The 72,089-nt window shown below is 42.1% G+C and overlaps 1 protein-coding gene and 2 long non-coding RNA genes across 3 annotated transcripts; 2 read left to right on the plus strand and 1 right to left on the minus strand.

The window, feature by feature from the left end:
- Nucleotides 1-12,894: 12,894 nt before the first annotated feature.
- On the plus strand, nucleotides 12,895-13,634 carry LOC123402082. Its single transcript, XR_006611235.1, has 2 exons — nucleotides 12,895-13,202; nucleotides 13,337-13,634. It is a non-coding gene; the product is annotated as an uncharacterized LOC123402082 (long non-coding RNA).
- Nucleotides 13,635-33,020: 19,386 nt separating this feature from the next.
- LOC123401378 lies at nucleotides 33,021-37,129 on the plus strand. The gene is made up of 5 exons (XR_006611074.1): nucleotides 33,021-33,292; nucleotides 33,361-33,801; nucleotides 34,519-36,343; nucleotides 36,465-36,549; nucleotides 36,665-37,129. It is a non-coding gene; the product is annotated as an uncharacterized LOC123401378 (long non-coding RNA).
- An 18,627-nt stretch (nucleotides 37,130-55,756) lies between these two features.
- On the minus strand, nucleotides 55,757-57,234 carry LOC123403479 (LIM domain-containing protein PLIM2b-like). Its single transcript, XM_045097416.1, has 5 exons — nucleotides 56,964-57,234; nucleotides 56,722-56,821; nucleotides 56,625-56,650; nucleotides 56,420-56,509; nucleotides 55,757-56,275 (listed from the first exon to the last, which is right to left on the minus strand). Exons 1-5 carry the CDS (start codon nucleotides 57,096-57,098, stop codon nucleotides 56,012-56,014), a joined length of 615 nt encoding a protein of 204 aa, XP_044953351.1. The 5' UTR covers nucleotides 57,099-57,234; the 3' UTR covers nucleotides 55,757-56,011.
- Nucleotides 57,235-72,089: the final 14,855 nt, after the last annotated feature.

Here is a 72,089-nt window from a genome sequence, read left to right on the forward strand (position 1 = left end):
ACAGGTATAGACTTCAAGAATCGCGACAACAAAAGAATTACGTAAGCACCAAATAACAAATGATGAATGAAGGTTGAATACTAGAATTAAAGACGGTAAATAAAGAGGCAAAATATATCCGGGTTGCTTTAAAGGGTGAAGCGGAATGCCCGTAGAATGCCCTCCTCCATGTTGAATGCACACACGACTCTAGCCCATCCTTCAGTATCTTCATAAGGACCTCCATATAGTCATTGCAATCTGGTAGATATACATATACATTTGAATGTCCAACAATCATGTAGTTTGAGAGGTGATATTGAGTAAACTATGTTGGGAACCACTACAAAGGAAAAAAGATATAGATATTGTCAGCTAACAACACATTATGGGCAGTAAAAAGGCTACAAAGTTCTTAGTTCATATACTGCAAATCACCGTTGTCTTGGACAAACTGTAAATAAATATTTTAGTTGCCACATTTTTGCCCATTATCCTAACAATCTTTATTACTTACCTCGCACGATGTTGGTTCATGAATATCTTATTGCCCCATACGCAAAAAGGGTGTAGGCGTAGATATTTACTCGTGACATACGTACCTACAAGCAAAAAGTAATATTAGAAGCCAAACTACAATTGCACAATGAGGTAGTAAAATACCCTCTCTAAACCACTAAAAACCTTTAAAGGAGGAATAGGCTCACTGTTGGTGAACATTGCATAGGAAACAAAAAATTTCCTACGCACACGAAGACCTATCATGGTGATGTCCATCTACGAGAGGAGATTAGATCTACCTACCCTTGTAGATGCTTGATACGTCTCAAACGTATCTATAATTTTTGATGGTTTCACGTTATTATCTTGTCAACTTTGGATGTTTTGTTTACCTTTTATATCTTTTTTGGGACTAACTTATTAATCCAGTGCCAAGTGCGAGTTCCGTTTTTTCTTTGTTTTTGACTCTTTTCAGATTTGATTTTGGAACGGAGTCCAAATGAAATAAAATCCCCGAAATAAATATTTCTAGAACGGAAGAAGATCGGGAGGCTTGAGGGCCAAGGCAGTGGGCCCACAGGGAGCCCACAAGCCCTATTGCCGCGGACAGGGGGGCCCGCGGCAACCAGGCTTGTGGCCTCCCTGGCACTCCCCTACCCTAGCTCTTTGGCCTATAAATTCCCTAAAAATCCAAAAAAAATCAAGGCATCCACGAAAATACTTTTCCGCCGTCGCAAGCTTCCGTTTCCGTGAGATATCATCTGGAGACCCTTCCCGGCGCCCTGCCAGAGGGGACTTTGGAGTTGGAGGGCTTCTACATCAACATCATCGCCTCTCCAATGACTCGTGAGTAGTTCACTTCAGACCTACGGGTCCGTAGTTAGTAGCTAGATGGCTTCTTCTCTCTGTTTGATCTTCACTACAAAGTTCTCCATGATCTTCATGGAGATCTATCCGATGTAATCCTCTTTGGCGGTGTGTTTGTCGAGATCCGATGAATTGTGGATTTGTGATCAGATTATCTTTGAATTATATTTGAGTCTTTGCTGATTTCTTATATGCATGATTTGATATCCCTGTAAGTCTCTCCGAGTCTTGGGTTTTGTTTGGCCAACTAGATCTATGATTCTTGCAATGGGAGAAGTGCTTGGTTTTGGGTTCATACCGTATGGTGACCTTTCCCAGTGACAGAAGGGGCAGCAAGGCACACATCGTGTTGTTGCCATCAAGGATAACAAGAAGGGATTTTATCGTAGATATGAGATTGTCCATCTACATCATGTCATCTCGCTTAAGGCGTTACTCTGTTCTTTTGGACTTAATACACTAGATGCATGATGGATAGCGGTCGACGTGTGGAGTAATAGTAGTAGATGCAGAAAGTATCGGTCTACTTGTTTTGGACGCGATGCCTATAGATATAAACATTGCCTTAGATAACGTCACGACTTTGTGTGGTTCTATCAATTGCTCGACAGTAATTCGTTCACCCACCGTCTACTTGCTTTAATGAGAGAAACCAGTAGTGAACACTACGACCCCCGGGTCTGTTCACAACTATCGTTTCCACTTTCACTTTTACTTTGCTTTGTTTTCTTTGTTGCTTTCAGTTCTCACTTTGCAAATAATCTATAAGGTATTGACAACCCCTTCATATCATTGGGTGCAAGCTTTTTGTGTTTGTGCAGGTACTTGTGACTTGACGCAATCCTTTCTCTGGTTCGATACCTTGGTTCTCAAAACCGAGGGAAATATTTGTCGCCGCTGTGCTACATCACCCTTTCCGCTTCGAGGGAACACCAACGCAAGGCTCCAAGTCCACGGGGGAATCCATTGCATATTTGCCAAGGAAGTCCCTAAAGGCGTAGCCATAGCAGAAGGATTCCTGGCGCCGTTGCTGAGGAATATCAGGACAAGAATAGTCTCCCGTCAACACGCTTGTTTCTGGAGCCGTTGGAAGATCTTTTCTTGCAGTAGAAATCGCTCAGCGGGAAGCGTTAAGAAACGCGGTTGATGTAGTGGTACAGCTTCATGATTCAATTCACCGTCGTCCCACGATCCGTCCCACGAATAGTTCCGATCTAGTGCCGAACGGACGGCACCTCCGCGTTCAGCACACGTACAGCTCGATGTTGATCTCGGCCTTCTTGATCCAGCAAGGAAGAAGGAGAAGTAGATGAGTTCTACGGTAGCGTGACGGCGCTCCGATGGTGGTGGCGATCTACTCCTGCAGGGCTCCGCCCGAGCTCCGCAGAAATCCGATCTAGAGGTAAAACTATGTGGAATAGGCTAAAGTTGCACGTGGCAAAGTTGTGTCTCAAAAAGCCCTAAACCACCAATATATATAGGAGGAGGGGCGGGGCTAGACTTGGGGCAAAAGGGCCCCAAGGGTGCGCCGGCCGCCAGGGAGGAGGAGGACTCGTCCTCCAATTCGGTTTGGGAAGGAGGAGTCCTCCCCTTCCTTCCCACCTCCCTCTTTCTTTCTTTTTTCTTCTTTTCTTTTGGTATTTTTACAAGTGGCGCCATAGCCCTCTTGGGCTGACTCCACCAACCCACTAAGGACTTGGTGCGCCACCCTAGGGCCTTGGGATCACTCTCGGGTGGGTGGGCCCCTCCCGGTAAACACCCGGAACCCATTCGTCACTCCCGGTACACTGCCGGAAATGCCCGAAACTTTCCGGCGACCAAATGAAACAATCCTATATATCAATCTTCGTTTCGGGACCATTCTAGAAACCCTCGTGACGTCTGTGATCTCATTTGGGACTCCGAACAACATTCGGTAACCACACATGTAACTCAATTATAGTAAAACATCATCGAACCTTAAGTGTGCAGACCCTGCGGGTTCGAGAACTATGTAGACATGACTCGAGAGACTCCTCGGTCAATATCCAATAGAGGAACCTGGATGCCCATATTGGATCCTACATATTCTCCGAAGATCTTATTGGTTGAACCTTAGTGCCAAGGATTCATATAATCTCGTATGTCATTCCCTTTATCCTTCGGTATGTTACTTTCCCGAGATTCGATCATTGGTATCCGCATACCTATTTCAATCTCGTTACCGGCAAGTCTCTTTACTCGTTCTATAATACAAGATCTCGTGACTTACACTTAGTCACATTGCTTGCAAGGCTTGTGTGTGATATTGTATTACCGAGTGGGCCCCGAGATACCTCTTCAGTCACACGGAGTGACAAATCCCAGTCTTGATCCATACTAACTCAACGGACACCTTCGGAGGTACCTGTAGAGCACCTTTATAGTCACCCACTTATGTTGCGATGTTTGATACACACAAGGTATTCCTCCGGTGACAGTTATATGATCTCATGGTCATAGGAATAAATACTTGACACGTAGAAAACAATAGCAATAAAATGACATGATCAATATGCTACGTTCATAGTTTGGGTCTAGTCCATCACATGATTCTCCTAATGATGTGATCCAGTTATCAAGTGACAACACTTCCATATAGTCCAAAAACCTTGACTATCATTGATCAACTAGCTAGCCAACTAGAGGCTTAATAGAGACATTGTTTTGTCTATGTATCCACACATGTATCTATGTTTTCATTCAATATAATTATAGCATGGATAATAAACGATTATCTTGAAATAGTAAATATAATAATAACTATTTATCATTGCCTCTAGGGCATATTTCCAACACTCACGACAACAGACTTAACAACAACCAAATAGTCATTCATATCGGTATTGTTGAAATGCATAGAACGTACCATGTGCTTAAACATCAAATTGTATGATTGAACATAACATTGTGAGAAAACTGAAATAAACTGGAGTGTGTTAACTAGACTAGCTGATTTAACATGAACCAAGTGTATGATTGAACAACCAAATCTAGCAATTGAAACTAGACATATGTTCACTACAAACAACCAAAACCAGCTAAACAATGTATATGCTCACTACACACAACCAAACATATGCGTTCGTGGAATTGAACTGAACAATCCATACTTCAGCATATCAAATTGCACTTTTAAACATTGCATTTTGCATGACTGAAAAGGCTTAACACGCCTTGGTTAAAAACTAGCATGGCAAAAGCTACAAGCACGATCATATGAAGTTTCCCCCCTTTGAGGAGGCACGACAAACAAATCATGGGTTTCCTCAATTGTCACATATGGGTTCATTCCCCTTGGAAGATCCCGGACAGTGTGTTCGCGCCGAGCGCTCCCTGTCCCTACTGTTGCAGCTTGCTTCTTCCCTTTGGGAGATCACGGCTGCATGGTGCCCTCCCTGATGTGGTGAATGGGCTATTTCCCCTTGGAAGAGACGGATAGGGCGCCCTTGTCATCGTTGTCACCAGTGAGGCATGACTTGGCATCTGATGATGCCAAGAGACCACCAGGGAACGCAACCTTCATAAATGAAGGCAAACTCCTGAAAACAAAACAGAGTAGATCAGCGGTGGGGCCATGGAGGAGATCCACGGGGGTTGAATCCGAGGGGTGGGGTGCGCAATTTAACCTATGGGATAGTTCGCGTCAAGCCATTGCTGTTGAAGAGCTTGATGTCGTAGCCGGCTACCGTGTCATATAGATGACATGCACGAGAGTACAACCCCTGGTGATGGATATTCATGAGGATAGTCGGGCCTGGCGCCGACGGCGGCAAGCTAGCTCGGGTTAGAGCGAGGGAGGAGTGGTGTGTGTGTGAGCGGAGGTTTTCCTCCCTTTTTTACGTAATCAGAGCAAAGTGTTTGTGGTGATGCGGGAGATGGTGTTGGAGGAAATGTGTAGCTACTGAAAATTTTACTAGGCCGGAGTGTAATGTCGGGATGTCGGGGCTACTGAAATCTAGATTATAGGATTGAAGCGGCACTGCCCGCAGAGGAGCAAAAAATGTCGCACAGTGCCCAAACAAAATATGTGTGTGCTATCAAATAGGAAAAAACCGTGGATCTGCAATTTTTCAAATCGCTCAAAGCAGTTGATATTTTTTAGATTGTGAGGGAGGTCTGGTGGATCCCAATTGTGTGACCCTGCTGATGTGATAGGGCGTGGTCGTGACACACGAGTAGTCGGAGGAATGGTGTGTGTTGAGTGTACAATCGCAAACGACCGTTTTGTTCGAATCGTCTTCTAGTTACTCCTATAATAATAATATAAATGAACATTTCATGAAAAATGCTGAAAAAATATGTAACAAAAATATGTATGCAAAGGATGGTATGATATGTTTAAATACCCAATGCACAACTTTGATGTGGCACATGTCTCATGTGCCACCACTTCTTGTCGGTCAGAGGGAATCCTAGCTACGAATACATGCCTCAATTAGGTCTTGCGTCTCACTCTCTCGTAACACGAAAATGAAAGCTACATGAATCCAACATGGTCAAACCACCCCGTCTCGCTTCTGGTCAAATGTGGACGGTGACACATGCGCTTCGCAACACGGACATTCTCGACCCTATCGAGGGTCATGACGTATGTACACACCCCTCCCCACAGAGAGAGAGAGCGGGGGAAGGGCGGCGATGGATTTGCTCTCTCAAACGGGGCGCCAATGAGAGGGAGAAGACAGCCGGACAGAATAGAACGTGAAAGAGGTCGGGCGATAGAATAGATTAACTTTGAAGTAGACTCGCTTGAACAAGTACACGTGATGGCGGTATGTGGCGACCCCTCAAACGGAAAGAGGCGTGGACATGAACGATGTGTCTGTAAAGAGTAAAAGAAGAGAAGGAGAATGATTGAAATGAACAATGTTTTCTTATTAATGAATGTTAGGGGTATTTATACCCATTACAAGGCGGTAACTGCATAGGCGGTAACTTGGCGGTTGCTAACTACACAACCGACATAAAGCATGGATTATTAGGATTTTAATTAATCCTTAACACTCCCCCTAATCTATGCTTGACTAGGTTAATGTACATCATTTTGATAGACTCGTCCTAATATATAGCCGCCCTTGAAAATGTTCATCATCTTCATCTTGAGAAATCCTTGTATAATCTTTAAAATCCCCTCCAAAAACCCTATGGAAAAAATATGAGGAGAATAGTGTAGATATGTTGCTAAAACTCCTTTAAACCTGATGGGAAAAATAATAAGGAGAAAATGATGCAACATATAATGATTATTGTCTCTTGATAACTCATATGAGAAAAACCTTTGGACAAGGAGAAAACTCATTAGTGAGTTTAGAGAACAATTAATATGTCTTGAGTACTTCCTTTAAAAACCCAATAGGGAAAATAGAAAGTATGACATATGATCTTTGATAAGATATTGCCTTATTAAAAACCATTATGAGAAACTATGAGAGAGAACTCATAAGGGAAAAGAGTGCATCCGACATGCCATTGAAAACTCCTTTAAAAACCCAGTGGGAAAAATATAAGGAGAAAATGATATGGCATATACAAACACTTGTGTTTATATTGTCTCGCTAAAAACCTTTTATGAGAAACCATTAGGGGAAAACTCATCAAGGGAAGAAGAGTACAATATACGCAATCTGATGACTGTTAATAGGTTATAGCTTGAAAGATTACTCCCCTGAACTTTGCAAACATGGAGGATGTCTCATACCAATTTCATTGACATAAACATAAGATTGTGTATAATCTGTTGGATTTTCACATGATTTTGTTTGCAAATTATTTACTCACTTTTCTATAATCCGTGAGGATAAGTAGTTTCCAAGCAATGTGATTTATGATATTTCTCTTCATATAACCTGTAGGTATTGAGTAACACAAGTGGAAGTAGCTTTATAAATCAAGTTATGTGATTCTGATGAATCTCAACCACATGATTTTGAGTGTGGTTATTAATCATTCTTCCAAGCCATGCATATTTTGCAATGCTTTTAGATAAAGCAATTATGTCAGAATGATAACTGGGAATAACCATTAAAGTCCATTTATATGACTTCCATGTGAAGGCTATTCCAGCAAATTCAGTCATTGATATGGCGTCGTTGGGATCAAATAAAGAGCCAATATCATTACATCATATCATGATCATATCTTCTATTTCCTCATGGAAATATCCAAGATTTACTGTAATCTTCAGATATAAGATGATATTACTTATATCAACCATATACCTTTTGTTGGGGTTGCACTCCGAATAAAGATAGCAAATATAGTGTCAGGCCTCACGTAGTTTGCAAGTATACGAATGCTTTGACATTAGTGAGATATAGAACTTCAGGTCCTAGTATCACTTCATTATCAACCCTAAGTATGAATGGATTTGTACCTTATCAAAGGTAGTATGACCATACATGTCTTTTGTTGATATGATATATCCAAATTGAACTTCTCGTATATGTTATGGATATATGTAGACTGATATGTATTCTTGAGAGAATGCTCAAGTTGTAAGCTTAAGCTAAATTCGGTTGAATCCAAATTTTCCGTCTTGACATGATTTTGTGTATGTTTATGTCTTGTAGAGATATTGATGATGAAACCATAGATATACACTCAGATCATGTAAGGAAATCAAATTTTGCGATTCCTTTTATTAATACATAAACAAATATCATCCTTTGAGTAATCCTTAGAAGAAGGAACTCATTTAGTTGGTAGTACCATATGATTTCCGACTATTTGAGCCATAGAGTGACTTCTGAAATTTTACACAAATATGTTGCGATTTATTTTGGATTTGAAATTGTAAGCCCTTCAGGGACTTCGTTATAAATTTCCAAAACGAGTAACTCATATGAGTATGTAGTTACTTCATCCATTAACTGCATGGACAATATTATTTGTACTGCCAATGATATTTATTATCGAAACTTAATTCCACTCATACCAAGAGGGTATGTTACATCATAATTTGATGTCGGGTCTCTGCGTGAACCCTTTTGCTACAAGCCTTGCTTTCTCACCACCTCATTGACTTTGTCTATGAATGAGAAGTTTTTAGTATTCCATATGGAAGACATTTATGAGGAGTAGGTATTACTGTGGTAAATACCACTCGTTTGTAGAGCGAGACTATTCTTCATTACTTTCTTCCTTTTATGTGAACCAACATGAGTGCAAGAGGCGCTCTACCATGGATTTTGGTTCAGGGCCCAAAAGGTTTTAGAAATTTTTAGAAGAAATGTATGTCGACAAAATGTAGTCTTTATTTTATATGATTCTGGTGGAATCGATGAAATTTGTGGAAATATATTTATTCCTTTTAACTCCTTGTGATTTCCTACAACAATGGAGTCAAGGTGTTTCGATGTCCCGACACCAAAATGGTTGTGCACATTTACGTCGGGTTTTGGATGATGAGCATCCGATGAGGTGTCTTTCAACATGATGTTGAATTACATTTACTAGTTGAGAATTTGATTTCCTCTGTTTCCGCGGAAGCATATGCGAGATTATATCTCGTGTGGTCAGATTTCTCCCCCTATTGCTCTCATTTGGGGACAAGAGTGGTTTATCAGGTACCTCCACTCTTTTTGATACTTTACTGCAGGAATATAAAATTCAGTGACACCTTAGTCATTAGTAAATGTATGTGGCAGATTTGCAATGAGTTGCAAATATGTGATTCTAAACTTCTTGTTCAGATTCTTTGAGTACGTGGATATAAGGACTGAATGTCAATAACATATCTAATTTATTTCTCGGCATTCTTTGTGGTACTAATCTCCCCCTAATGCCGGAAATGTCCTTATTGCTAATGCAATCAGCATACGGGCTGTGAATAATTTTGATTGATAGATAAATTGTTATTCCTCACATAGATCCCTATTTTTCTGTGAGAGCCCATTGATGTATGCTGGAGTGGTGATATTGGTATGTAACCAGATTATCGCAGATAGGAAATACTTTATAGATTTCCACGTAATTACTACAAGGGGAAAATAGTACGCTATGCAGTTGGTATGATTTATATCATACTTATGGTGTGTAATGTCGTATCTGTCTAGCAAGAGGCTAGTAAATTGCAATTCTATAAGTTTGGTCATGTTATTGATTTCACTATCTTTGATAAGATATTTAACTAAACCATTCTGGGTATGCACATACAGTATTATGTATAATCACACATTGCTTGTGAAATGAGTTCAACGAAGTTGTCCATTCGAATGGATTTATCCCTTGTTTAGGATAACTTGCTCTTACTTTGAGAATTTGAGCAATTAATTTAGTTATATCATTCATGATTTTCTGTGACAAGAGACACACTGGAAATCATTTTATAAATGTTTCCAGGAGTGCCATGAAATATCTATATAATACCACATAATAGTTGAGTAATCCACATATATCTTCTGAATTTGTTCAAGAAAAAATGAGTGGCTCATTTAGAATCTTAAGGTGAGAGAGCCTTAAAACTTATTTCCCCTATGGCACATGCGGTGCATATAAAATCTTATGATTGGGGAAATATTGTAACTTTAGAAAGTTGTGACCAATATAATTGCCAATAATTTTTCTAATCAACCCCAAACGAGGATCGTGAGGCTTAAAGCCAAGTATTTTGTAAGACTTAGAAAATTATTTTGTACGCAACAAAACTGAGTATGAATTGATTCATAGATTCAAGAATTATCAAATATAATGTCCAAGAAATAGGATATTGGACATTGCACTACATGTAGTAGTACAAGTATAGCCAAAAAATATTTTGGGAATAATCAAGATATTACATGAGGTCTCCCATATTACTGAAAAATGAATTACGCAAACATATCATAGGCGCAAACGAATTGATCATTATTTTCTTGCACTATGTTTTTGGTTCTCCTTGTGATGAAGATTCGAGAACATCAATTACCAGAATATTTTCTGGTTGTATGTTTGCAAATTTTCAAATATCCCAATGAACTTATTTGCCTTTTAATAAATTTGCGATGTGGTTTGACCATATGTTTGAGGGTTTGGTAATCATATGTACGATATAGATGTAACCACACATTTGACAAATTTGAGAGTTGTCTTTGTGATCATTTAAAAATGATCAATTACCAATTAAAAGGTAATTATGTCATTGGTTGTCTTTAGCCTCCACTTTACTTTGAATTCCTCATGGTTCTATTTTGTGACCATTGACTTGCTTCTCAATACTAGCAAATATTTTGAAATAATGGTATAGCACCCATTGGGTGAATATGATGATTTTAAGAAATAATATGTTTCTTTGCCATTAAAATGGCAATGTCATCATAAGAGGATGTAAAGTGTATTATGGGCTATTCAATCGGATTCAAATATGAAAAATATCTGATCATAAAATCTCAACTTCAAGTTGATTGTATAATTACCAAAATTGTAAGGTGCGGTAGACTTGAGGCCTTGAAAAATTATTGGGTGATCCTTCTAAATGTGCTCATGGCAGCATGTTTCTCTTAAGGGAAATATTCAAGATGAATAAATATTCGTCCATTATCTACTTAGTTTGAGAACTAAGTGAAGTTAGTGACAGACGAAATGCATATGAACATAATTAGATATTAAGAGAATAGCCATGACACATATTCCGAAGGAGGAGTTATAGTGGCCACAAATGTCGCATGTGGATACAATGACTGATGTCATGAATCATCTTACAATAAATACTCCCACCAAATCATGTGTTTACTGTATTTGGAAATGTCAGCCATGCATTACTTGAAAATGCTAATGCATTTATTTAATTTACTGCTAGGAGTAAGTGGCATCTATAAATAAATGATTTGTTTGAGAACAATCATGGCCAAGGTGATCCTTGGTGAACCTGGATGTATCCTTCAATATAACACATGTGATAAAATCATTGCTAATGTTTTGGATGTCATTCTCGAGAAAGTGTGTGACTTTAGAGTCATTGCCAAAACGTATAGATTTTGCCTGTTTAACATTAGTTAGTCACTATGAAAGTATAACCACGATGTGATGTGCACCTTGCATAAGTGTTGAGACACTCAATCATTGCCATAAATTATGGGGTCCATCTTGATGGTGGACGACACTATAATTAAAAATAGTGACGTAGGCTCCATTGCCATGTATTTTACCAATGTAATAAAAGGTAATCATTGGAGTATGCAAATATTTGCATAATTTTCCAAGACTGATTCAAGAAAATCGAGGCTTGAACAATTCATATTGGCACAAAAATACCATTTTAGTATATCATAAATGTGCAAGAGCAATATTTACTATGAGAGTAAAATATTTTAGTGAACAACAACAATGAATGCTTCAAAAGAGCAAATTCTAGTACGACTGATCCCTTATAGCCATACGTGTAGACCTCAATTTATATAGGATAACACTTTGAAGATAATCACCAATATGGTGTAGATCTCGCAGTAATAGCAAACATAGTCTGACTTTTGTCAGTAGATGTTCATAATTCTATTACCTTATGTTATGCTATATTTAAGAAAATCACTTTGAAGGTAATCATCTGTGAGAGTGACATGATGTAGACCTTGCAGTAATAGTGGATAGTCTGTAAAATTTACAGTAGATGCCAGTATTACCTTATGATATCTTAAGGTAGTCACGCCAAATATTAATATTTTGGAAGAGCACTTTGAAGGTAATCATCTTATAAAATTGACAAGATGTGGACCTCACAATAAGGGTGAATAATCTGCAAATGATGCAGTAGATGTCACCAATACCTTGTGATTCACAAAAAATAGGCTATATGCACATTAATATTTGAAAGAGCACGTTGAAGATAGTCATCTTGCCAAAATGACAAAATGAAGATCTTACAGTAGAGATGGATAATCTGCGAAAAATGCAGTAGATGCCATCAAATACTTTGTGATTCACAAATAAAATTTAGGCTAGTCATATTGAGTATGACACTTTTAATTCTTAGGATTTGCAAGGAAAAAATGTGTTTTATTGCAAATTTATAGTTGTTGTCCCAAAATGCATGTCATAAAGAATATTTGCGGTAAAGACAAAGATGATGACTTGATTAGCATCTATATTCCCAAGGCTGTTTTGCATACTGAAACAAGCCTAAGGGCTTGAGTAAGAAATACAGGTCCTCTCTGGTAGTAGATAAAATAGTAGGACCAAAGTGCAACTATGCCAATTGGATAAGGATTTCCAATCTCATCTCCTGCGCGTGTGTGGTGGGCTGTAGGCCATTGAGAAACCATCCCCATTGTTGCCTGCTTAGAGACGCTGATGCGCCGCGCGTCGTCGCCGGGCTGTGCTCCCTTTCCTGTAAGGGGATTTTTTTTCTATGCCGCCGTAGTTGTGGGGAGGAGGTCGCCGCGCCGGAAGGCGCTGCCGTCGTTCGGGTCGTGGCATCGAGGTGTGCGTGGTGCTGTGCGCCAGGGCAACGCCGACTGCGGCCGTTTGCTCGGACTTGAGCGCGGGGCCACTCCATCACGTGATGCGGCTGCGCTGCGAGGAGCCGGGCCGAGGTCCGCTCGGAGGAGCGGCGTGTGATGGATGTGGTCTCCGCGCCCGGAGGAGTGATGCTTATGCGCGCGTCCTCGACGAGGTTGCTGCCTGCAGTGATGGCGAGAAAGACATGATACCTTCTTCTGTTTGTATGATTTGATGATTCTTCTTGATTGATTGAGGTTTTCTCTTCCTTGGTCATGGATTTCTTTCGGTTGATGCTTCAACCATCGGTTCATCTCACCATGTTCACATATTATGTGTAGAAAAGCAGTTAATCTCCAGATCACGGGAAGAACAAAAATTGAACGGAATTAGTGTTTCGTGATCGATTTCCCGATGCGCGTTCTGTGAGTTCTCTATTTTCTTTCTACTTCTCTGTTCTTCTCGTCTTGGTAGATGCAAGGAATTTTAACTCCTTGTATTATGTGTTTTCTTCTCATGGTGGCCTTGTTTCTCTTTGCATCTCGTTCCATGGTTGAAGATCGCCGGAGTTGCTTCCTGTCGTTCGTCGTCGCTTGACGCCGACGGGTAGCGTGGGAGGGTGGCCTCACCGGGCGCAAAATGGCGCCGTGGGCTGTCGGGCGCTTCGTTCTCAGGACTCCGTCCTCGTGCGAGCGTCTTCGCATCCAGATGCGGGGAGCCGCTGTTTTCCCTCTTTCCTCTCGCTTTCTTTTTGTTCTAGTGGCCAAATCGCTCTTGGCAGAGCAAGTGCATGATAACGTGTAAAGAGTAAAAGAAGAGAAGGAGAATGATTGAAATTAACAGTATTTTCTTATTAATGAATGTTAGGGGTATTTATACCCATTACAAGGCGGTAACTGTATAGGCGGTAACTTGGCCGTTGCTAACTACACAACCGACATAAAGCATGGATTATTAGGATTTTAATTAATCTTTAACAGTGTCGTTGTACGTGACAGCCTCCTTAGAAAACAAGGGGCCCTCGCTTGATCAAGATGTGGTTGTAACGGCATCGTTATAGAACTAATTGTAGAAAAACCACATAATTTTTACGTTAGAGGCATGCAACACAGAAATGACTCCGCAATGTAGAAAAACAACATAATAATTGTAGAGTTTTTATGGCTTAATTTTAAACCTAATTTAAATTGCTTACCTCACTCTGATAACAATATAATTCGCAAATTGTTTGGGATTAAGGATACATCAATTGTCTAGACGCTTAGCTTTTTAAATTCTAATCATTTATTTGTATTGGAACAATTCATAATGAGTGTGTCGTGCCAAACTCAGCTTAGAACATATAGTTAGATTTTTTGTAGTGGAACCAACTCATTAGGGTTCAAGTACTAAACTTGACACTGATGCTCGTTTTTTTCTTGAAGAAACTCATTAGACGTTTTCTCATTGAATTTACAGTTGATAGAGGGTGACGTAGCACCCGGATGTTGTTACACCTTTCTCTTTTCTTGAATTATTTCTGGATTTTCTCGAAGTTTGTTCAGTGAGAGGAGACGTTCCATCGATGAGAAAATGTCTATGATGGCTTTATCATTCCTAAAATATAGTGTCAATTCAGTATTTTAGAGATTATCATAGGGGTGAAGTGTACGATGCGTGATTAGGGATGAATATATGTAAATGCTTATTAGTAAAAATGCCCATGCGTTGCTACGAGGAGAAAAAATAACATAAGTCTCCAATAATCTTATAATGCATAAAACCAAATGAAACATCTAATTAGTTCTCTTTTAGATGTAAGTAAAAGAGATTTTAAAAAATAGAATGAAATATAATATATTGCATACCATGTGAACATTTGATTATTGAGAAATTATATTTAGAAGCGCCGCACCGTAGCCATTGCATGCCGCGGCTTGGGTTGTCCTTCCTTCATCATGCATGCATGCATACAAATGTCATTAATTCGTTTTAGATGGTCGGAATTCAAAAACTTTTATCTCTTAAACCATTAATTCGATCGATGATTCGTTTTCGCCGTTGACTTTGTTTCGACGAAATCTTCCAAACTAGATCCCATGTTGACATGTTTCGGTAATCTTTTTTTTTTGCTCGTACTTACCACATTTGTTACACTTACTTGGTCATATTAGTAAGTAATTATTTGTCTGATAAAAAATAACTTAATCGCCAAATTTTTGAAAATTACGTATAAATATGACATCTCGACATAATCAAAATGACAAGCACAAAAAACTTTTTTTAGGTGATTGCACGTAAAAATATGACAACTCAACGGATTTAAAACTAGTGACCACAAGAAATCTTTTTTGCTCATCGTTTGTAAATATGACAATCCGGCATAGTTAAACTAACAAGCACACAAAATAGTTTTCTGACAAAGTTATATGTAAACATGACAAGTTGGCATATTTAAATTGACAAACACAACCAATGACATGCTTTTATATCATGTATAATGAAAATTGCTACAAGGTTTTGTACGAAACAACATTAAAAAGTGTCAATCAAGTTATTTTTCTTAGGCAAGTAAGTGGTTAATAATATGGCAAGTGGGTCAAAAATGTGGCAATTATGAATGAAAAAAAAGTTGTCGAAACATGTCGACATGGGATCTAGTTTCGAAGAACTCGTCGCGACGAAGTCAATGGTGAAAACGGATCATCGATTGAATTAACGATTTTGTAGATAAAAGTTTTTGAATTTCAAACATTAATGGGAATCTTGTTGACTTTATTCCATGCATGCAGAGGAGAAAGAGAGGGAACTAACCGCACTATTACAGTATTTAGCTTACTTTTCACTAATGGCAATACTTAGTTTAATAGTACTAATGAATCATTCCCTTTTTATTTTGCTTTGTGAGCGTTGTGCATTTCTACAACAGCCGCCCCACCAGAGCGCCAAGGTGCGGCGCCGCTGTTGGAAATATGCCCTAGAGGCAATAATAAATTAGTTATTATTATATTTCTTAGTTCATGATAATCGTTTATTATCCATGCTATAATTGTATTGATTGGAAACACAATACTTGTGTGGATACATAGACAAAACACTGTCCCTAGTAAGCCTCTAGTTGACTAGCTCGTTGATCAAAGATGGTCAAGGTTTCCTGGCCATAGGCAAGTGTTGTCACTTGATAACAGGATCACATCATTAGGAGAATCATGTGATGGACTAGACCCAAACTAATAGACGTAGCATGTTGATCGTGTCATTTTGTTGCTACTGTTTTCTGCGTGTCAAGTATTTGTTCCTATGACCATGAGATCATATAACTCACGGACACCGGAGGAATGCTTTGTGTGTATCAAACGTCGCAACGTAACTGGGTGACTATAAAGATGCTCTACAGGTATCTCCGAAGGTGTTCGTTGAGTTAGTATGGATCGAGACTGGGATTTGTCACTCCGTGTGACGGAGAGGTATCTCGGGGCCCACTCGGTAATACAACATCACACACAAGCCTTGCAAGCAATATAACTTAATGTAAGTTGCGGGATCTTGTATTACGGAACGAGTAAAGAGACTTGCCGGTAAACGAGATTGAAATAGGTATGCGGATACTAACGATCGAATCTCGGGCAAGTAACATACCGAAGGACAAAGGGAATGACATACGGGATTATATGAATCCTTGGCACTGAGGTTCAAACGATAAGATCTTCGTAGAATATGTAGGATCCAATATGGGCATCCAGGTCCCGCTATTGGATATTGACCGAGGAGTCTCTCGGGTCATGTCTACATAGTTCTCGAACCCGCAGGGTCTGCACACTTAAGGTTCGACGTTGTTTTATGCGTATTTGAGTTATATGGTTGGTTACCGAATGTTGTTCGGAGTCCCGGATGAGATCACAGACGTCACGAGGGTTTCCGGAATGGTCCGGAAACGAAGATTGATATATAGGATGACCTCATTTGGTTACCGGAAGGTTTTCGTGCATTACCGGAAAAGTTTCGGGCTCATCGGTAGTGTACCGGGAGTGCCGGGAGGGGTGCCGGGGACCATCGGGAGGGGTGTCACGCCCCAAGGGGTCTCATGGGCTATGGGAAGAGATAAACCAGCCCCTAGTGGGCTGGAATAAGTTCCCACTAAGGCCCATAAGGTTTGAGAAGGAAAAAACACAAGGTGGAAAGAGTTTCCAAGTGGGAAGGTGGAATCCTACTCCAAGTAGGATTGGAGTAGGACTCCTCCACCTCCAATTTCGGCCAAACCTTTAGGTTTTGAGGCTGCCTCCTCCCCTCCCTCCCACCTATATATACGGAGGTTTTAGGGCTGATTTGAGACGACTTTCTCACGGCTGCCCGACCACATACCTCCATAGTTTTTCCTCTAGATCGCGTTTCTGCGGAGCTCGGGCGGAGCCCTGCTGAGACAAGATCATCACCAACCTCCGGAGCGCCGTCACGCTGCCGGAGAACTCTTCACCTCTCCGTCTCTCTTGCTGGATCAAGAAGGCCGACATCATCGTCGAGTTGTACGTGTGCTGAACGCGGAGGTGCCGTCCGTTCTGTACTAGATCGTGGGACTGATCGCGGGATTGTTCGCGGGGCGGATCGAGGGACGTGAGGACGTTCCACTACATCAACCGCGTTCACTAACGCTTTTGCTGTACGATATACAAGGGTACGTAGATCACTCATCCCCTGTCGTAGATGGACATCACCATGATAGGTCTTCGTGCGCGTAGGAAAATTTTTGTTTCCCTTGCGACGTTCCCCAACAGTGGCATCATGAGCTAGGTTCATGCGTAGATGTCTTCTCGAGTAGAACACAAAAGTTTTTATGGGCGGTGATGTGCGTTTTGCTGCCCTCCTTAGTCTTTTCTTGATTCCGCGGTATTGTTGGATTGAAGCGGCTTGGACCGACATTACTCGTACGCTTACGAGAGACTGGTTTCATCGTTACGAGTAACCCCCTTTGCTCAAAGATGACTGGCAAGTGACTGTTTCTCCAACTTTAGTTGAATCGGATTTGACCGAGGAGGTCCTTGGATGAGGTTAAATAGCAACTCATATATCTCCGTTGTGGTGTTTGGGTAAGTAAGATGCGATCCTACTAGATACCCTCGGTCACCACGTAAAACATGCAACAACAAAATTAGAGGACGTCTAACTTGTTTTTGCAGGGTATGATTGTGATGTGATATGGCCAACGATGTGATGTGATATATTGGATGTATGAGATGATCATGTTGTAATAGAAATATCGACTTGCACGTCGATGGTACGGCAACCGGCAGGAGCCATAGGGTTGTCTTTATACTAACGTTTGTGCTTGCAGATGCGCTTACTATTTTGCTAGGATGTAGCTTTAGTAGTAATAGCATAAGTAGCACGACAACCCCGATGGCAACACGTTGATGGATGATCATGGTGTGGCGCCGGTGACAAGAAGATCGTGTCGGTGCTTTGGTGATGGAGATCAAGAAGCACGTGATGATGGCCATATCATGTCACTTATGAATTGCATGTGATGTTAATCCTTTTATGCACCTTATTTTGCTTAGAACGACGGTAGCATTATGAGGTGATCTCTCACTAAAATTTCAAGACGAAATTGTGTTCTCCCCGACTGTGCACCGTTGCGACAGTTCTTCGTTTCGAGACACCACGTGATGATCGGGTGTGATAGACTCAACGTTCACATACAACGGGTGCAAAACAGTTGCACACGCAGAACACTCGGGTTAAGCTTGACGAGCCTAGCATGTGCAGACATGGCCTCGGAACACATGAGACCGAAAGGTCGAGCATGAATCGTATAGTTGATATGATTAGCATAGGGATGCTTACCACTGAAACTATTCTCGACTCACGTGATGATCGGACTTGAGATAGTGGATTTGGATCATGTACCACTCAAATGACTAGAGAGATGTACTTTTTGAGTGGGAGTTCTTAAGTAATATGATTAATTGAACTAATTGTCATGAACATAGTCTAATGGTCTTTGCGAATTACGATGTAGCTTGCGCTATAGCTCTACTGTTTTTTTATGTTCCTAGAGAAAATTTAGTTGAAAATTGATAGTAGCAAACTTTGCAGACTGAGTCTGTAAAACCGAGGATTGTCCTCGTTGCTGCGCAGAAGGCTTATGTCCTTAATGCACCACTCGGTGTGCTGCACCTCGAGCGTCGTCTGTGGATGCTGTGAACATCCGACATACACGTTTCTGATGACTACACGATAGTTCAGTGCAAAGTACTTAATGGCTTAGAAGCAAGGCACCGAAAACGTTTTAAACGTCACGGAACATAAGTGATGTTCTAAAGAGATGAAATTGTGATTTCATGCTTGTGCCCTTGTTAAGAGGTACGAGACCTCCAACAAAATTCTTTGACCACAAAGTAAAGGAGAAAAGCTCAATCGTTGAGCGTGTGCTCAGATTGTCTGAGTACGACAATCACTTGAATCAAGTGGGAGCTAATCTTCCAGATGAGATAGTGATGGTTCTCCAAAAGTCACTGCCACCAAGCTTTGAGAGCTTCGTGATGAACTATAACATATCAAGGATAGATACAATGATCTTTGAGAGATTCGCGACGTTTGACACTGCGAAAGTAGAAATCAAGAAGGAGCATCAATAGTTGATGGTTTGAAAAACCACTAAGTTTCAAGAAAGGCGAGGGCTAGAAGGGATACTTCGTGAAACGGCAAAACAGTTGCTGCACTAATGAAGAGACCCAAGATTAAACCCAAACCCGAGACTAAGTGCTTATGTAACGAGGGGAACAGTCACTGCGGCGGAGCAACTCTAGATACTTGGTAGATAAGAAGGCTGGCAAAAGTCAAGAGAAGTATATTAGATATACATGATGTTGATGTGTACTTTACTAGTACTCCTAGTAGCATGAGGGTATTGGATACCGGTTCGGTTGCTAAGTGATTAGTAACACGAAATGAAAGCTACGGCATAAACGGAGACTAGCTAAAGGCGAGGTGACGATACGTGTTGGAAGTGTTTTCAAGGTTGATATGATCAAACGTCGCACGCTCCCTCTACCATCGGGATTGGTGTTAAACCTAAATAATTGTTATTTGGTGCTTGCGTTAAGCATGAACATGATTGGATCGTGTTTATTGCAATACGATTATTCATTTATAGAGAATAATAGTTACTCTATTTTCTTGAATATTCACCTTCAATGGTTTATTGAATCTCGATCGTAGTGTTACACATGTTCATGATATTGGTGCCAAAAGATACGAGTTAATGATGATGGTACCACTTACTTGTGGCACTGCCGCTTGAGTCATGTCAGTATAAATTGCATGAAGAGGCTCCATGCTAATGGATCTTTGTACTCACCTGATTTCGAATCACTAGTGACATGCAAATCATACCACATGAGCAAGGCCTTGTTTTCATTGAGATGAAACAATATAGTAACTTGTTGGAAGAGATACATTTTGATGTATGCAGTCCAATGGGTGCTGAGGCACGCAGTGGATATCATTATGTTCTTACTTCAATGACGATTTGAGTAGATACAAGAGTATTTACTTAATGAATCACAAGTCTGAAATATTGAAAAGTTCAATTCTGTTTCGGAGTGAAGTTCGTCGTAACGAGAGGATAAACTGTCTGCGATATGATCATAGAAATGAATATCTGAGTTACGAGTTTTGGTACGCAGTTAAGACAATGTGGAAATAGTTTTGCAGTTCATGCCACCTAGAACATCATAGTATGATGATGTGTCTGAACGTCATAGCCACACACTATTTGGTATGGTGCATACTATGATGTCTCTTATCGAATTACCACTATCGTTTATGGGTTATGCATTAGAGACAACCGCACTCACTTTAAATAGGGCACCGCGTATTTCCGTTGAGATGACACGGTATAGACTGGGGTTTAGAGAAATCTAAACTGTCATTTCTTGAAAGTTTGGGGCTTCGACACTTATGTGAAAAAGTTTCAGTCTGATAAGCTCGAACCCAAAGCGGATAAATGCTTCTTCATAGGGTATCCAAAACAGTTGGGTACATCTCCTATCTCAGATCCGAAAGCAAAGTGTTTGTGTCTAGAAATGGATCCTTTCTCGAGGAAAGGTTTCTCTCGAAAGAATTGAGTGGGAGGGTAGTAGAACTTGATGAGGTTACTGAACCATCACTTCAACCAGTGTGTAGCAGGGCGCAGGAAGTTGTTCCTGTGGCGCCTACACCAATTGAAGTGGAAGCTGATGATGGTGATCATTGAGCTTCGAATCAAGTTACTACAAAACCTCGTAGGTCGACAAGGTCGCGTACTGCTGCAGAGTAGTACGGTAACCCTGTCTTGGAGGTCATGTTGTTGAGCAACAGTGAACCTACGAGTTATGGAGAAAGCGATGGTGGGCCCAGATTCCGACAAATGGCTGGAAGCCATGAAATCCGAGAGAGGATCCATGGATGAAAACAAAGTGTAGACTTTGGAAGAATTACTTGATGGTCATAGGACTATTGAGTAAAGATGGATCTTTAAAGGAAAACAGACGATGATGGTGATAAGTCACTATTGAGAAAAGCTCGACTTGTCGCAAAGATGTTTTCGACAAGATCAAACAGTTGACTATGATGAGACTTTCTCACTCGTAGCGATGCTAAAGGTCTGTTAGAATTATGTTAGTTGTTGATGCATTATTTATGAAATATTGCACGTAGGATGTCAAAACATTGTTTCCTCGACGGTTTCCTTGAGCAAACATTGTATGTGATACAACCAGGAGGTTTTGTCGACCCTAAAGATACTAGCAAGTATGCAAGCTCCAGCGATCCTTCAATGGACTGGTGCAAGCATCTCGGAGTTGGAATATATATACTTTGATGAGATGATCAAAGATTTTGGGTTTGTACAAGGTTTATGAGAAACTTGTATTTCCAAAGAAGTGAGTGGGAGCACTATAGAATTTCTGATAAGTATATGTGGTTGACATATTGTGGATCAGAAGTAATGTAGAATTTCTGTAAAACATACAAGGTTGTTTGAAAGGAGTTTTCAAAGGAATACCTGGATTGAGCTACTTGAACGTTGAGCATCAAAGATCTATGGAGATAGATCGAAAGCGCTTAATGGAAGTTTCAACAAGATGCATGCCTTGACAAGTTTTTGAAAGAGTTCAAAATAGATCAGCAAAGAAGGAGTTCTTGGTTGCGTTGTGAGGTGTGAATTTGAGTAAGACTCAAAACTCTACCCCGGCAGAATAAAGAGAATAGATGAAGGTCGTCTTCTATGCATTAGCCGTAGACTCTAAAGTATGCCATGCTGAGTACCGCACCTGATGTGTGCCTTGCGGCAAGTTAGTTAAAGAGGTACACAGAGTGATCCAGGATTGAATCACTGATCAGCGGTCAAAGTTATCCTTAGTAACTAAATAGACTAAGGAATTTTTCTCGATTATGGAGGTGGTTAAAGAGTTTGTCGTAAAGGGTTACGTTGATGCAAGCTTTGACACTAATCCGAATAACTATGAGTAGTGAAACGGATTCGTATAGTAGAGTAGATGTTTGGAGTATTTCCGAATAGCACATAGTAGCAGCATCTATAAGATGACATAAAGATTTGTAAAGAACACACGGATCTGAAAGTTTCAGAACCGTTGACTAAAACCTCTCTCACGAGCAAGACGTGATCAGACCCCATAACTATATGGGTGTTGTATTCGTTGGAATCACATGGTGATGTGAACTAGATTATTGACTCTAGTGCAAGTGGGAGACTGTTGGAAATATGCCCTAGAGGCAATAATAAATTAGTTATTATTATATTTCTTAGTTCATGATAATCGTTTATTATCCATGCTATAATTGTATTGATTGGAAACACAATACTTGTGTGGATGCATAGACAAAACACTGTCCCTAGTAAGCCTCTAGTTGACTAGCTCGTTGATCAAAGATGGTCAAGGTTTCCTGGCCATAGGCAAGTGTTGTCACTTGATAACAGGATCACATCATTAGGAGAATCATGTGATGGACTAGACCCAAACTAATAGACGTAGCATGTTGATCGTGTCATTTTGTTGCTACTGTTTTCTGCGTGTCAAGTATTTGTTCCTATGACCATGAGATCATATAACTCACGGACACCGGAGGAATGCTTTGTGTGTATCAAACGTCGCAACGTAACTGGGTGACTATAAAGATGCTCTACAGGTATCTCCGAAGGTGTTCGTTGAGTTAGTATGGATCGAGACTGGGATTTGTCACTCCGTGTGACGGAGAGGTATCTCGGGGCCCACTCGGTAATACAACATCACACACAAGCCTTGCAAGCAATATAACTTAATGTAAGTTGCGGGATCTTGTATTACGGAACGAGTAAAGAGACTTGCCGGTAAACGAGATTGAAATAGGTATGCGGATACTAACGATCGAATCTCGGGCAAGTAACATACCGAAGGACAAAGGGAATGACATACGGGATTATATGAATCCTTGGCACTGAGGTTCAAACGATAAGATCTTCGTAGAATATGTAGGATCCAATATGGGCATCCAGGTCCCGCTATTGGATATTGACCGAGGAGTCTCTCGGGTCATGTCTACATAGTTCTCGAACCCGCAGGGTCTGCACACTTAAGGTTCGACGTTGTTTTATGCGTATTTGAGTTATATGGTTGGTTACCGAATGTTGTTCGGAGTCCCGGATGAGATCACGGACGTCACGAGGGTTTCCGGAATGGTCCGGAAACGAAGATTGATATATAGGATGACCTCATTTGGTTACCGGAAGGTTTTCGTGCATTACTGGAAAAGTTTTGGGCTCATCGGTAGTGTACCGGGAGTGCCGGGAGGGGTGCCGGGGACCATCGGGAGGGGTGTCACGCCCCAAGGGGTCTCATGGGCTATGGGAAGAGATAAACCAGCCCCTAGTGGGCTGGAATAAGTTCCCACTAAGGCCCATAAGGTTTGAGAAGGAAAAAACACAAGGTGGAAAGAGTTTCCAAGTGGGAAGGTGGAATCCTACTCCAAGTAGGATTGGAGTAGGACTCCTCCACCTCCAATTTTGGCCAAACCTTTAGGTTTTGAGGCTGCCTCCTCCCCTCCCTCCCACCTATATATACGGAGGTTTTAGGGCTGATTTGAGACGACTTTCTCACGGCTGCCCGACCACATACCTCCATAGTTTTTCCTCTAGATCGCGTTTCTGCGGAGCTCGGGCGGAGCCCTGCTGAGACAAGATCATCACCAACCTCCGGAGCGCCGTCACGCTGCCGGAGAACTCTTCTACCTCTCCGTCTCTCTTGCTGGATCAAGAAGGCCGAGATCATCGTCGAGTTGTACATGTGCTGAACGCGGAGGTGCCGTCCGTTCGGTACTAGATCGTGGGACTGATCGCGGGATTGTTCGCGGGGCGGATCGATGGACGTGAGGACGTTCCACTACATCAACCGCGTTCACTAACGCTTCTGCTGTACGATCTACAAGGGTACGTAGATCACTCATCCCCTCTCGTAGATGGACATCACCATGATAGGTCTTCGTGCGCGTAGGAAAATTTTTGTTTCCCTTGCGACGTTCCCCAACAGCCGCTGCATAGTCGGTTCCTTGATTATTTAATCAATTACTTTTTTCCTGCATGTCGTCGATGTGACTGCTTGCTCACCAATAAACACCTTGTTGCCGCTTCTCATGCAGCAGTTGCGTAAGTCGGGGATCAATGATCTCTAACGATGTCGTTGTCGTGCTTTCATAAGCACCCATGGAAGGACGCTCCTCAAGTCATTGAAGATCATGGCATGCATATGCGAGTTGACGAGGTTGCGCACACGGGAGAAGAGGTATTCAATACGCAACATTATCAATGTTAGATCAATGTCGAACGATATAGTAGAATTCCATCTCGCATGTCCTTTTTCGAACCATTGACACGTGGGTTCCTAAGAGCATATCCAACAGCCGCACAAAAAATTCGTGTCAAATAAATGTTTTATCTCACCACTGTAGCACTTTTAATACGTGAAGGCCAGAGCATCTTCAACAGTCGTATAAAAACGCGCCACGCGTAGTTCAAATTGTGAAGCGCGCGCCATCCGATGCCCAAAATATGATGCGCGATAGCGTTTCTTAGCGCATGCTTAAAAAAGTTTAACGCGCGTATAATTTTACAGTATCTGTTGACGCTGTCTGAAACCAAAAACAAAAATTTTAAACGTATGAAGCAGTTTTTGGGGAGGAATGCTACATCTATGAAAGGCTACGTATGGTTTACGGGCTGATTCTGACTTGACAAAGTTTGATTGGAATAAGGGGGAGGCTCGCTCCACCCCCTTGAAAATCGGGGGGGGGGGGAGAGAGGAGGATTAGAGGCAGGTTACGTAGCTCTTCGTAGCTGCCCGTACATGTAGGATTTTTCGTTTTTTGATCGCTTGTTAACAACCCGAGAAGTTAAAGAAACAGAGGCTCGAGTCCTCCGCGCCACGCCAAGCGTTCAGTTTCTTATGCGGTGAGCATCCACGACTTCCCTTTACACAGCCTACTTCCTCGTCATCGTCGTCGGGAACATCAAGCAAGGCACGCAACACCCTCGGGAAAGCAGGATGGTGACGAGCAAGGCAGGCGACGCCGTCGGAAACGCAGGATGGCCGTGGGCATCCTAGTGGTCTTATCCCTCAGCATGCTGCGTCCGCTGCCAGCAAGATGCAGGAGGGGGCACGGGTCTCTTGTGCCTCTATGTGTCTACTCACCAGAACCATACGCCGGAGTGAACAACCTTAGGTCCTGAGTTCTCGCCGCCCATAGCATGCCACAGTGCGTCACTGGTCAACGGAGGTCGAGCCCACACATATCGAGACCATAATATTGCAGTAAATCAGAGCAGCTCAATTGATCGATTACAAATTTACTTCTTGCTCTGGCTGATCAAAACGCCATATATGCATCTGCCAATATCGTAACATCCCGCAACCGAAGATCCGGTTCCGATTGTGAGCGTCAAAATTCGCCTCTCCGAGCATGAAGGCCATGATCGGATGAGGATGCGATGTCGCAGTTCACGACCGCAATGGATGGTGAGGGCCATGACAACAACACTTGCGGCTCCATGTCGAACGATGTTGCACTCGGCGAGGAGGCAGCTGGGGTATGGCAGGTACCATCGAGGCCGCGAAGGAGCACGCGGTGTGTCCGTCTCTTGTACATCGCGTAATATATTTTTAGCCAATGCACATAGTAGTCTTTGTTGACGCTTGTTTCCGAAAATCCATGAAGTAATTTTAAAACATCTCATCTTGTAAAAAAAGGAAGGAATTTCCTGTAAATATTGATGACGGACTAAGAATACTTATTTCTCTTATGAATAGGTATAGTTGAGCATCTGCATTGTACCGTCACTACAAGAAATATGTCAACTTGCGATCTTATGACAGTGACCCTAGAAGAAATGGTCGTAAATCTATGACCATTTTATATCCAATTGGTCGTAAGCTGTTCGGGGAGGGAAGGTGGGCTCGGGGGGCTCCAAACGCTAAACCATAATGACCAAGTGGTCAGAAAGATCGTAATTCCCTTACACGGAAAGGTCGTAAAGCAGACAGCACTGGTTCGCTACCTTATTTCTTGCTGATCATGACCAATATAGATAGTCATAGCCTTGTAAATTGTGGTGCATTGCTATGACTAGGGGCCACCACATCAGTTTCGCCTATGTGTCGTCCATGTGTCAATTTTTTCCCTAGGTTATGAAGCAACCTACATTTGTCTCATTCCCAAAATTCCCGAAATATTCTCATAAATTCTTTGGATCATATATTCCTCAAATATGTCAAAACCTTTCCTTCGCTAGTTTAAAAATAATTCAGCAATATTCATTTTCCTATTCTGTTTGGAATAGCACTTTGTGAAGGAAGTGCTACTTACATTTTCATAATTGCCCTCAAAAATTTTGGGCACTCTTTCCTAGCCAAATCATCGTCTCATGAAAAAATTCATCTCCATTTGCCAAGTAAATTTTTCTCAGAAATTTCCAAAGTTTCTATTCAGCTAGAAGCTTTGTGAAGGAAGTACTAGCTAGGAATATCCTAATGAGTTAAAGTTTTACCATATCTTTTATATGCCCAAATCATAGCTCTCCACAAAATTTGAGCCCCAACTAACAATCCATGTGAGCTCACCATCGAATCTTTGTTTCAGTTAATATTTTCAGTTTCTGAAGCAACTACATTTTATATTGCTTTATAATTGATGACCATTTACTAGGACATGACCCTAACCATATAAACTCCCTCCACCAAATTTTAGCTCATTTAATTTAGCCAATTTCCCTCAGTATTTTTCCCAATGTTCTCTTCACTATAGAGCATTGTGAAGGAAGTATCATTTTTATTTATCCAAATGGTATGAAATTTTTACAGTTCCTTCATGTGGCCAAATTATCATCCTCCTTCAAATTGCAGATTAATCCAATCATCTATGTGAGCCCAGCATCAATTTCTATTTTCTGTCCAGATTGGCACATTGCGAAGCAAGTGCTATCTAGACCCCTCCTATTGCCCGCAAACTTTTTTGGCAATCTTCCATATTCAAATAATTTCCACATGCTGATACTCATCTCTATTTTTCTACTAAATCTTCCTCGGCAAATTTCCAAAGTTTGTACCTAGAGAGAAGCTTTGTGAAGGAAGTACTAGCTAAGATTATCCAAATGATCTATGATCTTTCGAAATATTCCATATGCCCAAATCATCACTCTCCATAAAATTAGAGATCTATCCAGCAATCCATGTGAGCTCATCATCCAATCTTTTATTCTGGTCATACTTTCAGTTTGTGAAGCAAATATATTTTATATTGCTTACAATTTACCATGGCATTTTCCTACTTATATAGCTTACCTCCACCAAATCCGAGCTCATTTCATTTAGCCAATTCCTCTCAATAATTTTTCCAAGTTACTGTCCAGAGAAGAGCATTGTGAAGGAAGTGCCACTTTGGCATGTCCAAATGGTACCAAATTTTGATGGTGGTTTTCTATGCCCAAATGACCATCCTCCACCAAACTTCATCTCAATCCATTCATTCATTTCAACCCAGATTCAACATCCATATTTCTGCCCAGTGTGGTACTTTGCAAAGAAATGCCACCTAGGCTCCTCCATTTGAGCTAAAAAATTTGCCAAGATAGTATCCTTAGTGTATAACCATCCTCATCCAAAACTCACGCCCATTGGCCAGTGAATTTCCCCCACCGCTAATCAAACACTTGGCCGCTAATTAAAGTTTGGGCTTAGTCGAGTCTCCTCGTGAGATTCTTCTGTTGTATTATTCTTCCTAACACTTATCGAGGGAGTGACCAACCCACCAGACATGCCTAGGCCTCCCAGAATGTGTGGAAATGCCACAGTCGCGCGGTGACCATGAGGATGGCATGCTCACTTACGCGCTCTAGAGTTGGGGTCCTCAGACACCATCCAAACCTCGATGTCTTGCCACCACACCATGTATCTCTGATAAAATGTGTACTTATGTACCTATAAATTATTTTTGGAAAAAATCATGAGCAAGCTATAAGGCAGCTGCAATTCAAAATTAACCCGCTTCCAACTGAATCGGCGGAAATTTGTCTTTTTCACGAGAGGTGGATAAAAGTTATTTACACCCAAAAATTTGGTCAATTGTACATTAAATATGGACTAATATTTTAAAAAAATGATTTGGTCCAATCTTGCAACAAATCTATGGTAGGTCCTTCACAAAAAAACTCATTTAAGGCACTCGAAAAATGGAAAATGAATTTTTCGTCCAAATAAAGTGAAAACTTTCTTAGGCAACATTGGTTGTCATTCCAATATGAACCCTTGTGCACAATATGAGATCGTTTGAGAAAACTATGCCATGAATGTGGCCATAAGATTGATCATTTGGCTTAAAAGACATGAATCTTCATACATAATAACTCATTTTGAGAACACTTTTCAAAAATAATTGCTGTATTACAAGATTTTTTTTCGTCATAACTTGGTCAAATTTTATGGCATAATGTGAAGGCTTTCCAATTTTTTTATTTTTTTTGAATTGTTGATGCTCGTTTGGCCTTTTCAAAATGCGGTCAAAACGGCGAGCATCACCGTTCCTAGATGGTGGTTGAATCTTGGAAAAAAAAATGGTCATTCTTTGATTAAATAGATACTTATGTACCTACAAATTATTTTTGGAAAAAATCATGAGCAAGCTATAAGGCAACTGCAGTTCAAATTTGACCCGCTTCGAGCTGAATCGGCGGGAATTTGTCTTTTTCATGAGAGATGGATCAAAAGCTATTTACACCCAACAATTTGGTCAATTGTACACTAAATATGGACTAATATTTTATAAGTTCATAATTATGTACCAAGAAATTATTTTTGGAAAAATTCATGAGCAAGCTATAAGGCAGGTGCAGTTCAAATTTGACCCGCTTCCAAATTTGACCCGCTTCCAACTAAATCGGTGGAAATTTGTCTTTTTCACGAGAGGTGGATCAAAGCTATTTACACCCAACAATTTGGTCTATTGTAAATGAAATATGGACTAGTATTTTATAAAAATGATTTGGTCCAATCTTGCAACAAATATATGGTAGGTCCTTCACAAAAAAATTCATTTGGGCACTCAAAAAATGGAAAATGAATTTTTCGTCCAAAGAAAATGAAAACTTCCTTAGGAAAAATTGTTTGTCATTCCAATATACACCCCTGTGCATAATGTTAGATCATTTGAGCAAACTATTCCATGAATGTGGCCATAAGATTGATCATTTGTCTTGAAAACATGAATCTTCATACATCATATCTCATTTCTGAGAACACTTTTTTAAAATAATTTTTGTATTATAAGTTTATTATTTTTCCTCGTAACTTGGTCATATTTTATGGCACAATGCCAAGGTTTTCCAATTTTTTGACTTTTGTTTGAATTTTTCATGTCCGTTTCAAAATGCGGTCAAAACAGCGGGAATGACCATTCCTAACTCGTAGTTGAATCTTGGAAAAAATTTGGTCTTTCTATGATTAAATAGATACTTATGTACATATAAATTATTTTTGAAAAAAATTATGAGCAAGCTATAAGGCAGCTGTAGTTTCAAATTGACCCATTTCCAATTGAATCGGTAGAAATTTGTGTTTTTCACGAGAGGTGGATAAAATCTATTTACATACCCAACCAGTTGGTCAATTGTACATTCAATATGGACTAGTATTTTAGAAAAATTAATTTGTCCAATCTTGCAATCAATATATGGTATGTCCTTCACAAAAAACTCATTTAGGGCATTCGAAAAATGGAAAAATGAATTTTTCGTCCAAAGAAAATGAAATTTCCTTAGACAACATCGTTTGACATTCCAATATGCACCCTTGTGCACAATATGAGATCATTTGAGCAAACACTATTCGATGAATGTGGACATAAGATTGGTTATTTGGCTTGGAAGCCATGAATCTTCAAACATGATAGCTAACTTGTGAGAACATTATTTAAAAATAATTGTCGTATTACAAGTTTTTATTTTTTTCCTAATAACTTGGGCCACATTTTATGGCACAATGCATAGATTTTCCAATCTTTTTTATTTTTTTTATTTTTCATGCCCGTTTGGCCGTTTCAAAATGCGGTCAAAACGGCGGGCATGCTTGTTCCTAACTAGTGGTTGAATCTTGCAACACTTTTGGTCTTTCTATGATTAAATATATAATTATGTACGTAGAAATTATTTTTGGACAAAATCATGACCAAGATATAAGGCAGCTGCAGTTCAAATTTGACGTGCTTCCACTTCAATCGACGGAAATTTGGCTTTTTCACAAGAGGTGGATTAAAGATATTTACACCCAACCATTTGATAAATTGTACATTAAATATGGACTAGTATTTTATAAAAATGATTTGGTCCCATCTTGCAACAAATATATGGTACATCCTTCACAAAAAAACTTATTTGGGACACTCGAAAAATGGAAAATTAATTTTTTGTCCAAATAAAATAACAAATTCCTTAGGCAACATTGTTTGTCATTTCAATATGCACCCTTTTACATAATATTAAATCATTAGAGCAAACTATGCCATGAATGTGGCCAAAAAATTGATCATTTGGCTTGAAAGAATGAATCTTCATACATGATAGCTCATTTGTAAGAACATATTTAAAAAATAATTACCGTATTACAAATTATTATTATTTTCTCGTAACTTGGTCTCATTTTACGGCACAATGTGAAGATTTTACAATTTTTTGAGATTTTTTATTTTTTCATGCCCGTTTCAAAATACGGTCAAAACGGCGAGCATGACCGTTCCTAGCTAGTGGTTGAATCTTTGAAAACTTTTTGTCTTTATCTGATTAAATAGATACTTATGTATCCAAAAATTATTTTTGGAAAAAAACATGAGCAACCTATAAGGCAGGTGCAATTTAAAATTGTCCAACTTCTAGTTGAATCGGCGAAAAATTGTTTTTTTCACGAGAGGTAGATAATACCTATTTACACCCAACCATTTGATCAATTGTACATTAAATATGGATTAGTATTTTAGAAAAATAATTTTGTCGAATCTTGCAACAAATATATGGTAGGTCCTTCACAAAAAAAATCATTTGGGGCACTCGAAAAATGGAAAATGAATTTTTCGTCCAAGGAAAAATAAAACTTCCTTAGGAAACATCATTTGTCATTCCAATATGCACTCTTGTGCATAATATGAGATCATGTGAGCAAACTATTCCATGAATGTGACCATAAGATTGGTCATTTGGCTTGAAAGCCATGAACCTTCAAACATGATAGCTCACTTGTGAGAACAATATTTAAAAATAATTGCCGTATTACAAGTTTTTATTATTTTTTCTAATAACTTAGTCACATTTTATGGCACAATGCGGAGGTCTTCCAATTTTTTGATTTTATTTTTATTTTTCATGCCCGTTGCAAAATGCGGTCAAAACAGTGGGCATGACCATTCCTAGCTAGTGGTTGAATCTCAGAATGGTCTTTCTTTGATTAAATAGATAGTTATGTACCTAGAAATTATTTTTGGAAAAAATCATGAGCAAGATATAAGGTAGCTGCAGTTTAAATTTGACCCGCTTCCAACTAAATTGGCGGAATTTGTCCTTTTCACGAGAGGTGGATAAAAGCTATTTACATCCAACCATTTGGTCAATTGTACATTAAATATGGACTAGTATTTTATAACAATGATTTGTTCCAATCTTGCAACAAATATATGGTAGGTCCTTTACAAAACAACTCATTTGCGGCACTCGAAAAATGAAAAATGAATTTTTTGTACAAAGAAAATGAAAAACTTCCTTAGGCAACATTGTTTTTCCATTCTAATATACACCATTGTGCATAATATGAGATCATTTGAGCAAACTATTCCGTGAATATGGCCATAAGATTGATCGTTTGGCTTAAAAACCATGAATTTTCAAACATGATAGTTCATTTATGAGAACACTTTTTTTTAAATAATTGTCTTATTATGATTTTATTATTTTTCTTCGTAACTTGGTCACATTTGATGGCACAATCCGAAGATTTTCCAAATTTTTTATTTTTTATTTTGAATTTTTCATGCCCATTTCAGCCATGAATTCCAATAATCCCATTGTGTGACATCCATGGAATATGCTATAGTAATGATGTGTAATCAAGCTATAGTGATCACCATGATTAAACTAATGCTTTTGCTAAGGAGTGCTTCATCACATTTGGAAATCATATCTCATTTTAAATTCCATCATTAGAAAAGATTTAAAATTTATATGATAAAATAAATCCTTAAACAACAAGGGAAAAATGTTACACACTTGGCAATAATTCCAAAAAAATTGTTGTTAAGGATAACAAGACCACCCTCAAGCTGTTGTGGACCCCACCTTTGAAAACATAACCAAAAAGCAATTCTTAAATGCTCTTTTGTTTTGTGAAAATTGTCAAGTTGTTCAAATAATTTCCAAACTTTTTATGGATATGCATAATATTGCATCTTATTTAGTGGAGCAAGTCACACAAATTTTCTAATTTAAAGTGGTGTTGAAATTAACTAAAACACAACTTTTTAATAAAACAGAAATGAAAAAGATTTAAAATGAAAAATAGTACCTCCCCTAGCCCAACTAGGCCTCGACCCACTAGGCCAACCGGCCCATCCAGCCAACTCGTCAGCCCGCCTCACCAGGGGGTATATCCCCCCTGCCGTGAAACCCTACCCACTCCCCCACTCCCCCACCCCGATTCACTCTCCCCTCTCCCTCCCGATCCAGATTGGATCGGGGCAACCGACGCCACCCCACGCCGCCCCAACGGTTCCCCACCGCTTGCTATTTGCCCCCACACTCCTTTCCTCCCTGCCCTCATGTGAGAGCCAGCACGCGTGGCCTCCGATGACCAAGCGATAGGGTTTGGCACGCCACCTCCCTCTCCTCGATCCAGATCGACACGTCCCTCCGCCGCCCCCTCCTCCAGGCGGCGTACGACGGTGACCTTCGCCCCCTCCTTCAGAGCTCTCCAAACAGGTACTCTCTCTCCCTCCCTCTCTATCTGCGGGCACGGGCTCTGATCTTTTGTGAACCGGCGGTTGCAGACCACGCGAGGGCGCTAGACAAGGGTGGGGGACGTGTGAGGGAGGTGGTGGATTGGAGGTGGTCGCCGTGGAAGGCAACGAGGAAAGGAAGGGTGTTGGTGCGCTACACCTCACCGCCGATGCCCCCTCCCTCGTCCCCACGTGACCTGATGCGACGCTCGGCAGACGCTGACGAGCCATTTGAGGACCGCGACGGGCGGGATGGTCAAGTTGTACCCTCGACCATGAACAGCAGGAGGCCCGTCAACAGCAGCAACTCAGGTTCTCCCCTGTCTGCTCGCTCGATTCTTCAACTCACTTTATTTGATTTGTGTTGATGCAAGTGTGTTGTTGATGCTTTGCTGTTGTTTTTTGCTCACGCGGGGCGCAAGGAGATGGTGCTTCACTTGGCCAAGTTTGTCGACAAGGGCGTCCAGGTCAAGCTCACCGGTGGCCGCCAAGGTTGATTCAACCACAACCCAAATTCCTGTAGCCAGTTAGCCATGTTACACAGTCCAGCTAAAGTGCAAATAGGGATTCATCAACAGACATATTAGATGCTCTACCATGTATAAAAATTGCATGTAGATCGGCACATGCTCATGTAAATCAGGGCACAAAGTATCACAGAGCACGCCTGCTAGTACTCGCTACAATACTAGCATGTTTCATAATTGCTACACACACATAGTTTTCACATGTCAAAGGCAGCTAGACAAATGTTTTCTTTAGCTAAAAGATAATGAACCCATCGCGCCACTAGTAACCAATATAGTATGTTTCCTTGGAAGATATTGAGATTGTTGGTTCTGTATAACCTTTTTTTCTTGGATGCAACTCTGAATGTGTTAGCTAGTGAATAGTTTAGAGTTCCCATTACATTTGTTTCTTTAATTTCAAATGACATTTTAAAGTTCCGATGTCATGTTATTTTCACCCTAGTAGAATATCTATTTATTTAATTATTGGTTGCAAGAAAATAAATCTGAGATGTAATTGTTCAGTTCATATACGTGGGAAGTTTATTTGTGGTATACATACCCTATTGGTGTTTGATTTGTTGACTTGGTTCATTTTTAAACAGTACTCGTCGTAGTTCTATAACAAAGTCTTTATGTAGATTAGGTTGGTGCCATGAGTGTGTATTTTCTTGCCCTACCAAGTGACGAAATTCCTTAGGTTATGCAAGCAAATAAAGAAATGGAGGAGCACCAGGAACAGCCAGGTCGGGACATGTGTGAACCTAAAGATGAGCCTACAAAGATGGAGAAGCACCAAGAACAATCATCTCGGAACATGAATGAAGCCGAAGGCAAACCTGTAGAAATGGAGGTTTGTCAAGAATGAAACTCAAAATTGATGTGGCATGATATATACACATGTTTATAGACTTAAAATTGTGGTGGTTCCTCTTTTACAAAAGCTCAAGTATGAAGTGCGAAGTCGTGAAGTCCTACTCAGTGAAGAGTAGCATATTGTAGCATATCTGTGTTGTAAAGATTGTAATAGATTTATTTAGTGATACATTTGATGAATTTTATGTGTTCTTCGTTCTATTTGAAATATTGATTATCTATACTACTAATAAACAAGCAAACAAGAACTTTTTTATGTACACCTAATAAAACGTACACGGATCTATTATTACCGCATGATTAGGCCCACAAAATTCAATCTAACGGCTAGCCTTAACCTAATCCATTCTCTGTGTGCACTTAACAATTTGCATTGACTAACCATGCTCCATCGCGGAGAAAAATATGAAACTCCACACCCGATTAATTAGGAAACCATAATCATGATGACGTATTATTAGGAAACTAATGACGATCACGTCTAATTAGGAAACAAATCGGGTATTCGCACATATTGACACGTCCATCACCTCAACCTGATCCCGACTGTGGCGGCAGCGAAGGAGATGGGGCGCGCTTTCTACATCTGGATCAAGCACGAGGAGGAGCGGCGCGAGGCGTCCTGGGACTGGGAGAAGCCCAAGGGCCATGTCTTCTCTACCACCAAGGACACCGATGTCGCCGCACGCCACGTCGAGCTCCGCAATCAAATCCTCATCGGCAGCGCCTCCTTCGCCGACCTCGCCACCGCTCCTCCGTGAGGTGCGACGGCGACCTAGGTATGCCTCCACATGCCCTGCCTACGCGCTAATTTGCAGGCTTCTAGATAGGGTCTCCGATCGTGGCGAACTGGAAGCACTAGCCAAGGCACTTCTTCGTCCTTTTTGTTCTTCTGTTACCCAGCCAAACCAATTTTCTTGAGAACAATCGTATCTGGTTAGGACCAACACATGAACCTGCAACACAAATAATGGGGGGAGCAACTACGATAGAGGATGAACTCGTGGTTGCTCTCTTGCTCTTTTCTTCAAAACAATCTGAGAAAGGGTGCAAAGGAAACTATATTTTAATCCTGAGAGAGCAATCTTATATGAAATATAGTGTTGTGTTTGTGCGCCCCATTTGGCAAGAGTTCATATTACCATTTGTGTCAGTATGAAAGTTCTCGCATTGGTTGATGCAGAATATGTCTATTTTTTTACCAAGGGGTTCTAATGATTCGAAGACTGCGATATGTGCAAATCTAGAAACTCTTTCTTCCCATGATGGGAAATGCGCCAAGCCGATCAGTTGTTGCCTTTGAAAGTGCACATGCATTGCTTATGTACAGTATTAATTATTATAGGATTATGGGGCTATTTGGACAAGAGCCAAGGGTTGCCCAACCAAATTTTTTGGACTTGACCAGCGCGTTGACGGATGTTTGGATCAGCTCCAAATATTTGCATTGCCCCGAGCCCATCAGCTCTCCATGTTGATTAAGTAGCCAAAATATTGGTGAGACCGTGGCGGCTGAATCGTCCGCCAATTTTTTGGCGTGCTGACGGTTGGCAGGGCCACCACCAGCAGCAACCAAACATGCCCTATATTTCGTAAGGATTCATTTTTTATGGTCACGTCAACCATGATCGGCTTTGCAAAAAGCCAAGGTTAGTGACAATTGTCTTTCATTTCCTCACAAAGGTGTGTGCATGTGTGTTGAATATCATCTTTTACTTTTTAGTTGGAGGTATTGCAGTAGTAACAAGGTCCTTGTGTACTTATGACCAGGTGTTAGGTACAGATCAACTTAATGTTTATATTTGAACAAATACAGAATTATGCTTGATCTTCAAATAGAGGCACCGATTGGGAGGTAACTCACACTACTCTAAACACCTTATGCTTATGGTGTAGCCATATATAACACATTTTGCACAAGGAGATCACATATCTTGATTCACATGCATTTCTTACCACACGCATAATAGGAAACCTTGGTATGTATGATGGGGACCCTCGAACATAAGGTGGATAAATACAGTAGGGTATGGACATATCGGGAAGCTGTTCATCACATTCATTTCTCTCAATGGATTCATATTAAGGCCCGGGTTTATCTGAATGCCCAACATATTATGTGGCTGCAACTGTACGTCGGGGAGTTACAGTTATCTCAAAGCTAATGGCAGACCAATTTTTTTGAGTGTTTGCATCTCAAAGGATGAACACATTTGTCATGAACTCGAGATTATGAGTAAGTGTGGTTCTACCGTCAGCGAGTTCTACAATTGGTTTCACGTGTACGGTGTACCTGACTTTTCTTGGACAGCCGCAAGATGTCATATTGATGCAACTTGATGGTTTGCTTCTGTATGAACTAGCAATATTCTGTTTTTTACATGTACAAACTTATATTTCAGAAATTTGATGAAATTTGTCATTTGGTCGACTTATATATGGATTTCCATTGGAGTGTAGATGTACTGAACCCATGGGCATATGAACCCGTTTTCTAAAAATTCATTTTAAACGTGTTCTAAAATGTAAAAAAATTGAAACAAAATTCCACACATACATCTTCACAACATGTGTGCGTGGCACAAAGTTTTATGGAAGAATGTCTTTTTATTATGCCTTCGTAACAAAGACAAATTTCAAGGATGTTAAATAGTGTTTCATTACATTTTTTTTCTTTTTTGCACAAGCCAAACAAAAAGTTGTTTTTCCACAAAATTTCGTGTGCACGCATAAAATGTGAAGATGTATGCATGAAACATTTTTCAGAATTTTTAGACAATTAAAAATTAATTTTCCAAAATTGGTTCATATGCCCATCGATTCATCCATGACTTTTCCTTTCCATTGCCTCTATACACACACACTTGCATATCTTTCTTTCCTCGTGCTTATTGGCAATGGCCCATTCGTAGGTTCCAACTAGAAGAAAATAAGATTAAAGATATATTTAGTTCACTGTGGATACAATGATGACTAAGTTCTGAATAATAGGTGAAGTACGTAAGTTATATAATTTAAGAGGTCATTTCTGCGATATACGACAAATAGTTATGTCTGCGATACAGGACAAATACCTATACTTTACTATATTTTTTAACATAAATACAATCATCGCTCATATACACGTATATACACACATTCCTATGAATGCACGCACGCACACCTTATTCGTATGAGCATCTTCGAGAGACTGGGCCGGCGAGGTGTTGCGATGGTGTTGGTTGACGAGATATACACGCTAGGGGGGGATTTTTAGTGGACTAATATTATATTAGTTAGTTAATGATCTTTGTTAGTTTCTAAGCAATGGGCGTGGTCATGTTGATTTATAAAGCACAATATTTTTAGTCATTTGTATGACTTGGGAATTAGGAATCAGATGTTGTTTGTATGAGATTTAAGTTTTTAAAGTAGATTTATGTTATATAAGAGTCGTCATCATTATATTGTAGAACAGTATCTTGGTTTAGGATGATGGAACATATTTTAATTGAGAGGTGCATTGCACGTGCATGCTTACTAGTGTATGTAATTTGGAAACTTGTGAAATGGAAACCTAACAAGTGGGACCAATTATGAAAATAATCTATCAAATTTGTACATTTCTGACATGTGGGACCAATTTAAGAGATGAGCATGAAAAGTGAGACCCATCAGACTAGTGGGACCAACTTGAATATATAATGCCTGCAAATAGAAAACAATAGACTATAAATGGCCATGGCCCGGAAAAAAGGCCAAATTTTTCGGTATATGGGCAGAATTAGTGGGCTCGGCCCATGTAAAGTGTCGAACTCGACCGGGCTGATTCTTATTAACGACCAATTCAATTGGTCGCAATTTTGCCACGTCGGATCCAACATGGTCTGGCAGGCTGCGAGCGACCAAAACAATTAGTCATAGAAACCAATGACCTTCTTGTTTTGGTCGTTGCCTCTACGGCCATTTCACAAAGAAGGTCGTTAAGTTTCATTAGAGACGGTCAACTTTTGACCAACTGTTTTTTATTGTAAAAAGGTCACAAATGAAAAACAACAATCATCCAGTGACCAATATTGAAGGTCAAAAATTAACATATTTCTTGTAGTGCGTGTTTAAGAAAGGTAGGTGTGCCGCACGGGGGCGAGCTCATCACCTTCGGATATTCCATGTTCGAACAAGTTTTCATCAGGATGAACCATGTGATCTTTATAACTAAGGACGGGAGGATAAGTGACATCATCAATGTGGTATCTCATTAGATACGTATAATATGTGTTTTCAACCAAGCCATTCTTGCTCGTCAAGCCTCGCGACTCTTGATTAGACCTGACAGTCTATGTCCAAGGTTGCTGAAGAGCAACTACTATCCTAATGGCAGACTAGAGGACACAGTCTTCTCAGGTAATGCCTCCTCAACTTGGACTGCTATCAGTCATGGCCTTGATCTACTCATGAAAGGTTTGATATGGAGAGTGGGCAGTGGACAGAACATTTGTATTTGGCATGATCCATGGATTCTGAGGCCCTTCTCATATAGGCCAATCGGTGCAAGGGTCTTGTAGGTACCGGTGGGTCTCCCAACTCCTTAGAGATAATGGCTCATCGAATGTGAACCTGCTTTAAGAAGCCTTTCTTCCCCGTGATGTTAATCAAATTCTGAAAATTAGAGCTTCACCAAGGCTAGGCAATGATGTGCTTGCTTGGGGTCCAACTACGACTCGTGTTTTCACAACCAAATCGGCATACAATATGCCCTTTGAGGAATCATGCACGCACTTTGAAGAATCCTCAAGTACAGCTCCGAGCAGCCAGCGTACTTGTTGGAAAATCATTTGGCAGAGTTTAGTGCCACCTTCGATTAAAAACTTTGCATGGAGTGTGATACGTCTCCAATGTATCTATAATTTTTGATGGTTCCATGCTATTATCTTGTCAAACTTTGGATGTTTTGTATGCCTTTTATATCTTTTTTGGGACTAACTTATTAACTCAGTGCCAAGTGCCAGTTCCTGTTTTTTTTGTGTTTTTGACCCTTTTCAGAGGAGGATTTTAAACGGAGTCCAAACGGAACGAAACTTCCAAAAAGATTTTTCCGAAACAGAAGAAGATCGGGGAGCCTGAGAACCAGGGTAGGGGGCCACCAGGGACCCCACAAGCCCCCTAGCCGCGGACAGGGGGCCCGCGCCTCCCAGGCTTGTGGGCTCCCTAAGCCACCTCAGCCCTAGGTCATTCGCCTATATATTCCCAAAAATTCCAGAAAAAAACGGGAGATCATCGAAAGTACTTTTCCGCCACCGCAAGCTTCTGTCTCCGCAAGATCCCATCTGGTGCACGTTCTGGTGCCCTGCCGGAGGGGGATTCGGATACGGAGGGCTTCTTCATCAACACCATGACCTCTCCGATGATGCGTGAGTAGTTCACCATAGACCTACGGGTCCATAGCTAGTAGCTAGATGGCTTCTTCTCTCTCTTGGATCTTCAATACAAAGTTCCCCATGATCTTCATGGAGATCTATCCGATGTAATCTTCTTTTGCGGTGTGTTTGTCGAGATCCGATGAATTGTGGATTTAATTTCAAATTATCTATGAATCTTATTTGAGTTTCTTCTGATCTGTTATATGCATGATTTCATATCCTTGTAATTCTCTTCGAGTTGTGGGTTTTGTTTGGCCAGCTTGATCTATGATTCTTGCAATGCGAGAAGTGCTTGGTTTTGGGTTCATACCGTGCGGTGACCTCACCCAGTGATAGAAGGGGTAGCGAGGCACGCATCACGTTGTTGCCATCAAGGGTAAAAAGATGGGGTTTTCCTCATTGGTTTGAGATTATCCCTCTACATCATGTCATCTTTCTTAAGGTGTTACTCTGTTCGTCATGAACTCAATACACTAGATGCATGCTGGATAGTGGTCGATGTGTGGAGTAATAGTAGTAGATGCAGAAAGTATCGGTCTACTTGTCTCGGACGTGATGCCTATATGTATGATCATTGCCTTAGATATCGTCATGACTTTGCGCAGTTCTATCAATTGCTCGACAGTAATTTTTTCACCCTCCGTGATATTTGCTATTTTGGGAGAAGCCTCTAATGAACATTATGGCCCCTGGGTCTACCCCACACCATATTTTCAGCCTTACACTTTTTCTTCGTTGCACTTTCCGCCTTCAGATCTCACTTTGCAATCAATCTTGAAGGGATTGACAACCCCTTTATAGCATTGGGTGCAAGCTCGTTTGTGTTTGCGCAGGTACTGTGGACTTGACAAGATTCTCCTACTGGATTGATACCTTGGTTCTCAAACTGAGGAAAATACTTACTGCTCCTCTGCTGCATCACCCTTTCCTCTTCAAGGGAAAAACCGACGCAAGCAAGTCTCCGTCAACGTGTCAATTTTTGGCGCTGTTGTTTGAGAAGTAGCAAGAAGAATTTATGGCACCGTTGCCGGGGAGGATCAAGTCAAGAACTCATCCAAGTAAGTGTCGCAAACTCATCTCTTGCATTTACTTTCCTTTGCCTCTCGTTTTCCTCTCCTCCACTTCTGAAAAACAAAAATTTACAAAAATATTTGCCCTTTTCTTCGTTTACCTTTTTCGTTTGCCTTTTCATTCGCCCTTTTCTCTCGCTTGCTCCTTGTTCGCTTGTGTGCTTGCTTGCTTGCTGAAGTCACCATGACTGAAAACACCAAACTTTGTGACTTCTCGAATACTAATAATAATGATTTTATTAGTACTCCGATTGCTCCCGCCACTAGTGCGGAGTCATACGAAATCAATGCCGCTTTGCTGAATCTTGTTATGAAAGAGCAATTTTCCGGCCTTCCTAGTGAAGATGCCGCATCCCATCTTAATACCTTCATTGAGCTTTGCGATATGAAAAAGAAGAAAGATGTAGATAATGATGTGATTAAATTGAAGCTTTTTCCTTTCTCGTTGCGAGATCGAGCAAAAACTTGGTTTTCGTATTTGCCCAAAAATAGTATCGATTCTTGGGATAAGTGCAAAGATGCTTATATATCCAAGTATATTATGCCGACTAAGATCATCTCTCTCCGTAATGATATCATGAATTTTAAGCAACTTGATCATGAACATGTTGCACAATCTTGGGAGAGAATGAAATTGATGATTAGAAATTGTCCCGCTCATGGCTTGAGTCTTTGCATGATTATACAAATCTTCTACGTTGGCTTGAATTTCGCTTCTAGAAATATCTTGGACTCCGCCTCAGGTGGAACATTCATGAAAATCACGTTAGGAGAAGCCACAAAACTCCTAGACAATATCATGACGAATTACTCTCAGTGGCACACTGAAAGGTCACCTACTAGTAAGAAGGTGCACGCTATAGAACAAATTAACTCGTTAACTTCTAAGATGGATGAGTTAATGAATTTGGTTGCTAGTAAAAGTGCTCCTTTAGATCCTAATGATATGCCCTTGTCTTCCTTGATTGAGAGTAGCAACACTAGCTTGGACGTTACTTTTGTTGGTATGAGTAATTTTGGCAACAACAATGCTTTTAGAGGAAACTATGTTCCTAGGCCTTTTCCTAGTAACCCCTCTAATAACTTTGGCAACTCCTACAACAATACTCATGGAAATTACAATAGATTACCCTCTGATCTAGAGAGTAATATCAAAGAGTTTATCAACTCGCAAAAGACTTTCAATGCGTCCATAGAGGAAAAACTACTCAAAATTGACGATTTGGCTAAGAGCGTTGATAGAATGTCTAGTGATATTGATGCTTTGAAAGTTAGATGTGCTTCTCCCAAGATCAATATGGATGAAACTTTGAAAGCTATGTGTGTTTCCATGAGTGAGAGCAAAGAAAGAACCGCCCAAATTCGTGCTAGACATGAATGGCTTAAAAAGGCGTGTTCTCGTGATAAGAATCACGAAGATCTTAAAGTGCTTGGTGTGACTCCCATTGAATCTTTGTTTTCTTGTGTCAAACCCAATGATGATGGGGCTGGATATGAATCCACTTTGGTTGAAAAACGCCCCAATAATTCGTAGTCCATCTATCTTGATGCTAAAAGCATTGAAAGCGGAGTAGAAGATATTAAAACTTTGAGTAGTAATGAAATTACTACTTCGGATTTCAAGGAATTCAATTATGATAGTTGCTCCTTGATGTAATGTATTTCCTTCATGCAATCCATGCTAAACTCTCCACACGCTTATAGCCAAAACAAGGCCTTTACCGATCATATCGTCGAAGCTATGATAAAATCTCTTGAAGTGAAACTTGAATTGGAAGTATCTATCCCTAGAAAGCTTCATGATGAGTGGGAATCTACTATCAAAATCAAAATCAAAAACTATGAATCCAATGCTTTGTGTGATTTGGGTGCTAGTGTTTCCGCGATTCCAAAGTGTTTATGTGATGTTCTGGGTTTTAATGAGATTGAAGAGTGTTCTCTTAATTTGCATCTTGCGGATTCTACTGTCAAGAAACCCATGGGAAGGATCAGTGATGTTCTTATTATTGCAAATATGAACTATGTACCCGTGGATTTCATTGTGCTTGACATTGATTGCAATCCTACATGCCCTATTATTCTTGGTAGACCTTTCCTAAGGACTATCGATGCTATCATCGATATGAAGGAAGGGAATATTAGATTTCAATTTACTTTAAAGAAGGGCATGGAGCACTTTCCTAGATAGAAAATAAGATTACCTTATGAATCCATGATGAGGGGCACTTATGGTTCGAGCACCAAAGACGACGATACGTGATTTTATCGCCTTATGCCTAGCTAGGGGCGTTAAACAATAGCGCTTGTTGGGAGGCAAACCAATGAATTTATCTTTTTATTTCTGTTTTGATGCGTCCACACCATCATAATTCTGTTATGATTGTGTTTTTTGTGCTTCTTTTTGTGTTTGAGCCAAGCAAAACCTTTATGACTAGTCTTGGTGATGGTTGTTTGATCCTCCTAGAAAAAGACAGAAAGTTTTCGCTCATGAGATGATTTTGGATTTTTATTCAGAAAGCGCTTTTGAGTTAATTCTTTTTGCTGCTGGTTGATATACCTTTTTCCCAGGAAGTCGTAAGTTTTCAGAATTTTTGAGGTACCAGAAGTATACGAAGTATACAGATTGCTACAGACTGGTCTGTTTTTGACAGATTCTGTTTTTATTGAGTTGGTTGCTTCTTTTGATGAAACTATGGATAGTATCGGGGGTACTAGCCATGGAAAAGTGAGAATACAGTAGCCTAACACCAATATAAATAGAAATCAATATTTCTACAGTACCTAAAGGGGTGGTAGTTTGTTTTCTTGTGCTAATGATATCACGAGTTTCTATTTAAGTTTTGTGTTGTGAAGTTTTCAAGTTTTGGGTGATGTTCTCATGGACAAAGAAATAAGGAGTGGAAAGAGCTCAAGCTTGGGGATGCCCAAGGCATCCCAAGCCAAATTCAAGGACACCAAAAATCCTAAGCTTGGGGATGCCCCGAGAAGGCATCCCCTCTTTCGTCTTCAATCCATCGGTAACATTACTTGGAGCTATATTTTTATTCACCACATGATATGTGTTTTGCTTGGAGTGTCTTGTATCGTAGGAGTCTTTTCTTTTTGTTGTGTCACAATCATCCTTGCTGCACACCTTTAGAGAGAGACATGCACTCATCGTGATTTTGCTAGAATGCTCACCATGCTTCACTTATATCTTTTGAGCTAGATAATTTTGCTCTGTGTGCTTCACTTAGATCTTATAGAGCACGGCGGTGCGTGACTTGGTAGTTGGCTTATGCTATGAAAGTAGTCCCAAAGGTGATAGGTACCCAAAGAGGATACAAAACCCTCCATCTTCATGTGCATTGAGTAGAAAGAGAAGTCTTGATTCCTCTCAATTAGTTTTGAGACGTGGATTTGGTAATATTAAGAGCTATGTTAGTAGGGTGTTGTGAATCTAGAGATACTTGTGTTGAAGTTAGTGATTCCCGTAGTATGCACGTATGGTGAACCGCTATGTTAGTAAGTCGGGGCAGAATTGATCTATTGATTGTCATCCTTTGTGTTGAGGTCGGGATCGCGCGATGGTTAACACCTACCAACCCTTCCCCTAGGAGTATGCGTTTAGCACTTTGTTTCGATTACTAATAAAAACTTTTGCAACAAGTATGTGAGTTCTTCATGACTAATGTGAGTCCATGGTATAGATGCACTTTCACCTTCCACCATTGCTAGCCTCTCTAGTGCCGCGCAACTTTCGCCGGTACACAAACCCACCATATGCCTTCCTCAAAACAGCCACCATACCTACCTACTATGGCATTTTCATAGCCATTCCGAGATATATTGCTATGCAACTCCCACCGTTCCGTCTCATGACTTGTGTCGTCACTCTCATATTGCCATTGCATGATCGTAAGATAGCTAGCGAGATGTTTCAACGTCATACGCCAAGCTAGATCGTTGCACATCCCGGTACACTGCCAGAGGCATTTCCTATAGAGTCATCATCGTTCTAAGCTTTCAGATGTGAGTAAATAAAAGTGTGATGATCATCATTATCGGAGCATTGTCCCATGTGAGGAAATAAAAAAAGGAGGCCAAAGAGCCCAAATAAAAAAAGATAAAAAAGAGGCCTAAGTGCCCGAATAAAAAAAGAGAGAAAAAGAGAGAAGGGACAATGCTACTATCTTTTTCCACACTTGTGCTTCATAATAGCACCATGTTCTTCATGATTGAGAGCCTCTTGTTTCGTCACCACCATATTCTAGTGGGAATATTTACTATATAACTTGGCTTGTATATTCCAATGATGGGCTTCCTCAAATTGCCCTAGGTCTTCGTGAGCAAGCAAGTTGGATGCACACCCACTAGTTTTCCTTTTGAGCTTTCACGTACTTATAGCTCTAGTGCATCCTTTGTATGGCAATCCCTACTCATTCACATTGATATCTATTAATGGGCATCTCCATAGCCCTTTGATACGTCGAGTCAATGTGACCATCTCCTCTTTTTTGTCTCACAACCACCACCATACTCTATTCCACCTGTAGTGCTATATCCATGGCTCACGCTCATGTATTGCGTGATAGTTATAAAAAGTTTGAGAAAGTAAGAGTGCGAAAACAATTACTTGGACAATACCGGGGTTGTGCATGATTTACATTAGTTGTGTGAGGATGACGGAGCATAGCCAGACTATATGATTTTGTAGGGATAACTTTCTTTGGCTTGTTATTTTGAAAGTTCATGATTACCTTGCTAGTTTGCTTGAAGTATTATTGTTTTCATGTTAATAGCAAACTATTGTTTTGAATCTTACGAAACTGAACATTCATGTCACACGAAAGAAGTTACGAAGGACAATTATGCTAGGTAGCATTCCGCATCAAAAATTCAGTCTTTATCACTTCCCTACTCGAGGACGAGCAGGAGTTAAGCTTGGGGATGCTTGATACGTCTCCAACGTATCTATAATTTTTTATGGTTCCATGCTATTATCTTGTCAAACTTTGGATGTTTTGTATGCCTTTTATATCTTTTTTGGGACTAACTTATTAACTCAGTGCCAAGTGCGAGTTCCTGTTTTTCCGTGTTTTTGACCCTTTTCAGAGGAGGATTTTAAACGGAGTCCAAACGAAACGAAACTTCCAAAAAGATTTTTTTCCGAAACAGAAGAAGATCGGGGAGCCTGAGAACCAGGGCAGGGGGCCACCAGGGACCCTACAAGCCCCCTAGTCGCGGCCAGGGGGCGCGCCTCCCAGGCTTGTGGGCTCCCTGAGCCACCTCAGCCCTAGGTCTTTCGCCTATATATTCCCAACAATTCCAGAAAAAATCAGGAGATCATCGAATGTGCTTTTCCGCCGCCGTAAGCTTCTGTCTCTGCAAGATCAAATCTGGGGCACGTTCTGGTGCCCTCCTGGAGGGGGGATTCAGATACGGAGGGCTTCTTCATCAACACCATGACCTCTCCGATGATGTGTGAGTAGTTCACCATAGACCTACGAGTTCATAGCTAGTAGCTAGATGGCTTCTTCTCTCTCTTGGATCTTCAATACAAAGTTCTCCATGATCTTCATGGAGATCTATCCGATGTAATCTTCTTTTGCGGTGTGTTTGTCGAGATACGATGTATTGTAGATTTATGATCAGATTATCTATGAATCTTATTTGAGTTTCTTCTGAATCTTATTTGTGGGTTTTGTTTGGCCAGCTTGATCTATGATTCTTGCAATGGGACAACTGCTTGGTTTGGGGTTCATACCGTGCGGTGACCTCACCTAGTGACAAAAGGGGTAGCGAGGCACGCATCATGTTGTTGCCGTCAAGGGTGAAATGATGGGGTTTTCATCATTGGTTTGATGTTATCCATCTACATCATGTCATCTTGCTTAAGGCGTTACTCTGTTCGTCATGAACTCAATACACTAGATGCATGCTGGATAGCGGTCGATGTGTGGAGTAATAGTAGTAGATGCAGAAAGTATCGGTCTACTTGTCTCGGACGTGATGCCTATATGTATGATCATTGCCTTAGATATCGTTATGACTTTGCGCGGTTCTATCAATTGCTCGACAGTAATTTGTTCACCCACCGTAATATTTGCTATTTTGAGAGAGGACTCTAGTGAACACTATGGCCCCCGGGTCTACTCCACACCATATTTTCAGCCTTACTCTTTTACTTAGTTGCACTTTCCGTCTTCAGATCTGACTTTGCAATCAATCTTGAAGGGATTGACAACCCCGTTATAGCACTGGGTGCAATCTCGTTTGTGTTTGCGCAGGTACTCTGGACTTGACGAGATTCTCCTACTGGATTGATACCTTGGTTCTCAAACTGAGGGAAATACTTACTGCTCCTGTGCTGCATCACCCTTTCCTCTTCAAGGGAAAAACTGACGTAAGCAAGTCTCCGTCAACATGTCAATTTTTGGCGCTGTTGTTTGAGAAGTAGCGGGTGTGGCGATTAACTCTCTCCCTACCTTGAAAAATAAATTCAAGAGGACACTCGAGCTCTCAGGTTATTGCCCAATTTGTGGCTGCGAGGAAGAAGACTCCTTCCATGCTTTGTGTCGAAGCCCACTCATGGTCCAAATGTGGAGATGTATGGCTACTGTATGGCGTTTGCCGAAGCTGGAGCATGTGACAAACACTGGTACCGAATGGCCGCTTGATGACATACAGCCACTCTCTGCTACTGGGCGTGGTATGCTAATGATGACGCTTTGGAGGATTTGGCATAACAGGAACGAGGTGACTCACAACAAGGAACTTCCGCCAATGGAGTCATCTAAAAGTTTCTTGGTGTGTTATTTAGATTCTCTCTTAACTCTCAAGGTCTCAGAGGAGGACCGAATTAAAGGGGAGCAATCGATATATTATGACCACGTTACCCTGACTGCTTTGAGGAGGAACTTACCTGGTAACGTTCCTGGGTCGATGCTGATGGAGGGGTGGACAAAACTCAATACCGATGGTGTCTGGTCTTCTGATGGTGGTGTGGGCGCTGGTATGATCCTTCGTGATTGTGAGGGTAAGATCATCTTCTCGTCCTGTAGAGTGGTGTTTTCCTGCACAAGTGCCTTAGAAGCTGAGCTAAGTGCATGCATGGAGGGTCTATCAATCACAATTCAAAGAACAGAGTTGCCTATTCATGTGGAGTTGAACTCATTGCAAGATGTGAATATGATAAATGATGGGGCCACTGATCGTTCGGTCTTTTCCTCGCTGGTGAAGGAAATCAAGCTTCTTAGTAATCTGCGTCAAACTAGATTTTCTCATGTTCTTCGTAGCCAGAATACAGTTAGTGATTATTTGGCTAAGTTTGCTAGATTTTAAAATAGAAATATCGTTTGCATTGGCTTAACTTTGGCTTGTCATAGATTATTGATCTTTGTAATACGGACTGTGGTCGTACCACTTGAGTAATACAAAGTTCATTCGTAAAAAGAATATATTTTTTAGTAGTAGTAAAATATGAAACCTTAAAAAAAAGGAAATCCCAGAAGGATAAGCGTCACCAATGCGGTCTCATGCCAGCACAAACTAACCCCGAATATTACTTGGGTTAATAATTGCGCCAACAAGAAATCCGGACGGAAGATATGCGACCGTCTTCTTCTCGTACTCGGCCTCGGCAGGTCGATCGCGTCCAATATAAAGGAAGGCCTCCGAGCAATCACGGCATACCAAACAAACAAACCGGGAGCTAGCCCTAGCAAGCTAGCAGTCATCTGCCGGAGAACCGTGCCGCTCGATCACGCCCAAGATGGACGGCATCCTACGAGAGGCCGTCGTCGACTCCTTCATGGAGGTCACATCGTGCGGCTCACAGTCGATCGCCGTGCGTCTTCTCGATTCCTGTGGCTGGCAACTCGAGGCCGCCATCAACCGCTACTTCACCACCGGCGCCGCCGACCCCGCGCCCGATCCTCCCGTTGCCGCCCGCTCCGAAACGATGCACGACGACACGGTGCGCGATCCCATCCCCGCTCGCTCCTCCACGCTGTACGGCAACGAGAACCTCTACGCTGCCGGTTCAAGTACTGCCCGCTCCGCGCCGTCCATATGGAGCGCCGACAGGGCGCGGCCATCTCCCTGGTCTGTTCAGCGTCCGGCGCCGATGGAATATACGACCGGGTGGGAATCTGATGGTGACACCGGCACAAAGGAAAATGAAGACATGGCGCCGCCATCTCCATGGTCTTCTCATCGTCCGCCGCCGATGGAACATACATCTATGCCTGAAATAACTGCGACCGGGTGGGAACCTGATGGTGACACTGGCACAAAGGAAAACGAAGAAATCAACATTATCGACCAAGACGAACGAATGAAGGTGGCCGAAGAAGATAACAAGGAGGCCATGGATGAAGAAGACGACTACAGCGACTACAACGACCAAGACGACGACGGCGCCTACTTAGAGTCGGCGGAAACTGACAGCAACGACGGCCGCATGGAGTCATTAGAGTCGCAACCGCGGCACCAGACAGAGAAGACACTGGACGAGCTATTCCGGCCTCCATACGAGATCATGTACGATGGAAGCTTCCACGACGCCAAAGCACACGCGGCGAGCGAAGACCGGTGGCTGCTGGTGAACCTACAGTCAAACGGCGACTTCAAGTCGCACCAACACAACCGAGACCTGTGGTCGAACGAGGTGGTCGTCCAGGTTATCAAGGACAACTTCATCTTCTCGCTTCTGGAGATGAGTCGGCGGGAAGGCAACGAGGGGCTCAAGGTGTGCTGCTACTACAATGTCGATGTCGTGGATGATCTCCCAGCCGTGCTCGTCGTGGACCCAATCACGGGTCAGTTGCTGCATAAGTGGTGCGGCCTTGTCCAGCAGCCCGACGATTTCCTGACCAGCATCGGCAAGTTCACCGAGTCGAAGCCCAGCTTGACGTCTAAACCCAAGATAGTCCGAAGAGCGGCAACGATCGAGAGCGGTGATGCCGCAACCACAATGTCTAACACCGCTTCTTCTGATGCACAGCCAGCAACCATGGTTGAATCCTCTGCTGCACAAGAACCTGCAATGCCGAACGCAGCTGCCTCTGATGCACAACCGACAACCAAGGTTGAATACTCTTCTGCACAAGACCCGGCTCCGGCGCCCAAGGTTGACACGATCGAGCCGCCTCCGGCGCCCAAGGTTGACGAGATAGACGAACCTGCGGTGGACGGCGGGCAGCCTATTGAAGGAGAGGCGGTCTGCAAGCTGAGGGTACGGTTCCCTGCTGGTAACATGGTGACCAAGGAGTTCGGGAGTACGCGGAGAATCGCGGTGCTCTTTGCATACTGCAGATCAGTTGTGCTTGAACCGACGGGGTCGGAGCAGGCTTTCCGGATCATGAGGTTGGCTGGACGTGCCTATGAGCAGCTGCTCGACGATGGTGCCTCGTTTAATGATTTGAAGCTTAATCACGATACCATCTTGGTCCTGCTAGATACCTGAGTATTTAGATTTTAGAGAGCACCGTAATACCAGTCTTATTCTCGTCTAATAAAAGTGTTTTTTTTTGTTACAATGTGGCTAATGATATGATCGTTGTTCTAGTTTCAAGTACTCCGTTTCAAACTAACTGAAGTTTTGCGTTTGTCCAAGTCAAACTTGTTTGATCAAGTCTATAAAAGTAAAATAGCATCTAAAACACAAAATCGGTCAATTAAAATGAAAAAAATGAAAAATATATTTTAAATCATCCGACTGAATTTACCGATTTGTCAGCCACCTTCAACACTTGCCACGCGCAGTCGTTGGCCCATGCACCGCTGACTGCTAACCACAGCAAACCATAGCCACACGTCTAACATGTGCATTTTCCCCTTCGTCTCCCTCTCCTCCTGAACCAGCAGCGCTTAGATTTGTCCTGCACTCCGGCAGCCCGTCCCTGTTGTTGACACAATCAGCTCGTGAGCCAGTCATTCCTTCTCATCTCGCTCATAGCTCACCCCGGCAGCCAAGTCCAAATCACGAGCACTTGTTGATGGGCCGACGCTACAATACAACTCTCACCATGCAGCAGAGGCACCAAGGCTCCTTGCAACTTCACGGCGACGACCCCAACGCACCGATTGATCACACTTTTGAGGCATGCTGCGTCCGACCTTGTAGCATGGTTGGCCGCAAAGTGGGGTTCGACGCAACGTGTTCGTGCCTTCGTGGTGCTACACCGACGTCCCACGCGATGTGTTCGTGGTGCTATGCAACGTGCTCCGCTTGCGATGCTGCAGTGAAGCGCATCAGGGCTGCAATAGAGCGTTGCCAGAGGCTGCAATGGAGCGCCACGCGTGGTCGTTGAGTTTCGCAGGAACTGCAATGAAGCGTGGTCGGGGCTGCATTAAAGCTCGTCAGAGCTGCAATGAAGCATGCACGAGCCGTTGAAGCTCGTTGGGGGTTCCCATGAAGCACCGTTGGAGTGCAATGGGGCACCGTCGGGCGCCACCGAGGCTGCAATGGAGCACCGTCGGGCACCGCTAGTGCTGCCATGAAAGCTGTCGCACTAAAGCTTTTTTGCCGCGGTCGGCGTTGCCTTTTTTGTGTGCAGCACCCGGATGCCCGGTGTTGTGATGCAGTGGTCGTCGACAGCTCCGATTGATTACTATGACCGAGAATCAACACTCTGGTGAAGGCGCTGGTGCTCCGACGAGTGAGCACTATCAGCCACAGGTTGTGCAAGCGGGAGGAGAGGACAATAGTACACGGGAGAGGAGGCGCGGGGCGCTGCGAGAATGCAATCGAACGTAGACACACACAAGATCGAACGAATGTTGATCTTTTTCTAAGATCAACCGGCTGATATGTAGCAGCCGTCAAAAAAAATTATTGTTGGTGTGTATCGTATCTGAAAAAATACAGTGCTTCCTCTCATAGCCAGATGCATAGCCTCCACACGTGGCCTACAAACAAGGTGTATGTGATTGGATGGTTAGAAGGACTATAATATCCCAGCCCATCAAGGTTCAAGCCCTAGTGCTCGCGTTTATTTTTGAATTTATTTTAAGATTTTCGTTGGTGCGTATTTAATAGGAGGAGACGTTTCCGTCATTGACGAGGCGTCTATCGAAACTTCGTAAATTTCAAGATGAAACGTCGTTTTAGTATTTCGAAGATGCTCATAGAGATAAGGTATACGTGTGTGCATTCATAGAAGTGGGTGTATGCTTGTGTATATCAATGTTCATAAACCAATATAGAATGTTTAAAAATACAAGGCATAGGCCCAATGGTTGAAAACATTTTTCTTTAGATAACTACTATGCATTTTATTTATTTATTTACATACAAAATCGGTCAATTAAAATGAAAAAAAAAATTGGTCTGGTGTATCGATCCCACAATCCCCCAACTCAATGATGGTTCACATCTAACTTTTACAACTATATTCTATAATTCCATTGAAGACCGTACAGATTAAAACCTAAATCTAAAAAAATTGGGGATCCTGGAATTCAAATATTTGTCTTGCTGGTTGTTCGCCGCATGTGCATGGGCTATCCATCTAACAATGATAACGCTTGATACTATAAAGGGACAAAACTAGATAGCTTGAAGCGATCATAATAAATACACTTGATTTACCCTAAGTTTTGGCTCTCCGAAGAGATAATTCACTTCGGCATGCTTATTTTGATTGCATTGGAGTGTGTGCATAATACTGTTAAAACTAAGAGTATCAACTAGCCCAACCGCCCCTTAATTAAGCTATCGGTGGTCTACAATTATAAGAGTCCTAGTTGGTTACATTGATGGAGAACTTCAATATTCCTAGAGTCTTCAATACTTCTAGAGTCTTCCCGCTATACTCCATGGGTCGCGGTCCATGGCGAGATGGACAAAGGGGTCCTCAACTCGACCCACATGGCCGGGAGTAGACATGGTAAGACGCCCCTTAGCTAGCCGAGACATCATTAGCCAGGGAGGAAGTGGAGGCAACGCATACGATAAGGTATCTAATGTGACATCTGACGACGGGCCCAAGCGGCCGATGTTGATATCGGAGCGGCCAAATGGCGATGTGGGGGCACGAGATTGCAACGGTGACGGGCTACGATGACGAAGGTGGCGACGACAATGGCCAGTGTGACACGATGTATGCGGCCGACGACCATGACGTGACGACGCGGGATCGGATCGGTAGATGGTCGCGCATGGTGGCGCGCATGAAGAGAGGAAGATAAGGAGAGATAGGAGAGGAGTGGCGCCGTGTTAGTCAAATGTGAAGATATAGGAGAGAGGTGGGCGATCGTCGTCGATGGCTATTGTGTTGGCGTGGCGATAAGAAATCTTCCCTAGTGACGATGCACATGGATCAGCGAGGTGGCTTTCTTAGGGTTAAGGCTTGACGTGGGTGAATGGATAGTTATATAGACGGGGCAAAATGGGCCTGGTGGGTCGGCCTACTAGGTCTTGGGTGCAGTTTAGCTATATATACTATGCTCAGTGGGCACAATTTAGTTTAACTACGTCAATGGGTTGACATGAGATAGTTTCTCTATCACTATTTTTTTTCATAATTATGGTTGCATTTTAAAATAATTGAGGCTATAAAAATAGGGAAATGATGCTAATCATCCAGCGAATCGGACAATTTCTATCCGCCTCCTTGTGCGCACGACACATGCCCCGTGCGCTGGCCGAACAGAGTGGAGGCCGCAACTATGAAGTCGATAGCGGGCGGTGCGGGTGAGAATTTGAATTGCAGCATCGCTATTTTCTTTTTCCTGAAACATTACATGTATTGCAAAAATTATTTCCACAACAACACATGTGTTGCAAAAAAGAGAAAACTGAGAAAAAAAAATCTGCAATATGACTTTTTGTTGCAAAAAAAAAATTATCTACTGTTACAGAAAAAAAATCTACAACAAACACTCGGTTGGAAAATATTTATGCAACAAGACTTTTGTTGTAGAGAAAGAATTCTACATATGTTTCTGCAACACGATCTTTGCTATGGAAAATATTATATAACAAGGAAAACTCTTCCCATCAGCCGGTCGATTTGTACGATCACGTAATGCAATTAGGCGTAATGACGAGTTTCTTCAACTTGGTCTCTCTTTCAAAAAATTAGAACAAATATCTTTTGTTGCAAAAGTTTTCGACACTCTAACCTACGTTGCAAAAGTTTTCTGCAACATGACCTTTGTTGCAAAAATTTCTCCAACACGATCCTTGTTACAGAAAATATTCTATAAAAAATTCTATTACAAAAAAACTGGACGGATGTTTTCACAACATGGTCTTTTGTTGCAAAAAAAATTGCAACATAATCTATGTTGCAAAAGACCCGTCGGTCACTTTTTAACCCGTCAGCCGGACGACGTAGCAGTGTGCTTGTTTCTGCAACTAGAGCGTTGTTTCAGGATTTTGTGTGGTGGACAGAGCCACTGAGGCGATCAAGCTGGTGATCGGACGGTGCACGCGTATACATCCGACGGCTAAAAGGGTGGTGGATGGTTACTTCAAATCCATCTGTGAATGCCTAGCAGTCCCCATCAAAGTAGCTTCAAAATTTATGAAAAATTAGGTGAAGCCTCTCTAAGGTATTTCCAAGCGACATAGAAAACCAATATTTTTTAAATATGTTTAAATATTTGATGATTATAAGTCCATATAAATTAACATTTGGAGCTAAACTCTAAGTGTGTTATATATTGCTTCAAAATTTATGAAATAATTATTGTAGTTTCCTAATAATATTAGAAGGCTAAATATAGGTTTTCAAGAGCATTCATCGTGTAAAGTCCTTGATTTAAATAGATAAAAATTATATGTGTATTATCAATTTTACATTTTTATTATTTTAATCCAAAATTTGAATTATACCCTTTTAATCTTTAATAAAATTTGGGTGGGCCGATATGTTGGACAACTCGCAAATATAGGGGTTTAGCCCTTTAAAAACATGAGGGTTGAATTAATCCATATTTTCAGATTAAGATGAATGTAGAATGATGGTTATGAGATTATCATGATGCACACTGAATTTCTAATAAATGTGATGCTCTTGGGCTTTTACAATCGACCCCCATGAATGGAATCTGGCCCCGAGATTGAACTGTAGGAAAGAGGAAAAGGCTTGGGCTACTAATCCAACAAATATTCTCATTGCATGTACTCCCTCCGTTTTTAAATATAAGTCTTTTTAAAGGTTTTACAAGAAAACTACATACGAATGTATGTAGACATATTTTAGTATGTACATTGTAATCCTCCGATGAAATCTCTAAAAAGACTTACATTTAAGAACAGAGGGAATATATATGAATGGCGGCCATAAGAATGATGCACAACATTTTTTTTTTTTGCGGGGTAATGATGCACAACATTTTAACAGACCGTGGTATGCAAAAAAATGTATCCTCCAGAGATACATCTCGGATGTCATAAAGAAATACCGAAATGCAATCTACGAAAGGTAAAAGGAACTACACAAGTATGTGAAACATCATACACGAAAGGAAACTCGTGTCCAGGAATTTTTGGAATGTCAAATGTAGGCTAGAAGCCCTAGAATCCTCCAGATTTCCTTTAAAAATCCTTTGAGTCAAAGTGGCCCTTAAAGAAATGTCTTTGTCGCTTATGTTCTGAGAATTCAAAGAAAATATCCATTCAATGCATAGTAATATTTTTGGCTGTGCAAACCAATAGTTTCATGTCAGGTGACAAGTTTCCGAGAAATGATACAATTCCAGCTTGAACAAAAGCAAGCTTTGAGAGACCGTACAAAAACGGAAGCAGGGAAGGAAGTATTGCAAATTACTATCTGTCAATTGTGGAGGCTTTATATATATATATATATATATTTGGTTCTGTTTTTCCCCCTTTGCTTTGCTCCTAATCTTTGCTCTATGCTTCATCTTGTGGGGGCTCTGCTGCTGCAGCTGGCTCCGCCCCTGCCTCCGCTGCGGCGGCAGCCTCCTCGTTCTCTTTCTTTGTTTGTGCGGTCTTGATAAGATGGTTGTAGCTTCCCTTCTCCTTGAACAGCTGTGAGAAATGGATCTTGCAGTAGAGGATTCCGTTGAGCGCAGCGTACGAGGAGGTCGTCAGGATGCAGCCACCATGCGAGCACTTGAAGCAGCCCTTGTGGTAGCATTCTCCCTCCAAGGATAGCTGAACAGAAAAGTAAAGATTTGCAATAATGTGGTCATGATTTACCAAAAACTAATTGAGACCTTGCGTTTATATTTGGCAACTAGATCGATATCTGTGTTTTGCTCCACTATCGAAGTTAACACTACAACTTTCCCCTTATACCTTCTCCAATGGGTACACGGTTTTTTGACAGGCCGCACATTTATCCTGAGTTCCAGAGAAGGCAGATGACATCTTGCTTGGAGCTTTTGCCTGCAGGAGATTCTGAATTAGCGATGTAAATAATTTACCATTAACAGATGCGATGGGAATTGGCGAACAATTGCTGAGAAAGGGCATATGCGACGTTTGCATGCTGGAACTGTACCTCGCTCTTCTCCGCGGATTTGCCACCTGAGCAACGGAACAAAAGGTCAGAATATCCATTGGTTAGCAGTATTGCTAGGACTGCGGTTTCACATTACCTGGCGTAAATTTCTTTGAGAAGCTCCCCGTCTCCTTGAAGAGTTGTTCGAAATGGGTCTTGCAGTAGAGGACACCATCCATGGAAGAGTAGTTGCACATCTAGAGGCGGCCATGCAGAAAATGAAACGCCAAGATTCCCATTTTGCACAGACGTGGTATATATAATTCAGAAAAGCGAAACATATTTGCGGTTGGATTCGACAAAAAAATCTATAGCCGGGGCCAGGCGCGCAGAGCGTACCGAGAGGGTCCCCTTGCAGTGGCTGCACTTGAAGCATGTCTTGTGGTAGGAGACGCCGTCGGCGGTGAGGAGGTCGATGAAGTGGACGGTCTTGTCGCACGTCTTGCACTTGTCCTGCGTGCCGGTGAAAGACATGGTGATCCGCGCCGGTGATCGGCCGAGCAATGAGGACGCACGGGCTTCTTTTTATTCAGGCGCGTCTCCTCCGGCTGGTCGGCGATCGATAGGGCAAGGCGTTCCTTCAGAGGAACCAGCGTGGCATCTCGAGAACGAGATGGGGACAGCGATGGGCCACGCTTTAAAAAGGGCGGGGCATGGTGACCTTGGGAGCGAAGATAGGAGATGCATGGCCTCCAGACCGCACAGACCCCGTCAATCAAAAGGCATTGTCTAATTTTGGAAGTACAAGGGATGGCAATGTCCGAGAAGAAACCATCTGCTATCTCTCTCTCTCTCATGCTTGCTTGTCCTATTTTCATGGGCGTGTGGTGTCTGGATTAAGTGTCCAGGTCGTGTGAGCCACCAACATGACATGCCGAAACGGATATTAAGACTGAATTTTCTACTCCCGGATACACCTAAACTCGCATGAACAGTGCACCTAAAATTATACAAAACCAAATCGAAAAAATCTGAAATTTTGGGACACCAAACTAATCAAAAGTTTTAGATGCTTGCGAAATTTCATGACAAAATAACATTCGAGCAGAGCTCACAAAAAAAAAAAGACAGTCTTCAAAGTTTTGTTCACTTTTCAACATTGATTTTGTTTTTTTGCTGAGGGCTCTTGAAATGTTATTTGGTCACGAAATTTTACACAATGCCAAAACTTTTCATCTAGCTTGGTGTCAAAAATATTTAGATTTTTTCAAACTTGTTTTTTATGTTTTCCAAGTGCATTGTTCATGTAGGGTACGTACATCCAGAAGCAGCCACACCCTTGAGACTGGATTTTCTACTCCGGGATGCACCTACACCCGCATGAACAGTACACCTAAAAAATATACAAAACCAAATCGGAAAATTAAGGTTGCTATCGAAACAATCGTGCACGCATACGCCTAAATGAGGTTAATATTCCAACACTTTCTTGACTCTATGTGTTGAAATTAATCGTTCTGAAATTAATCTATACGTATGCTGCAATAGAGTAATATTCCAACACTTTCTTCCCTCGCCTCCGCAATGGCCCAAGATAGTGGGAGTGGTGACCGATAGTAATTACATCATGATCAGAAGTTGCGCAATGACCGACGATTGGCATCTTTTTTTTTAGATAATATGGTCTTTATTGATCAAGGGATGTCATTACAAAGTTCATCCCGAATCAAGCTCGGAATAACACCAACAGAAATATTACAAGATGATGGCTCGGCATTCCGAGCCAATTTATGTACGACCACATTAGAACTACGACGATGAAACTGAAACGTACAAGACTGAAAGTCCGACGCCATCGATCTGATATCCGCTATCACCGTTCCCAACGTGGAACGATCCATCCCAGGCGAAGAGATGCGCTGAATCAAGGAGAGTCAATCCGATGCCAGAATGATCCGATGAACACCCCTGCTGTGAGCTGTCAATAAACCCCGTCGAACAGCCATTGCTTCCGCCAACTCCGGAGTAGGGAAAATGGACATACCTTCGCTCACAGACATGATGAAAGACCCGGAATGATCTTGCAAGACCACACCACACCCCATACGACGAGTGTCAGGAAATAGAGCAGCGTCAACATTAACACAAACAAAGCCCATGGGAGGTAGAGGCCATCGTTGTGGAGGATCAACCGTCGGAAGGGGCTGGTTTGATGGGTTAGGCCACAGATGCTGCACAATCATCTGCACATATGCCAACACACGAGCCACCACGCGTGACACACTGAGTTGTGCCGCATTATTGCGACAATCATTCCGTGATTCCCAAATGTGACATGCAGTAACCGCAAGAACCGTGGCATGAAGCTTCGCCTCACGGTTGATGAACTCGAATATCCACTGCTTCATATTGTGCAAGTCCTTCCTGAGAAGATGAAGAGGGTATACCAACTTAACTCCATCCCATAGACGTCGTGCAAATGGGCAGAATAGAAACAGATGCTCAACCCGCTCAGTGTCACCACAGAAAATGCACCTATCATCCGCTGGAATATGACGATGAACCAACTGATGTCCTGTCGGTAAGCAACCATGGGCCATGCGCCAAAGAACTACCTTCATTTTGCCAGGCGCGACAATAGACCAGAGAGTTTTCTGATGCTTCTCCTCGGCCGAACCTGACCCCCTTCCAGCAGTTTGATATGTGGAGAAGAAACTTGGCGTCCGAGCCATATTATATGCAGAACGTACCGTGTACTGACCACAGCGATCATGCAGCCAAGAGATGAAATCAAGACAACCCCGCCGACTGATAGGAATCTGCAAAATAGCCTTAGCTAAATCTCCATGAAAAAACGCTCTGACGGTATCTTCCTCCCAAGCAGTTCCTTCATCATTCATAAGATATCGAACCCTAGTAGAATCAGGAATGGGAAACAGCGAGTGGAAAGAACCTTGACGGAAACCTGGGATCCAATTATCTCTCATAATAGAGACATTCTCTCCATTGCCAACATTCCATCTCATACCAATCTTAAGTAACTTTCGCCCAAATATAATAGAGCGCCAAGTAAAAGAAGATGATCTTGGTTTCCCCGCAGTCATGAAATCAGCATCCGGGTAATAGCGCCCCTTGAGAACACGAGCACACAAAGAAGTGGGATCAATAGCTAATTTCCAAGCTTGTTTCCCCAGCATCGCTTGGTTAAAGATCCCAAAATCCCGGAAGCCTAAACCACCAAGAGCTTTGGGTGAGGACAACCACTCCCAAGACTTCCAATGCATTTTCTTGCGTCCATCCTCGAATCCCCACCAATGATCCGCAATACTTCCAACCATCTTATCACATGTCGTAACAGGGACCTGAAAACAGCTCATGATATAATTGGGGATCGCTTGCACAACAGCTTTAAGCCATATCTCCTTTCCAGCTCGAGAAAGCGGCCTGCCCGTATTGCGCATAACACTCCGCCATACTCGATCAGTCAAAAAGTTGAAAGATGATGTAGAGGCCCGAGCCACAGCAGTGGGCATGCCGAGATAGAAATCCTGCATACCTTCGTTTGTGACCTCCAGTTGATGCATCACCTCAGCTTTGAGAGTAGGGGGACAGCTATGACCAAAGAAAATGGAAGACTTCTGAAGATTAACCTTCTGCCCAGAAGCTTGACAATAGGAATTGATGACCGATTTGAGAGCCTGCACTGTCCTATGATCACTTCGAGCAAAAAATATACTGTCATCAGCAAACAGTAGATGAGAAACAGAGGGGCCTTGTCGACCATTACGTATTCCTTGTAGCACACCAAGCCCCTCCTTCTGCTGCATCAAACAAGAAAGTCCTTCCGTACAGAGCACAAACAAATAAGGACTAATAGGATCCCCTTGACGAATTCCCCTCGAAGGAACCACCAGAGACGTCAGCTCTCCATTCACCCGGACTGCATATCATGCTGAGGTAACACACCGCATAACTGAATTAACCCAACCATCAGCAAAACCCAACTTCAGCAAACAAGCATGGAGGTACTCCCATTCGATGCGATCATATGCCTTCATCATGTCAAGTTTAAGAGCAAAGAAGGGTTGTTGACCACTCTAACGGCGAATAGAATGTAAGCACTCATAAGCAATAAGGGCACTGTCCGAGATCATCCTCCCCGGGACAAAGGCACTTTGAAACTCCGAGATAATATCCGATAACACCAACTTCAGCCTATTAGCAACAACTTTGGAGGCAATCTTGTACAGAACATTACACAAACTTATTGGTCTAAATTTAGACAAATGTTTAGCATTAGACACCTTGGGAATTAAGACGATGACAGAGTCACAGAACCCCTCAGGGATTGCATCTCCTCCCAGGAAACTATGGACTGCATCACACACCATGTCTTTCAGAAGCTCCCAATGAACCTGGTAAAACATAGCTGGGAAGCCATCAGGACCCGGGGCTTTAGTTGGGCCCATTTGAAACAGCGCCACCTTGATCTCCTCGTTAGAGTAATCTTTGCACAGATCAGCATTCATGGCATCATCCACTCGTGATGGAATAGCATCTAAAACAGCGTCCATGGAAGCAATGGGTTCAGCAGTGAACAAATTCTCACACCAAGTATGAACCATACCTTTGATCTCCGTCGGACTAGAACAGACCGACCCATCTTCCCGCGTTAGTGCCAAAATCTTGTTGGTTCGCGTGCGAGAAGTAGCCTTGGAATGGAAGAAAGCTGTATTACGATCACCTGCACGAAGCCACTCCACCCGCGAACGTTGCCTGGTCATTATTTCTTCCCTCTCAAACAACTCACACAGCTGGCGCTCCAACCGCTGCTCCTCCCGCAAGCTACTCCCCGACATAGCATCTCGTCGTAGGTAGTACAGGGCCCGTTCCAAACGTTTGATCTCACGACTAACGGACCCAAAGGACGCTCGGCTCCAAACCTTCAACTTACTCGCCACATGATTTAAATTTGTCCAGGCCAAATGTATAGGATTTGCATCCACTCTATGGCGATCCCAAGAAGCATCAACCACAGCCTGATAATCATCAGCACGCCGCCAAGCCCCTTCATACCGAAACCCTTGCTAAACTGGAGGCCCCTCCCCCATCGGAGCTCTTGTGAGGATGATATGGAGGGCATAGTGATCTGATGAAGAAGTAATGACATTCTGCACATAACACTCCGAAAACAGCTCGAAAAAGGCGCCATTCACCACACCACGATCAAGACGAACCCGAGCATTACACTGAGCATTTTGTTTATTGGACCATGTGAACTTCGGACCCACATAGCCAAGATCAGTAAGATTGCAGAGCTGCAAACAATCCCGAAATAGACCCATTTGGACCTCCGACCTGTCCAAGGAGCCAAAATGTTCCTCCTGTAGTAGCACCTCATTGAGATCTCCACAACATAACCATGGGCCATTCCACTCCCGGCGCAGCCGAGCAAGAGTATCCCAGAAGAAATGGCGCAACTCTCTTCTTGGTTCCCCATACACAAAGGTAGCACGCCAAACCACGGACTCAGCAGAGGAGATCATCACATCGATGAAGTGTGCATTAGCTCCCTTTAGAGACACAATGAAAGGCGACTTCCAAAATAGCGCAAAGCCTCCACTCCGGCCCTCGCAACTGACAGCATAGGACCCCGTGTAGCCCAAAGACCACATGAAATTCCTAGCTCTGGCATCCCGCATCTTCGTCTCAGACAAAAACAGGATACCGGGTCTGTACTTCTTCACTAACCAGCGAAGTTCCCCCACTGTCGCCTCAGACCCTACCCGCGACAGTTCCAGCATAGGATACTCATTGCGTCTGGCGGGACTGCGATGCAGTCGCCGCCTGATCCGCCGATCCATCTATAGCAGTCCAAAGCTTCTTGTTAGAATCATTGCACGTATCATCCTCCACTCCCCCAAGAGCAGACGCAGAAGTAGCAACCAAAACGACCGCCCACTCCGGGTTGTCCGCGAGAAGAAGAGGAGCTGCCGGTTGAACCTTGGGAGCTTTCCTCTTAAGCCCCACTGTATTCTTCGTCGGACTGGTAAGTGGTAGTTCATGGCAGTCCACCATCCCTCTCCCCCGACCCCGAGATGCCCGGCCCCGGCCTCTTCCAATCCCTGCCCTCTGGGAAGAAGATACTTCCTGATTATCACGCTGTCCGCGACCAGCCCCTCTGCCACCATCTCGCCCTCCTCGAGCCGACGAGCTAGCAGAGCCACGTGAACCAGGAACATGGCTAGTCCCAGGAGATGGAAATGATCCCGAATGTCATCCACCAGACGTCTTCAGCCCATCGTCCACAGAAAGCCGTTTAGCCGAATAAGGTAGATCCCCGTTCTCATCACGATCAGCTGGATTAGCACATCCCAGAGCAGAATGGCCCAACAATCCACAAGAGAAGCAATACAGAGGAAGACGTTCATACTTAACCTCATAGGTAGCACTGGGTTGTAGCCTACTCGAGATCACAGTAACATAATGAAGGAGAGGCTTCTGGACATCAACCTCCACTCGGATTCTCATATACGGCCCCCAACAGCGACCCAAATCATCAGCTTCAACCCTGATAACATTTCCAATAGGCTTAGCAATCTCAATACCCCGAGCAGCCCTCATGAGCCTCGTCGGCAACTTGGTGATCCGCGCCCAGATGGCCAAGCGATCAAACACAACATCCACAGGGGAAATATCAGCATCAAAGAACTTGAGCAATACCGCATGTTTACCAACTCTCCACGGAGAACCCTCCATAACTCTATCACGATCAGCCTGAGATCCGAATTCAATGACAAAAAGATTGTCCCCCACTGAATTGAAATTCAAACCTCTAGGGTTACCCCATGTCGGCCTCATCGCAGACTTGATCGTCTCAATATGCAGAACATTCGGAGACAGGACCTTGCCAACAAAAGCCTGGTTGGGATCAACCATCTCTAGATCATCAACATCATCAATGATCACCGCGGTGGACTCCGCCGTTGTAAGACGCAAGCGGGCCATGAGACTCTCGACACCAGCACCTGACGCCGACGGTTGCGCGCAATCGCCTGCGCCAACAGCGCCCTTGTTCTTCGTCCCAGATCGAAGAAAACCCGCAACACCATCCATCTCAGTGATAGGCACATTAACCATCGCCACCCCCTCCCCGATCGGTCCCTTATCCTTACAACCCGTCGCCATGATCACCAATCCACAACCGAAGACCAAGGGCGGGCAGTTCTACAAGAAAACCCCGTGATCGCCCCGAATCCAGGCAATGGATGGAGAAGGAGAGGCGGCAGGTCGCGAGAGGGATCGAAGGAGGGTGGAATAACGGGAGGAAGCAGAGAAATCGACCGCGATCGAGATCTCAAGGGAGTCCAGAACCCTAGTTCGCCGTCGCACGAGCGCAGGAAGCCCTAGGGAGCAGACAGTAGTGTTCCTAGAATCTTTGTTTTTTCCCGACGATTGGCATCTGGTTGCTCTATTGCAACATACGTCTAGATGAGGTTAATTCAGGCATGTGTGGAAGCATGGTCTAACCACCGGCAGCGCACGCCCTTGGGAGGCGCACCCTTCATGAAGACTTCGTCATGGCTATCCCTCTACTTTGCAGTTTGGATACAATATTGGACGAATTATTGTTAAACTAGTAACGATATTGATCAATTCTTTATTTTGAAATCTGAATCATAAACGACAGATAGAGAAACAATACAATCATGCCTAAAGAAAAAGAAAGAGAAACAAGAAAAAAAAACACCTAACGGCTTCCGCCACGCGGCCCTACGATGACGATAGTCGACGTGTTGTAGTGAGGAGCGCATCTAGCATGAGGCTAAGTCTTGTTCAACTCTTGCTAAAAAATATGCCGCCTAAAAGAAAAGCTCTTGTATTGCAGAAATAAAAACGTGTACAATAAAAAACTTCATGTACTTTTCAAAAATGTCATGTTTATGTGCTTCAATAAAAAACTATTCAATCATACAGTAATAAACGTTCATCTCTTGCAACATTTTTTTATTTTCATTTCCCTTTCTATTTCGTTCTTTGGTTTTTTTTACTAAATATGTTACAAATTTGCATAATATCTTTTATAAGAATGAGGCATGTATTTTAAAAATGTTCGCCAGGTACTTTAACAAAAGCAAATGTTGTTAAAAAATCTTCATCCTAATTTTAAAAATTTCTCAACATGCATTTTAAGAATGGAACACATATTTCATTATTTCTTATCATTGTTGTATTTTAGTGTTTCTCCTTTTCCATACTTATCCTGAACTTTTTCTTCTATTTATTATTTTTCCCATCATCTATTTTTATAAATATTCAAAATATATCAAAAATTGTTCGTTATTTTAACAAAAACAAATAACCTTGTAGTATGTGCATCACGTATTATAAAATGTTCGTTATTTTTAACAAAAACAAATAACCTTTTAGTATGTAAGAAACATATTATAGTATAATAAAAATTGTCCATCATGTGTTAGAAAATTGTTCATCGCATTTCAAAAGATGCTTATACTATGTATAAAAAATATATTTCATGCATTTTATAACGTTTGTCTCATTTTAAAGTGTTCATCGTCCATCTATAGAAAGTTCATACTATACATAACAATAGTTAATGGAATTTAAAATATTATTGTGTATTTTAAAATAATATGCCACATATCTATAAATTGGTCGCCGTGTATTTAAAAAATGCTCTCATCCTGATTTTCAAAAAGGTTCATTTTGTATTTTTATAAGATGCACGTGCCTTCTCATTGCACAAACATTTTTACAAATGCAATGAATATATTTAAAAAAATGTATGAACATAACTTTAGAATATCTGGACATCTTTTTAAAGTACATAACCATTTTTGAATAAGTGTTTTTTTAAAAGGAAATATATTAAAATCAAGTAGATACCAATCGCCCCTGCATCAACAAGATGCCTAAAAACATTCAGAATACACACATCCAAAAAAATGAACAAAAGGAAAAAAAAAAGACGCACCACAATGATCAATCACCCGCAGTAGCAACATTTAAAGAACCACCAAGGACGGTACCCGGACTGCACAGGAGGTTCTTCAAAAGCGATGCATACAAAAAGAAACTAATGCACAAGTGTTGTCGTTGTTGGATCAAAGATCTTAGATTTTTCAGCCTGGAGAGATCACGTTCCCCAAACAATACCTACGACAAGGCCACAACGAGACACAACTAATAAATGCCACACCTTGGATTTTCACTGAAATCACGACTCGGTACTCTGGCGAAAACCACTAACAAAGAAATCCTTCAATGTTGTTGGCCCCACTTGCAGAGGTCACGACTGCAAGTCACGGACCACCAGGCTCATAGAAACTCGTGTCTGGTCTAGATGGAAAGATATCCCGCAAGCCAAGTCAGAATAACTACATGTGAAGAAGATGATTCATCGGATCCAAGACTCCAGCTTCGCCATTTGTAGGTCCTTCAATCACGTCATGGCATTCTTCATATGTGGTGATCCCTTGAAAATCTTGCTAGACACATGTCTAAGGTATCAACAAAAACAGAGCTTCATGACACCCTGTCAAGCTAATTATGATGATGTTGCAGGTACAATTGACTGGCTCCTATCCAATCAAGATGTCCAAAGAGCGTCATATGCGTCAGTCCTTGTTTCTGAAACTTGTTGATGGTCAGATCAAAGAGGACTGACCGCAGGTAGAACAACGACTTCACGCGAAGACAACTTCGTCCACCCAGGCTTAATCTGGACGAAGCCAACCGCAGGCTCCGATCTGGACAAAATCCACCGACCCCCAGCCACACCTGCCACCACGCATGAACCCAAGCCGCAGGCCGTTGTCACCTCCCAACAAGGTCCGACCCCCACATCCCGCCGACGTTCGCTAAAACCCACCCCGCATGCCATCCGTGCATAGATCGGGTCCTCGTAGGCCTCCACCTAGTCTTGTTGCCCGCAAACCAGCCGGTGCAGCGGGAGGGATCCCCGCCGTCGTCATCAACCGCGAGGGCTTCGCACGTAGGCTTCCTTCAACGGTGGCGCGCTAGACGGAATCAACTGATGATGGTGGTTCGGTTTCGGGAGAAACTCTCGAGTCAACCTGGACAAGAGCGACCGAGGTCATTTTTCGGGGGAGGTGTTCATGTTTCTATAAAATGTACATTCTTCTATTTCATGAGAGAAATGAACACTTCTTTACTAGAAGTCTGGGGATCCTCAGCACAAAGAATATACTGTTGTTACCCGCAAAAAAATATACTGTTGTTACCCAGTTAATTTTATTTTTTGCGAACCTGTTGTTGTTACCCAGTTAGGGAACGAGCTTTTTTCTAAGTGAAAACTGACTGGAAGAATTGAACGCACACATGCTTCTTAAGAACTTCTTAGGCTTGCCCACATTAGTGAGTCACCGCTGGTACATCTCGCAACCAGCGAGAAACAAGCGACGACCCATTGAGAAGGTGGCTTCGCTTATGCCAGGGAAAATGGGCTAGACCACTTAGCCCGTGAGCTGTTTTACATTTTTTTTCTCTTTTGTTTTCCAGTCTGTTTTTTCACCAACAAAAAGTGATTGTTGTTTTTTAGGAGATAGATATTTCTAAAGCCTGTTAAAAATAGAAAATATATTTTAGCAAATTGTTCAGTATGTGTTTAAAGAAACCAGTTTGTATTAAAAATGTTGAATATGTATTTAATAAAACATTCATTGTATAAAATAAAAAATTTCCTCATATATTATAAAATATTCACTGAATATAACCATAATGTTCATCGTATATTAAAAATCTATTCAGTATGTATTTGAGAAATGTTCACCATTTCTCGCAAAAAATAAGGAATTGTCAACATACACTGGAAAACGGTTCATTTTACATTGCAAAATCTATTAAAAATGTGCAAAAAATTGTGAATTAAAGAGATAAGAAATCCCAAATGAACTGCCGTTACGTGGGCTGACATATATGTAGGAGTCTGCGGAGATGCCTCGACTATATAACATATGCGGGCCGATCCAAATAATTGAGCAGATTTAGTACAAGTTTAGTACGATGTTAAACTAAATCTATGCCTATTAGTTTTGATCGAAGGGAATAGGTTATATTTAGAAAAAGTTCACATGTTTCAAAAAATATGTTTGTCGCATTTATAAAAATCTTGGTACAACATAAAAGAAACGTGCTTATAGTTTAAAAATGTTTCCGTTCATTCACAAAAATATTTAGAAATACATATACTTATTTAAAAAAAATCATGTATTCAAAAAAAATTAAAACATAAATTCCTAGATGTATACAGAAAATGTAAAATGTGTTTGAAAAATAGACGCCAAAACATATATTTAAGAAATGATAGTCATGTATTTTCAAAATTAAACATTTATAAAACATATTCCTTGTATACGTGAAAAATGTACAAAGTGTATAGAAAAATAGATGTGTGTCGTGAAAAAATTAAAAAAGTAAGAAATCAAAGAAAGAAGGAAACAATAAAAAAATTAAAACTAAAAGGAAAAGATAAACTGAATAAAAAAGGTAAAACTATAAAAATACTAAAACAGTGGGAAACCCGACAAACAAAACCATAGAAAAACACTCACATTGAGAAACAGTATTGAGCCGGTCCAACAGCCGCCACCCTTGTACGCGCGAAATATAGTTTTGGTGTGGTGATACAAGCCCATCAAATGTTGTGTTCAGAAAAACAAATATTTCATTGTTTTTTTTTCTATTTGTTTTCTTTTCCAATACATATCTATTTTTTTCCCTGGAATTTAGTTCATATTCACTACCCTGAACTTTAGTTCATATTCAGTAGCGGTCTCATATTGCCCCAAATAATGTAAAAACTCATAATGTTAGTGACTGATATAAGATATCAGCAACAGCGTTAACCTAACCAGATAATTTAGTAATCATATTGCTGACGTGTTATGTTTCATTGACTCATTGCTTGTCCTTGTAAAATGTAAAGTATATTCATGATAAGAACGTTTGCACCTTCCATCAGGAGTAAGAAACTACACGTCGGCGTGGCAAGAGAGAAATTTAATGGTACATTATTCAGTTGGGACCTTTTGGGTAGTCAGATGGGAAAAACGCATAAGTCCTTCACAAAATTTAGGGGTGGTTAAAACTGAACTATCTATATCATTGACCACCTGGCCACTATATCATCAAGTATTAGTAGCAAAGGCCAGGTTAGGGTATTTTCAACACCGATCCTCAAACCATTTGCATACATCCGGACCACGTGATTCGAAACGTTGTCCTCTATCGATTCGCCGAGCAGTTCGGACATGCTTTTTCCCGCAAACCGGAAACAAAGTAGAGGAGGGGGGGGGGGGTGGTTGCTGTCGTCCGGATCGCTGCCACGTTCACTTCTGTCAATCGTGTCCCACCCTTAACCCCCTCCCTCACTCGGGCGGTTCTCACCCGAAAAGTTAGCGCCTCTCCAAAGCGCAGTACCGCATTCATGCCTCACAAGAGCAGGCACGACCTCTCACCACTGTCGGCATTTACCGCAGTGCCACATGCTAGCTGAGAGAGCGCCACCCGTGCCTCTTTGAGGCGCAAGCGAATGCTCTGCGTTCGAATGAAACCTCGTCGATCTGTCGCCCTACATTAATGATATGCGATTGTCGAGGAACCTACTCCATCGCCACTCGTTTGTCCATCTGTAGCGCACCATTAACCACACTGCCGTAGCCCATTGCTATCTTCTCGCTATATAAACTACAAGCCGTCCATAGACACAACCATCCGGTTCCTTTCTCCTCACCGCACCATGGCCGCCATGGCCTCTCGTGCTCTGAAGTCCTTGGGACAATCTCTCGTCTGAGCAGAAGAGGAAGATGATGGCCATTATTTCCAGCTGGCATGTAGACGAAGGCTGAAGACGTCCTAATGAAGGACATGGCTGAGGACGAGTCGACGCCACCCTCATTGTCAGTGCATGCCGGCATCACTATCGACGAGGTCATGCCCACTACATAGACATGCTACGGAGGGAGCGGGAGAACAAGTTCCGGTAGGCACAAGACGACCCGGCCTGCAACTTCCATCTCCTCAACGAGCACCGACACGTGTAGGAGCTGCTCGTCGCCGACGCCTCCACCGTGTTAGACATGAACGTGACCTAGGGCAGGTGGCGTTGCCCGAGACCTACCGCTACACCCGCGAGATCCATCGTGACCGTTGGTAGTACCGCCAACGTCGGACGGAGTTAGAAGTTCTGTACAAGGAGATGGATGAGAAGGTGGGTGAGATGTTCGGCAAGAGCGACGATGGGGAGGGCATGGACAGCTCCACCATGCCTGTGCACCGCCGCCACGACCACGAAGCCGTCACGTATGCGGGCGCCGCTGACAACGTGAAATAGCAGTTCATGGTAGGTCACCACTGCTCTGGTCCCAACAAGGCCACCGCTGCTTCCTTTCCGCGGAAGCTAAGCTTGGCAAATTGAGCAACGTCGGATGATTAGCTTCTCAGACTGTGGTGGTGAAGGCTGCGGAGACAGTGTTGGAGAGCGTTGAGGCGGAACTGGAGAAGGTGAATGCAAGAGCCGAAGCTTCAGTTCTTGGGCCTCATGGCCGGACATGGGGAACAAATGTCGACGATCACTAGATTATGTTTAATAAAATTATACAAAATGTAATGCATTTTTTCCGGTTTATATGAAAAATATTTAAAATGTAATGAATTTGTATGCTTTATGTTGACATCCGCCTTGTTTGCATGATTTCGTGTTACCGTATTTAAATTGCATGTGGATGACTGGCTCTTGTATCCGTGTCGACGGATTGATCATCCCATTCCACAGACAGATGCAGGAAAGAATTTGCAAGTCAGCTTTAGAGTTGCGGTTACGACGTACTTACTCCGTTCCTAAATATAAGACGTTTTAGAGATTGCACTATAAACTACATACATATGTACATAGACATATTTTAGAGTATAGATTCACTCATTTTGCTCTGTATGTAGTCTTATAGTAAAATTCTTAAAAAGTCTTATATTTTGAAAGGGAGTAACGTGGATGGACAAAGGCGAATTTATTTGATTTGACCTAGAGGAGGTAAGACTGAGAGCATGGATGTACTACCGTTGGATTAGTCAGTATGGCTTTGTCAGAATACAGGTGCCGGGCTTAGGTATATGTCGTCTACATCTTGCATTCGCACTGTAGATTTGCAGGACAAGTGCAACACTACAATTCTAGTACTTTATTTTGCGAATCACTATAAATGTAATTGATCTGATATAAAAATTAAAACAACACATATGTGAAATTCGAGTAGAAAGTAGCTATAGTACTTGTTCCAAACGCAGGTATAGACCAATTCGACCTCTAGACATTTAATCAGCGACATCCACTACAAACTAATGGAACAGCCTTGTTTGACTCTGAATCCAAACTGCTCCATCTTTCTAAAAGATAGAAAAAAGATGAAGATAGGACTCAACAGTAAATTTCTCCATCTTGATCCGGTCGTACCCTGCATTTCACTGGTTTAAGATTCCCGGGCTCTGCTAACCTAATCACCTGCATATATCCGGCTATATCAATGATTGAACAGACGGATCATGTTTTCTTGTGCTATTTACAATGATCGGTCAGTCAGCGGTGGGCATCCAATGGCACGCCATGAATCATTGCCGCAAGGAATTTTAACTTGTTGTGCTCGTCTGTTTACGCTGATTGGGAGCATTTAGGTAGGAGCGGTCGGCATCGTAGTTGTTTACTTACCAACCCAGTACTAGGTTAGAAAATCAACCAGACAGACAGCGAAGCCAACACGCGTCCGAACCCTGAAGTTTGCTGCACGTCATCTGAGATGGACTCCGCCCCCCCTGAATTAAACGTGATACCCTTGGTTAAGATGGGATATCCGGCTAGCTCTTGACTTGTACTTACACAGTAGTTTTATTATTGTCACACGGAGGTAGCAATTCATGTCACCGGATCCGATGCACTGAACCTTAACTAGTTTGCTGAGCTTGTGCGGCGGCCCAGCCGACTAGCGACTAATACATGCCCTGGTAGTACAAGGAAAGTCGTTCGGCAGAAGACAGGAAAGAAGCACCGCCAATACACGAGGCAGCAGGAGATCAGGTCAAAGAAGCAAAGCGGCACGACGCCACCACGCACGGACAAGGAGAACCAGAGGCGGAAGTAATGCAAGTACCTGTGTTGGCTGGTCCAGGAGCATGTACGATTTTGATGTCAATGATGCACAGTGGCGCCCTGCTTGTCTAGAGCGGCCGCATCGATCGTCTCTTAGGTGAAGGTAGGGTCGTGCATGATGATGCTGTGCGAATAATTGGAGCTGGAAGTATAAAAACAGTGTTGGGATCGGGACGGGTTAAGCCAGCCGCCGGGGGCACCATGAGAGCAACCCAACGCGTGTCCGTTTATATCTAAATGGACGAAAACACCGGCTCAATATGTCGATCGAAATCTAGAAGATCAATACTGGGTGTCGGCGCACCGGTCCAATGTTTCGGCCGGTCGCACGCTAACCATTAGGC

Source organism: Hordeum vulgare, chromosome 6H, assembly GCF_904849725.1.
Source record: "Hordeum vulgare subsp. vulgare chromosome 6H, MorexV3_pseudomolecules_assembly, whole genome shotgun sequence".
NCBI lineage: Eukaryota > Viridiplantae > Streptophyta > Magnoliopsida > Poales > Poaceae > Hordeum > Hordeum vulgare.

What these genes read in the sequence shown, in the direction of transcription:
- LOC123403479 (XM_045097416.1), bottom strand. Translation starts at nt 57,098, where the DNA reads ATGTCTTTCACCGGCACGCAGGACAAGTGCAAGACGTGCGACAAGACC. An exon ending in ACTGCAAGGGGACCCTCTCG is followed by an intron (nt 56,822 to 56,963) that starts GTACGCTCTGCG and finishes GGCCGCCTCTAG; the next exon opens with ATGTGCAACTACTCTTCCAT. An exon ending in CCGTGTACCCATTGGAGAAG is followed by an intron (nt 56,276 to 56,419) that starts GTATAAGGGGAA and finishes TTTTCTGTTCAG; the next exon opens with CTATCCTTGGAGGGAGAATG.